The sequence below is a fragment of the Larus michahellis genome, chromosome Z (genome assembly GCF_964199755.1).
Source record: "Larus michahellis chromosome Z, bLarMic1.1, whole genome shotgun sequence".
NCBI lineage: Eukaryota > Metazoa > Chordata > Aves > Charadriiformes > Laridae > Larus > Larus michahellis.
The window spans coordinates 7,673,920-7,746,008 of record NC_133930.1 but is presented as its reverse complement, the minus strand read 5'-3'; positions in this window follow the sequence as shown (position 1 = coordinate 7,746,008).

Below are 72,089 nucleotides of genomic sequence, written 5' to 3'. Positions count from 1 at the left end.
AGACAACAGCTTGACAATGGCAGCTGCTGCATAGAGCAAAAATTAGAGGACAATGTCATTTTTAATGATTTTTTAAAATGAAAAATGAAACCAGAATAAACGAGATGTTCTAGGTTTAGGTTGGGGTTTTTTGTTTGTTTTTTTTTTAAGAATCTGTCTCTCTCTCTTATTTCTAAGTGGCAATGCAGACAGACGACAGGAACATATGCTGAGAAGAGTCTGAAATTAGACAAAGCAATAATGGCAGTGTGATTATTTTTTTTAAGTATCATACAAAGGCTATGCTTTTTGTGTCTTTGTATGAAACTTTAAAAAAATAGACACATACATATCTATCCATATATACAGACATGTACACACACACACTCACAAATAGCACATTCATATATTTATATCTACACATAGTTTCATGTCAATAAGTTAATATCCATGAAAATAAATACTCAGATGTAAATATTACATTTATACTCTAATATATGTAGGTGTAAAATTTGTAGACGAGCATTCTCAGTCTTTTTTAGAAAGAAAGCTGTAAAATAAAATGCCATATACCAAGAAAAAATGGGATTCTATTTTGAGACATTATTCTCAGTTTTTTATTTTTTATCTTTTTTTTTTTTTCTTCAGTAACTTATAAGAACAATTTAGATCATTTAGTCGCCTTCATACTGCCCTAAAGCCTTATGTTTCTATCTGTCCTGCTGGAAGTACAGAAAGGTCTTTTTTATAACAACTTAGTGCTATTCAGTGCAATTTCCGCACTTAAGGGCAGAAAATCTCCTTCAAGGAAAAAAGGTTTTTTCTTAAATCTAATCTTTTTTTCTCAACACTTCCAGTAACTTAAAGGTTGCCTGAAAGTTATTTATTTGAGACAGGTAAAGTTTTTAGAACCACCATTAGTATCCTGCTGTCAATTAACACAGAATAATCCTGTTTGGATTTAAGTACTTAAGAACAGTATGAAAGAGCTAATACTTAGTTTGCAAAAATATTTTTTTTTAAATTATCATATACTATTCACAATTTTATTACTTTAATTTATTTATTTTCCAAAAACTGAAATAAGCTGGAGTTGATGGAAAGTGTCATTTCAATTCTCTTGTTTTCGAATCACCTACATTAATTTTGTGTATCTTTGTGTATTATGTGAATATGGGGAGTTTTGCCCTGAAATTTTGTTGGCTAAATAAAATACTGAAAAACTTTTATATATTATTCTTCATTAAGCGTAAATGGTACTTCAAACAAAAAGTTATCAAAACTGCTTTGAAACATTCTGTAAGTTATTATTCATAGAAGCTCATTGCCTAAAAGCCTTGCAAGACTTAGTTCTAATAGTAAGCTGGTTTTGTGCTTTCAAAAGATTAATTAAATGAGGGAACAGTTGCGCCTCTTGTCTATTAGTGCTCCCAGCACACTCTTGGTCATATGAGGAAACTGCTTTGTACTTATATTGCTGTTTCATCTAGTCATAGTGGCATGCACAGCTCCAGTCATAAATACCAGAAGTCTTGATCTCTTCTGGATACGCATGAAACATGTTTGGGGTTTTTGGTTTGGTTTGTTGTTGTTGTTGAGTTTTCGTTTCTTTGTTTTGTTTATTTCACTAGGACTACCCTGATAATCAAAAAATGCAGGAAGACAACCTGTAAAAGTATGTTCTGCTTACTGCTACAGCAGTGCTTTATCACCAAGTGAGATCACATCAGCAGCACAGTGTAAAAGAAGTCAAAATAGTTTCCTCCTATTCTCTAAACTCATCCTTTAAATCACTGGCATCTGTTCGATTTTACATAAAATTTGTTTCCTGTTTGCATTTTTATCTTTCCAGTTGTGAAGAACACATCAGCACAAACCTTTTCAGTGAGGTGGTGTCTCTTATTGTGGCTAAGCAGAATGAGTTAAGCATTACTGAAATATATGTATAATTATTAGCAAAACCTGCAGTCCAGGCATGGAGGATGAGAGGAGAAAACTGCATATTTGATGTGGCTCGCTTTTCCTTATCCTGTTTTCTCGTCAGTGGTGTCAGAGTACTAGGGAAGAATCTGCTTAGGAGGTTTGTTATGGGATAGATGGGCTTTCTGACTAGATCCCAGTTTTGAGCTGTGCCAGTAAAGAGACACTGACTGAGAGTCAGTGGTTCAAGGATGACTGTGCAATGAATTTTCTTATATCAGGGGACTAGAACTCACAGACAAATGTTGCCTGTGAGACAGCAAGGTGCACAGCTCTGCGGACAGAGAGAGGGGCTGGTGGCCATAGGGAACGCGGAGCATTTTGGGATGCTTCTGTGGAAGCACTTCATTAAGGGATATGAGGCAAGTTGAAAAATGCCGGTGATGAAAAGACCTTTTCTGCCCATGTTATAACTTCTGTGTAATCCAGTACCACACAACCAGTGTTAAATTTTTAAATTTACTGTCTCCCTCTGCTCCTTTTCTTTCTTTTTTTTTTTTTTTTTTTTGTTTTAGGAGACAGCTAAGAGATTGAACAGTCTGAAACAGACACAATTGCACCTAGACAAAATTCCCCCACATAAAGGCCAAAATAAAAGCAAAGACATAGAGACAGGAAAATGTTTTCACACAGAATGACCTTTACTGGGAGGAGGGGGGAGCAGGGAGATGAGATTGTTCACATGCTTCAATCTCATCCTTGCTAGGTGGGTTTTAACTCTTCATTTTCCCCGTACCTTTACCCTCTTCTCTCCCAGTAACACCAGGGAGCCTTTTCCTGTCTGGGGTTCTCCTCATTGCCCTTTTCCTTGACTTTGTCTTGTCACTCCAACCATAGTCTTGTTCTGCCAGATATGTTTCATTTTCTGCATGACTTCCCCTGGATGGGCATTTCAAGCTGTGATTTCTAAGCTTGATCTCACACTGTAGATCCTGTTATCTCAGTAAAAAGCTTTAAAGTTCAAAGTGAGTTGGATGAACAATACTTTAAAAGCAGGGTAAAGTCTGAGCATCCTCTGGCTGGGAGCAGCTCAGCAAAAAAAAAAAAAACCCAGATGTTTGCATGCTTTTATATGGAGAAAGAACAATTAAAAATCAAGATGCTGGTTATTAAGAGGTCTGAAGAAGTGCATGTCATTATGGCTCTATATCCACACAGAGTTTCCATGGGGGTCTTGCCACTCATAGCCCCAAGGCTTCTCTTACCAGCCAAGTTTATTCCAGAGCCATTGAACTCCATAGCAGTCTGCTAAACTTTAGACCAAACTCCTTAAGCAGAAAAAAACAGGGATTAACTAGTACATTATCAGTAACTACATGAAGCAATTGGATAACACCACTGACACAAGCCCTGGTACAAGAGACAAGATAGTGTTTCCTTATTTCCCACTGATGTTTGTTCTGCTCTCCTCCATCTGGACCCTCTGGTACAGCTGTCTGCTTTGCCCTGTTCCATGGGGGTTTTGACATTCTTTCTGGAAGTGTGTACATGCAAGATCTGTGCTTCTTCGTTGTGATGGATTGCGTTGTCATTCATGATTTTCTGGCAATACACCCGAACGGGACCCAACCCCCTACATCCAGAAGCACAGGCTTTCCATTGGTGTTTAAAATGGCATCTTTAGCAACCTGATCATTTGTTTTCATATTTGTGGAAAGAAAGCCGAGCTTTCCTTTGTTAGAATATAATTCCCCTAAACGCATACCGTGAGTATGATACAATAGTCAGAGGAAAAATCTCTGAATTTTCATAAAAAGTTCGCTGGCACAGGGGGCAATTTATTCTTTCTAACATGAGATATCTAGAAGTAATGAGAATATTCTCATAAATAAGAGGAGATGTGACAGAATTTTTGGAAGGTTTTTTTAGGCAGTCCTTCTCAAAATAATTCACTAGTAGTACCACATCTCCCACTAAACTACAAATAAATTAAGCTGGTAGAAAAGGCTTTACACAAAGAGCAGAACTCTTAGATAGAAGAAAGTTTATACAGAAAAAATTGCAGAGGTGACAAGGAAAATTAAGATCTAGTTGTGCAATACACAACCTAGGTTGGAAATATTTTGTGGTATTCATAAGACTTACGAATAAGGCATGTTAATAATCAAGTTCAAGAGAACTTGGATGAAACCTGTACATTCTAAAAACATATATTTTAAAAGCAGATGTTTCAAATATATGTTTGTTTGTTTGTTTGTTTGTTTGTTGATGTTTTAAATATAGAGGCATAAAGCAGAAGTAACTCTGTTGAAACCTTCAGAGCACAATGGTGCATGGCCAGGATAATGGTTGCTAGTGATTACGGACTGTGCAGCCCACAGTAGATCTTTCAGCCCAGGCTCCAGGTACTTCCCCTAGCCATGAAATGACAGTGAGTCAGTCTATCGAGCTGCTGTATGGTTCCCCATTTTTTGAGCCTTTTTTCATTATTTTTTTTCTTTCTTCTTTCTTTTTTCTTTTTTGCTGGTAGGAAACAAAGATATATATGGGAATGCTCCCCTTTCCCATAGGAAAGAAACAGGAAAAGAACAAAGGAAGACAAGTATGTTTATTAAAGTAACAATTCAAAACTGCATTATAGCTGGATATGTATGTGGTGCATGGCACTGCGTTGCATTGCATTGCATTGCAGGCTTAGTCGTGTTCTTATTCTGCTTAGGAATGGGCTGGATTGAATAAAGGCTCCTGTTTAGAGGAGCCAAAGTTCCTTTTACTATGGAAAAGAAGGAGGTTGATGGCAGAGAGTATGGTACATCTTCACCCATTTCTCAAATATATCCTGGATGTTCCTAGGGCCATCCTATGTTCTTCCTAGGTCATTCTGTGTTGATATTGTCAGAGAGATATGCTAAACTGAATGGATATTTCATCTAACTTGTTACAGCTATGCTTACATTGTTATGATAAAAAACCAAAATAACAAACACCAGTGGGCTTGGACTTGTTTGTTTGTGGAAGGAATCTGGTGATAAGTTACCAAGAATAAAAATAATTATCATAAAGATACTGAATCACAAAAAGTGCAGAGGCAGCAGTTGTATATAGAAAAAACAGCAACCTGAATTTGTGGCAAATATTGTTGGCAAAAGTGAATTTGATTTGGTCCAGTTGTGAGTCAAGTCACTGCCTCTTTTGTTTTGTAGAACTCTGTTCATTCAGCTCAGCCCCAAAAGTGACAAAGGTAAGAAAGCTTTTCATAGTTTCCTCATATTTTCAGTATGCTAAGCAACCCCCTTACCTGCAGAAAAATTGACACGGCCCTGAAAGTACGTACATATTTTTGTTTATCTATTCCAATCGTCTTCAATTCTGTTCTTAAGTTACATTTTACAAGAGTGAAAACAATTAAACCTTCATCATCCAAGCTTTCAATTCAGTATGGCAGTACTGTCATGCATCCATTTCATTTGGGAATAGACTAACTCTCATTCACATTGCTAAACAGATAAAAGCAGCTCCTTAGGTTGATCTTGTTTTATTATTGAGTGACATTCAGATGTTTGCCTCAGTTCAGAACTGCAGGCTTTTTCTTAGTTAAACATCTTTTGTATTGTGAAAATAACCATGAATTGCAAAAGAGAAACACAGTTGGAAAATTCCAAGAAATAAAAAGGAGAAGAGGAACAAAACAGTGATTATTACTTTTTCAGTTCTTGTGATTCAGAGGAACAAAATCAGGATGTACTGCGTGCTGTTTAATTTGCAGTTAATGACATTCATTATAATGACACATTTTGTCTTCTATTGGTTTTTATTGAATGGTGATATGTTCAGATTTTGAAATGAAGTGGAGTTGCATTATATTATATTGTGTTATATTTATTATATTATAGTATTGTCAGAAGGGAAGTCTATTTCTATAAAAGCAAAATCCAAAATGCAGTGAGGGAAGGATCTGACCCTATGTGGGCCCAGATTAGATTAAAACTGCTATGTCGCTTACAGGGATGCCACACAGGAAAATGTTTTCCTTCTTTCACATTGAGTACCGAAAAATATGCCTAAGTCACTGCCAAACAAAGGAGAGGGAAAAAAAAGAAGAGGGAAGTGGGACATTAAAATGTTTGCACTAACTTTGTCTCTTACAGGCAATTCTGCCAGGGAAAAAGGAATGAGAACCTTCTCTATAAGATCATTTCAGCAATCTATTTTAGAAAACAGTATTTGCAGCGGTTCATGAACAGAGCTTCTTGTCTGGTTTGGGCACTGGTCTGATGGGAAAAGATATTTCAAACTCATTTCTAAAATGGAAAGGGGAAAAGTTCTGGTACTTGATCCTCCAGGAATTACAATGGAGTTGAATAATTTCAAGAAGTTGTTCTGCTAGTACAACTAGCAGTGATTTTTTTCAGAAGAACCACAACAAGAAAACATGTAAGTAGCAGAAATTTAGCGAACTTCTGTCATAGTTCAGTAATGAAGCAAAAGTGGCAACCCCGGTGACTTTTTAAGTAGACTAGACAACCCAACAGAATTTGCACACTGCAAGAAAAAGAGAAACAAAGTGCATTGCAAGACCACAGTGTGGTGACATCTGAGAGGAATGTCTCAAAGCAGAGGTTTTCAGTAACTCAGGTGTCATTTTTTTTACAGTATTTAGCATTGGTTTATTTTGCCTAGCAAGCAAGCTGAAAACAGAGAGGAAAGGAAGAATTGGAAACGGTTTACAAGGATTTGTTAACAAGTAATATTCTGTATGGATGCTTCATCTTAGAACTGCACCTTCTCATTTTCTCTACTTTACTTGATCCACAAAAGTATAGTGTAGGTGAAAATTATAATTTTTTTATAACCTAAATACTGGTTAAATGGAAATCCAGGTACCTTAAACAATGCAAAACACCCCAAGTTTTCGAGCTCATGTCTGGATATGGATTTATTCAGTGTAAGAGGTTTCCAGAGCTGATGTTCTGCTATAGTTTCCATTTTAAACATTTGATTTGCCCATGAAGTCACTCAACAGATCAAATTCATCCAGGATTAAGCTCTAGTAGGGCCTGCCTAGGAGAGGAACCTTTGATTTCACCACAGCTAAAAATTCTTTTTCAACAATCCTAACTCTCAGGAACCTGCCCTGGCAGCTTCCACATGCAGAGGAGAAGGAGCACATGCTAACACAATGACAACTTGAAAGGCGCATAAAATAAACAGGCTTTCTCCAATTCTCACTGCACACCTTTTCTGGGTACAGCTGCTCCATAAGGGCTCTGGCAACAAGTTCCTGAAATGAGTATCTCACCAACACCAGCTACTGCCACAGAATCTAGTGCGAATATGGCTCATGAGAGATAACAGACTTCCTTTACTTATTTATTATTTTTTTTAAGGAAATCAAGGAGAAAACTGCTTTGGGAAACAGCAACTCCCGTCTGGCACTCAGAAATCTAAATTAACGTGGCAAACTGCCATGATTTTCAATACTGATTTACAACAAAGTCCCAGTTCATAAACCTGCAGTGGCGACTTCTGCTGTCACTTTGTATGTATGTAGTCAAGAAATAGTGTTTTAAGTCATAAAACAATAATTCAGGAAATGGAAATGTTAGAAATCATCAATGTGTTGAACTAAACCACATAAGCATTAAACTTTTGCCTGATGTGTGCTATTCCATAGTATAATCAGTACTAAAAAAAACCGTGCACATCATGCAATCTTTAAAAAGAAAACAGAGAAAAATAATAAAAAAAACCCCAGGTTTAATCCCAAATTTTTTGAAGACAAGAGAATAAGTTCCATTCCCTTTGTATCAGGCCTTTTTCAATAATTATGCTTTTATCCATTGATACAAAATGTAAAGCTAAGAACAGAAGCGATAGAGAGAGTTTTACTTGGATCATATGCATTTATAAAGCTACAGTTCTGACCTGGGAGCATTTTATACTTCTGTTCTCATTGGATAAGGTCATAAGAGAGAAAGGAGAAACAGCTTCATTGTTAATAAAACCAATTTCAAATTCCCTTCTTTGATCCAGTGATGAGGTTTGTCATGATTACTGAGAGATACATTAATTAATGTGCTGAAACTCAATAGAGTAAGTAAAGTAACTATTGATTAGCCTTTCTGAACACGAACACACTGGAGAGAATTCTAGACATAACACTTATTAAAAACAAATACTGCAGTATTCCACAGTAATAGATATAACAATTTGGCTTCCAACAGCATTTAGAGCCATTACCACAGAATATTGCAGTGGGTTTTGCGAGCACAAGTGTAGCTGACACGCTCAGAAACACCTCTTCAGATGCCTCTGTGGAACTAATCTGGTATATCAGCTGATCAGCTGCCAGCTTTATCTATTATTTATTCTCTAGCCATACATTTATTTTTATTTTTTTCTTGCTGGGAATTCTGTTGTTGTTGGGTTTTATAACTTTCAATCTGACACTGTAACTTTAAAGAATACCTGCTTAAAGGACAAATTTGTTCAAAGGAAGTGTGTATGTGTATCCAGTTGAACTGAACATGGTTATTTCTCAACAGCCACTGATTTCATTTGTCACTTTATTGCTTGAGTCAGGGGAGTGGATTAAGGCACAGGATGTCACTGCCACTTTAAGACAGCATCCTTTTTGGAAAGCCAGTTTATTGTTTGGTGTTTATTTGAATAAAAAGCTCTTCTTCAAAATGCGAGCTGTTTCCTGAGAGGAGACAGAAGCTGAATAGTATTCTTCATGCGAAAGGGAATGATTTAGTGCACCAAGTTACCCAAGGAATTTGCTACAATCTACTCATGCCTCTGCAGAAATGAGAGGATGTTGCTTCATCGTAGTCAAACCCGTAAAGAACATTGACAGCCAAGAGAACAAGTCCTAAGCAGTGCTACCAGTCATATTGACCAGTGGAAGCTTTTTCTTACTAGAAAGTCTACTATAGGTCACTCTAAGATTTGCAAGGGTTGACTAAAGAATAGCAAGAAGCTAATTATTTAAGGACAAAGTTGGCTGTTCCATCCTTCAGTTCTGTATTTATTTATTCAGATTGCTGTTTGACTAAGGTAATCATCTGCTGTTGTCCCTGCCTTTTGTGTTAGCTCTAAAGAAGGCAGGCTGGGATTAAAATCATTGGCCATTTTTGCACGTATTTCCTGACTATAAATCTGCACATGAGTTTGTGTTATGTGTTTTTTTCCAATCGCATGTTTTACACTGATTGCTGAAATTAGACTTTGTTACAAAACCCTAAATATTTTGTGTGATGTGGTGTTTCAAAATATTATTTCTTTGCATAGCTTCAGGTATTGTGCAAGATGCAAATGTGCAGAATGCAAAGGTGAAAGTCACAAAATGAACAAAAGAGGGTGAGAGTCTTTGCAAGCACCTTTCTGCTGCAGGATTGAGGTGATGTTTTTGGAATAAAGTCCTTGAATTTGAAATCAGTTCATTTCAAATACATTCTGCAGAGGTTCACACAAACTTGAACCATTTGAATTTTGAACAAAGGATTTGTATTTTGTATTAAAGTTATATTGCGTTATCTTTAATTTACCAGGAACAAAGTCATATTAATTAAAAATAATAAGGGGGGGTGGGGGAAGTGCCCCAATTTTTCTTTCAGTCTCGCTTTAAAATACTTTATAATGTTTATTTCATTTCTACATCCTGTGATGCCCCAAACATTGTAATACTTACAATTTTTCTATTTAAAAAAATGTATTCTATAGACTATAATGCCATGTTCATCTTCATTGTACGTGAAGGAACTGTTTCCAAATTTGCAGTAAATATGTTTGTCCCTCTGTACCATAAAAGCACGATCTACAACTGACCTTCAGTAGTTCAACAAGTCTATTAAATTGGATTTGAGAAATACTTTCATTTTTTGCATTATCCTTCTGTTGTGTTTTCTGTTGCCAAAAAAAAAAAAAAAAAAAAAAAAGATTGGTAAGCTGGTAACTCAGAGTTTGAAGTCTATTGAAGTCTAGTCTAGTTCCCAAGTCATGATCAGTAATGGCCTGCCCCTACGCTGCCTCCCACTGCCAAATTAAGGGAACTAAGGCAATACCCAGCTGCATCAGAAACTCAGTTCTCTGTGCTGAGGCAAGTAAAACTTTGTGATATAGTGTTGATTTTTTGAAGGTTAGTTTTCCTTAGATATTTGTGGGTACCCATCTATGTATGAGATCGTTGTTGGAAAATCAAGATCAAGTTCTTCCGTACATGGTAATGATGTTTGCTTTCCTCATCCCATACAGGATTAGAAAGAACAACCTGAAGGTAAAAGATGTAGCTACATTTAAATAATTATATTACACGGTAACAATGATGTATCGTTACATGAAATTTTGTCAAAGGGCGAAACCTATGAAAAGAATAAACAAGAAGTGAGCCATGAAGGAAAAATGCACTTAAAAAATTACTGCATATTTGATGCTTCAGAACTCAGGCAGTAACACAGAAGTAACTAATTTGTAGGGGAAATTGTATGTGTTTGGCTTTCCTTTTTTTTTTCCTTTTTTTTTTTTTTTGTCTGTGTCTGTGTCTGTGTCTGTGTGTTTGTACTCTCCTGATCTTTGGGAATCTCAGTGATACGACACCTGAAATCTCCTAAATCTTAGCCCTGGCTCTGCATCATTCTTGAAAGGTCTAAAGTTGTGGGAAATAGAACCCCTAAATATGCACATATCCAAGCTCCTCTTCACTAAAAAGAAATGATTCTCATATCTCAAAGTGACAGCCATCTCTAGAAATCACAGTGACCTATTCATTAAAGACCTGAGTCCCATGTGCATGGTAGAATTCATTAAGAGATGTTATTCTCTGAGCAAATGTTATAAAACTCTGTGGTCTGACATTCATAAATATTTGTGTTGGGCAATTACCTGGTAAAACTTCAGTGTTTTGGAAAAGAAATATTAAAATAAAGTCAATGTTGTTTTATTTTTTTTCTTCAAGATTATTTGACTTCTGTCACTCAGGTTTAGAGCCCTGCTTCTTTTGCATGAAGAATGGGATAAGCTCTTCACATCAAAAATATCATCTTGGCCAAGGTCATTTAATTCCATTGAATCAGAGCTGGGGCCCTACTATGTGGAGACGTTTATAGCCCGCTGTCATTCTGGCAAGTGACAGAAATAGAGGGTGGAGCAGGTGCCGAGCAGAATTGTCATATTTCCATAACAAGGCCAGAGAGCTTTCTGATTTATGGATGTTCAACATACAACCGTGACGCCCCACAAGTGAATACACAAGTTGCAAATCTGTAAACAGCTACGGTGGGAATTTACTAATCTCTGCCTGCTGTACAGGTCCTCGAGCTTTGTATAAGAAAGTTTTGACATTATGCTCTGTAAAAACACACAGAGCAGCTTGCCAGGGCTTGTCATCAAGGACAATAACATATTTTACTAAGTCTGTAAAAGCTATCATTGTTCATAATGTCACACTGTTGAGAACTGGAAAAGCAGAACTAATAAGGCCTTTTTAGAACAATTTCTAATGTTCCTTGAAAAGCAAATGCATGGTTTTACTTATTATGTTGAATAAAGGTAATCCGAAACTCTGAATAAAACTAAGACAACCAGATATTTCTTCACATTGAACAGACAATAAACTTCACAGTATCTAGTGTAGTTGGGATCAGATCTTTTTTCATTCTTTTTTAGTTCCACCAACTATTACCTTTTGTTTGTATTTTAAAGGAAGCTATGGTCGGTGCCTTTCACTACAAATGGAAGCATGAAAAGGAAGGAAAATTGATCTGAGAATTTTTAAAACAAATCTGCTGTCTCTTAAAAGAAAATGTGATCACCTTTTTCACTCACAAATGACTATTCAGACAGCAAAACCCATTGATAAATGTGACTTTTAAATAAGAAGCTTCCTAAAAATATGACTGTGACAGCACTGGCCTAGATGTGCTTTTTAACATGACAGATTATAAAGAGTTGCAACACAGTGTGTCCCAGAGATTATAGGGTTATCAATACATTTAGAGGTTTAATTCCTTGGAAACTGGGCCTACAATCACTGCAGCCCTTGAATCTTCAAAATTTCTGCCATTGTAGAAAAAGTTCGTCATAATATTTCCAGAACATCTGTCAAAAAAACACCACTGCTTCACGGGTTTTCATCAATTGAAATCCAGCTATTACCTGCTAAGGTTAGTTTTCCAATCTCTGGGTAGATGCAGTGCTATCACCTGTAGACCCAGTTTTATTCAGCAAGATCAGAAAAATCTCATGTGGGTAAATTCCAGTAATTTTCCAATCCATCTGTGCTGTAAGATTGGAAATTTAATGATCAGATTTCTTCTTTGAGGGGGAAAAAAAGCAAGAGAAAATAGACAGAAAAGTGGCACTGTTCACCTCGTGCTCTTTCACAGAGGACCCCAAACCAGCTAATTTATGTAATTATCTTAGATCCTGCCCCACAGAAACCCTTAGTGTCTCATTAATCCAGGGTACCTAAAGCTCCATAAATATCTAGTGGTGAAAAGAAAACACCTTTGAAAACCATCACATTTGTTTTACCTATAGTAGCTCCTCCCTGACTATGCTGTCTGTGTAAGCAATGTTTTTCCTTCACTGCTTGATTCATTCAGCTCATATTAAGTATTAACCTTTCTCCTTGGAGCTGTTTCTTTGAAGCTCTGGCGCAATCTCCAGTTACCGTTCTCTGCCATTATATGGGTGATGCTGATTCAACTGTTTTCATGCTGAGCAGTACCTGTGTCTCCAGATTCTTCAGTGAGAGCACCATGATTCAGAAGACAGGGCAAAACACCTTCAGCACAGGGCTGAATTTCTGCCCTCACTGAGGAATTGGTTGCTGGTGCCTGTGCCCACTTACTGTTGCATTGCAGTGAAGTTTCAGATGGAAGAACACCAGCCATTGCTTAGGATGTGCATTTCCAAAAATGTTTAAGCATCTGGATCTGAGCACCTAAGGAACTCAAAGGCTGAATAGTGAAGCACCTATGGATTAACAAATCTGCAGGTTAGGCGGTTAAGAAAATAGACAGTCTAAACAAATGTTTGGGATTTATCCCACGTCTCATTTAAAGAGGATAGTGAGAGGAAGAGATAGCATCCTTGGAGTCTTTACATATGGCACAATTCTTTACGTATGGATTTGTACAGGATAGCCATAGTTAATAGGTTCACAGTGATTGGGCTTCCATGTGCCACTACCAAGTACACAGTTTGAGTGTTATCCTTCTGGGTACATTGGTATTCAAAACTTTGTATGAAGAAAATTTTAAATGTAAATGTATTGTCATCTTCTTCTGAAGTTTGGCCCTGAATATGGAAAGTATATACAATTTCATTCACACCTCTAGATGGATTCGATGTGTTTCACTTTGGGAAAAAACACTTCCTCTATTTATTTTATCTAAAACTCCTCTGATAATTCGTATTCCTGCTACTCTTTAAGCCAACTTCAGAGCTTAGCAAATTGGTGGTATTTGTTGATTTCTGTCTAAAGCATATATATTCACATGGAGTAAAACATGCTTTATTACACTGATGAACAAGTTATTCATTTGACCCTCAAACAGAAAACTGTCTTGATAATACACCTTTGAAATATGCAGCAGTTTGGTCAAAAAATACTTTGATGATACTTTCATGACTGCCATTTATCTTTTGGGTTTTTTTCTCTTCTCTATTTTAAAACGTATTGTCAGATTTATTTGCTGTAGTATTAAGTTTCAAAGCCTAACCATTTCTAACACAGCACTTCTAATGTGGTTCAGTCCTTTGACTCAAAAGTCTCATTCTCAGATATTAAATCAACATGTGCCTTTATGACTCAACATTTATCTGTGGGATGATGATTGAATTCATAATTTAGAAAGGCAACTGTATAAATAGATCTTTACTAATAACTGCAAAAGAAAATCTTGCCATGCTCCTTTTTATAAAAAGGAAAAAAATAAGTCAAGAAAAAAGATATTTAAGAATATGTTCTTCAAACAGCTAAACTTAATGTGAACAGCCACCCCACACTCCATCTCCACCCCATGTACACACAGATGCATTTATTTACATCTGCATGAAATTTCCTTATATATCACTATGTATACCTTACGTATAAAGGTAATTTACACTAGTTTCAAGTCTCCTTTGTATTCCAGCAGTGAGGTAAGGAAATAAGCCCCAGAGGGTCTTACTATAAATGAAAGCTTATAGTTTGAGTGTTATTAATTAAATCACTCTTCAGCTAGGTTATACTTGGAGCTACTCATGTTATGCATACGTGAATAGGCACTGTATTAAAATCCACGTCAGTAACTACATCCTGAATTAATTTCTCATAAACAGAGAAAGGCATTGCTAGATATTTCTGGTTTTGCCTTTTTTCCCTCTCTTTTCTTGCAATTCCTTCTCAGAAATCCAAAGATGACACTAATTTCTCATTATGATTTCTTGAAACTGTGATACATTTTGTGGTATCTATATATTGCATAATTGCCCAAAAAGAGAGGGAACTGGGAATTGCTTCCAGTCCTGTGGTCCTGTGTATCTAAACAAGGGTCTCTTTGATGGATATTATGGCTTCCATTTCCCATTTTGCAAGTGCCACTCTTTGTGAGGTTTGTCACTTTACTTCTGCCCATTCTTTTCTTGACCTAAAAAGTGATTACTGCTTTGCCTATTTCTATGACAGTTAGATACTGACTGTGAAAGTGAATGCACTTTTGCAAATATAAAGCCAGTATCAATGGAGAGAAACTAAAAAGGGAATGACTCGAATGAGTTAATATTCAGGAGATATGAGACTCAGATCTCATGGGAATTAAAATTGTATTTTATCAAAAGAAGAAAGATGAAACTGAAGTAAAAATTATCCTAAAAATGTGTGCCATGTGTTGCATGATTTTGAACAGTTTTTCTCTATTTGAAAGATATCTGCAGAATAATTTCTCTACAGACTCACTAGCTGCATCTAAAGGGTTTGGGGATTACCCAGCTGGATGGTCAAAATATTACATCTGAGAAAAGGTTTTACCAGATTTACTTCAGACCACATCTGAAAGTGGTATGAATGTAGGTGTAAGACTCATATATTCAGCTGCTCCAATGTTGGAAACTCCTGGGAAAAGATGAATGCCAGCAACATGCATACAGGCTTTAAGAAGTGTATTTACTGTTTTTCCCCCCAGATTTCCACTTTAGGAAGATATTTGACTTATGGATATCTTCCCTGCTTCAATTGTACCATCAATTTACCATGACACATTGATGCATCTTGAAGCTTTGATTTGGTTCTGGGTTGAGGCACCTCAGGCTTTCATCAGAAGGCACCAGAAGATACTCTAGATGTTTCTCTTTTTGTCTCACACCCATGCTAAGGCTTACTATCTCTATGAATAATATCTCCAGCATAAATGTAAAGAGAGTTTCACGCTCCAGCATCAGGCCTGAAAACAAGAGGAAGCAAACAAAACCAGAACAGTGATAAACACTGACTGTAAAATATAACCAAGGAAACAAGCTCTAAGCAGAGAGCAAGGAGGAGGGGAAAAATACAGTGAGGAAGAAATGTGATTCATTTTAAAACTTAAATAAATTGTGCTAAAGATGTTGAAAAATGCATTTAGCCCTCGACCTCCAAGATGGTACCTTGTGAAGTAGCATCTAGACATAATGGGGTTTCTGCTCCATCAGCTGCAATAATTATTTTCCTTGATTTGCCTTGGTCATTTGGTATAATGATTTCTCCATGTGTATATGTATATATGTGCATGTGCTTTTGTGTGCATTTCCTTTGGTTCCATTTTCTTATTTATTTTTATTTCCTATAAAGAGAAGAGAAGAGAAGAGAAGAGAAGAGAAGAGAAGAGAAGAGAAGAGAAGAGAAGAGAAGAGAAGAGAAGAGAAGAGAAGAGAAGAGAAGAGAAGAGAAGAGAAGAGAAGAGAAGAGAAGAGAAGAGAAGAGAAGAGAAGAGAAGAGAAGAGAAGAGAAGAGAAGAGAAGAGAAAGAGAAGAGAAAAGAGAAGAGAAGAGAAGAGAAGAGAAGAGAAGAGAAGAGAAGAGAAGAGAAGAGAAGAGAAGAGAAGAGAAGAGAAGAGAAGAGAAGAGAAGGGGAGAGGGAAGGGGAGAGGGAAGGGGAGAGGGAAGGGGAGAGGGAAGGGGAGAGGGAAGGGGAGAGGGAAGGGGAGAGGGAAGGGGAGAGGGAAGGGGAGAGGGAAGGGAAGGGAAGGGAAGGGAAGGGAAGGGAAGGGAAGGGAAGGGAAGGGAAGGGAAGGGAAGGGAAGGGAAGGGAAGGGAAGGGAAGGGAAGGGAAGGGAAGGGAAGGGAAGGGAAGGGAAGGGAAGGGAAGGGAAGGGAAGGGAAGGGAAGGGAAGGGAAGGGAAGGGAAGGGAAGGGAAGGGAAGGGAAGGGAAGGGAAGGGAAGGGAAGGGAAGGGAAGGGAAGGGAAGGGAAGGGAAGGGAAGGGAAGGGAAGGGAAGGGAAGGGAAGGAAAAGAAGAAAAGAAAAGAAAAGAAAAGAAAAGAAAAGAAAAGAAAAGAAAAGAAAAGAAAAGAAAAGAAAAGAAAAGAAAAGAAAAGAAAAGAAAAGAAAAGAAAAGAAAAGAAAAGAAAAGAAAAGAAAAGAAAAGAAAAGAAAAGAAAAGAAAAGAAAAGAAAAGAAAAGAAAAGAAAAGAAAAGAAAAGAAAAGAAAAGAAAAGAAAAGAAAAGAAAAGAAAAGAAAAGAAAAGAAAAGAAAAGAAAAGAAAAAGAAAAGAAAAGAAAAAAGAAAAGAAAAGAAAAGAAAAGAAAAGAAAAGAAAAGAAAAGAAAAGAAAAGAAAAGAAAAGAAAAGAAAAGAAAAGAAAAGAAAAGAAAAGAAAAGAAAAGAAAAGAAAAGAAAAGAAAAGAAAAGAAAAGAAAAGAAAAGAAAAGAAAAGAAAAGAAAAGAAAAGAAAAGAAAAGAAAAGAAAAGAAAAGAAAAGAAAAGAGAAACCAAAGAAAGCCCACTAAGACGGGAAATTAAAGACCATTTAAGACACATTTTGATCACTGCCTTTGTCAATATTTTTTACAAGAAAAGGCAGCCTCCTAGTCAGTGCTCATTGCACATCCTCCCCAGTTTCCAGAGAATAAGGGTGCCACTGAGCTCCAGGTCTTAATCCTGCTTGTCTGCTAATACAGCAGTTAGTATATAATGCTTCACCTTTTACTGCAGGTAGCCTATCTACTATCACTACACTCATTTTGCAAGGTTGAAACAAGGCCTCAGGGTCCTTAACAGTGCTCACCAGACTGCAGGCTTAGATTTGTATATTTTAAAATATAAAGACTTTAAAGGCATGTAGTGTCAAGCTCTTAAAATCATCAGCTTTTTTTTTTTTTTCACTTGATTTGCTCAAGAACTGGGTGACACTGTTTGTTGGGAAGTGGAGCTCAGTTTTCCCTCCTCCCTGTTCAGAATCTCAATAAGACCTTTATCTCCATTTAAATGCTGGTGATGTTCAACGAATCTCAGACTTCTTACATTTTCCAATGAGACATCCTAACACACATGGTCTTGAAAATGTGCGAGCGTATATGTATAAAAAAAAAAACAACCCAAAACCTAAACAACACAAAAACACAACCTAACAACAACACTGATTTGGATCACGCCGTGATGTGTGTTTATATCTCTTTGATCTATATTTTCTTTCATTAACCATCCCCTTGCCCTGTATCTGAGAGTGTTAGCTACTGTTTCTCAATTACACCCACTGGTAAAACCTGCCCTGCAGGGTTTCTCGCAGCGGTTGCCCTTCTAGCGTCAGCTCAGCAGATGAAAAGCAGATGGAAAATTCCAGGGGTTCAGGTCTGAATGTTTCAATGATAAGTTAGCATAACATGGACTGGTGAGAGCTGTGTTTTGAGTCTGCTATACAAAATGAGACAGCTGCATTCTAGCGTAGCTGTTTGCACAGGAGACTTAGCACTGGAAAGCAGGAACAACAAATAAAGGATTGAAGGAATTCTTACTCAAAGAAAGAGTAAAAATAAAGAAGGAAAAGGCAAGTGCTGGGAAAGTGAGTAGCAGGGACAGTTCACCCCACCTAGGGCCCTTTTAGATCAGATTTGGATTTGTTTCTGTGGAGTGACAAATGATGCCAATCTAGGGACACCTTGTAGCTGAGGCACTTATGTTCAGCTTCTGCAGGCTCCTTATCCAGTCAATAGAAGACACAGCCCATTTAAGAATCATTCTGAACCATCTGAATTTGCCCCTCTCCCACCACCCTCCCTCTTCACTGACTGCAATGGAAGTCTGGGCCAATGGAGTTCCTGAATTAGATACATCCGTTAGATGCCTTGAAAAAGCTAATTGTCTGCAATTTCAACCAATAGCAGAATCAAAAGTGACCGTGGACAGTGGATGAGAGTTATCCGAGTCTGAAATTGATCCTAGAACAGGCATAAAGATTCTGTTAAAGCTTCTTCTCTTCCGTATTGGAGTCAACTTTGGACCACGCATTACCTTCAAAATGAAGACCAAAGACAATTTTTATCCAAACTGAAGACTGGTGTTTACGAAGCCCTCAAATTACCTCCCACACATGTTCCTTATTCCTATTCATTTTCTTTATGTATTTAAATCGTTGCTCACTGGGATACTCTCATCAGATGCACGTCTCGCTTTCGGGAGAGTTCCCAGGGGAGAGGCAGTCATATAGTATTACTGCAGCCCGCTTCAGTACAACACAAACAATGTCCTGCAGTATAACTCAATCTAAGCTAGCAGGCAGCCGCACAGAACAGTCACCCGATCAATTAATTTTAATAATAATACTTAGCACTTACAAAGTATGTTTCAACTTCAAAGCGCTTTTCAAGCAGAGAGGGCCAAATTGGAGATGCCCCAGCGTGGCTGCATTTGACAGAGGCGGGATAGTGAGAAATGTTGTATTGTAAACACAGTTCCACAACTCTCTCTCCTTTCCTTTTCTTCATCCAGTCTCGCAGTAATTTCAGTTCTGTTTTTTCCCTTCCTTAGACAATATGCATCCATTTCAATGAAACACCACTGTGTGCCTTTTTCAAGGGGGTTACTGTCAAAGCCTGAATTACATATCACACTGTATATCTGGAAACATGTAGATTAAACTCTCACCATTTTTTTTTTTTCCTGGATCAAGATCAGAAAAATATCACCATGCACACAGGTACCCTGTGCTGGAGTGAAGTGACATTGCAAAGTTCACAACTTCTTTTCCTTTTGATCCTAGTTTCTGATTCTGTTTTCCATGTAAGGATGCCAGTACACTGCACCACATACTTGTGAATTTAAGTGGAACACATTAAGAAGTTTGCTTCCTTTCCTTCCTTTGCTTTCTCCTGCTCCGTTTCATGTCAAATTAATTTAAAATGATCTAGCTAAAAAGGGTACTGATGTCAGAAATCACTTCTATTTCCTTTGATATATCGTTCCCACAACTGGTCTATCTGCACCTACTGGACAAAAAATGCTCTATGGAGGATGAAGTGTGCCTAATGTGATACCTGCTAATGCTATGTCCATTGATGCTCCAATTTTATTGTTATTATGTAACATGATGCGTAATGCATCTGCATAGCAAACGCATTAACTACTAAGAAGATGATACTATAGTGGATTATTTAATATCAGATGAAAAAAATCTCAGCCACATGTATAAAGACAAATTAAATTTCTCTCTCACAGGATGTTCTAGGGCTACCTCAGCCCTTGACATTGTTGTTCACCAAGTGCCAACTGGGGCTTCACTCACCTTTATTTCAAGTACTGACATAAGTTAGCCTTTATGAAAGACCATGTAAGAGAGTTCCTCTGTTCTTGCACACTGCTTAAAATTAGCTTTGGCTAAAAACAGAAAAAAAAAAAAAACAAAACAAAACTGTTTTTTGAAGATTAGTTTACTGCTATTCTTCTAGTGTCTTCCTCTCCCTCTCCTTTTTTTCTTGCATTTTTGAGATTTAATTTTTTTATTGTTTTATGGATATAAAGCACATAAAGAAAAATATACTGTATATCAGCTGCAATCATTTTGTCATTGCTGAAGGATATTATTATCTAAAAAGCATTTATGGAAGAGAATATATGATCCATATATTCATAAAATTTGTTCAAATTGGTTTAATGCTCTCGACAATATATCACACAGCTTTTTCTCTGTTAATCACATGTTTCTAGAAAACAGGACACATAGATCTTTGTATTTTATCATATCCATTGTTTAGTCTGGGTATTTTAAATATATGCTGACAAGATAATTTAACTTATGGTACCATTTTGGAGTATTAAATAATGAGGATTTTTGTTGTATCTATATTTTATGGACCTGTTTTTTATCATTTGAAATCTAAAAAGAATCCTAAAAGGATGCCTTTGTGGAATGCTGAAGATTTCAAATAGTTTTTGTATTCATGTTATCTCTGGGAAGATGTTATATTACGTTAGTGATTATTTATCTGTACACCACTAATGCTGGAACCTTATCTAAAGTTAAACTTTTAAATCCATAGTAAGAGATCTATAGTAAAATATGCTTTTCAAACAATATGTTTTCCCCAAAGTTGCACTGGTTGAGAAAAAAAAAATGTTGACATTTGAAAAAAATATAAATTATTTATTTGTGATGTTTAGACATTCTTGGGTTTTCTCTTTGAGTTATTTATGTTCTAATTTTTACAGAATTTTCTTTATATCGTTTTGAGAACTGCATTGTGACTCTTGGCCTCTAAATATTGATAAAGCAGAGAAGATTATTACAAGTGTGATCTCACAGTGAGATGTACTGAAGAGATCTCTACAGATGCTTCTACAGATATTTCTTAGTGGTGCTCCGGCTTCATGTAAGTCATTACATTATTTACCCACAATTTGAGAGTATTTTGGAAAATCTTTTGTATCTCTGTATAACATAGAACAGAAGATAATAAAAAGAAAATAATTATTCTAAGTAGCTTAAAGCAATTTCCACTAGTTTGTCCACTTTTTCCTTCCACTAGCAAATGAGGAATACAGAGACTACGATCTCTATCGGTTTGGGGTAACTTGTTCCTGTCTGTATGCCTTAACATTAGGAAGCTGCAGGATGGCAACCTAGTTGTCCTATAGTTGTTCCTATATGAACCAAGTAGTTATAGATATACCAGTCTCAAGGATATGATTAAAAGTTTAAATTAATAAATGCTAGAAAATATCAAAGAAATATAAACTCAATTTTCTAGTAAATATTTCTGCACTTCAAACTGTTCCTAAGTGTTCCAGAAAGCCATAGTTTTTCCAACTAAGACAGTAACAATACATCTTATTAAATGCTCACATTAATTTACTCCACTACCCTATACCCCTGTCATACACAGTTCAAATTTGTTCAAAAGTTACTTGCTTTCAAAATAAGTTATCATCCTATCAGGATCTGAAGTGTGCTTGCCCCCCACCCCCCTTGGGGGCCATATAGCCATTGCATTTAATTTAATTTAGGAAAAATCTGAATTGAATCTTGTTGTACTCCCCCCTGGGGAAAACATGCTTCACAAATGAACTAGTGTAGAGAAAAAGAGACAGCACACGCAAGCTTGGGAGCCATGCATCCTCCCAGACTCTTATTTGCATATATCTTTTCCTGATCTGTCGGCACTGGACACAGCACTTAATATTTATCATGAAAATGACTGTTCTACATTAAATATCAGGGGCACGTAGTATGCTTTGGCAGGCTGTTTTTGAAGACACACTCATGGATTTTTCACTTTCTTATTCCCTTCTTTTTTTCCTCTTGAAAAATAAAAAAAATAACAATTTATTACAGAAAGGTGATGTAGACTTTTAATAGTTAAGGTATTGAGGGTTTGGAAGCAATTGGTGAGTAGGCAAGAGTGGTAGGTAAGATGGTGATGGTAAGGTCGTATATTGAGACCTGATTTGGTGGCATGAGTTGCTGAATTTTGTGGCCATATTGAAGGTTTTTAGACTCAAAGCAACCATAAAGGTGAAGACTTTTTGTTTTCTTTGACATGGTCTGGAGTTAATAATCCACCTTTTTCGCTTGTTAACCCAGGTATTCTGGGTTGCCTACTTGAGTAGCACTAGTCGTCAACAGCTAAATGGCCAGAAAGAGATCAGAGATAAGTGGTAACCCTCAGGAGTCTGTAGTGGGACCAGTACTGTTTAATGTTTTCATCAATGACTTAGACAGTGGGATTGCATCTTCAGAATGTTTGCAGATGACACCAAGCTGAGTGGTGTGGTTGACAAGCCTGAGGGATGGCATGTCATCCAGAGGGACCTGGACAAGCTCAAGAAGTGGGACCATGGGAACCTCATCAGGTTCAACAAGGCCAAGAGCAGAGTCCTGCACCTGGGTTGGGGCAACACCTAGTACCAATACAGTCTAGGGGGAGATTGAGAGCAGCTCCGCTGAGAAGGACTTGGGGATACTGGTGGATGGAAAGCTGGACACATGCCAATAATGTGTGCTTGCAGGACAGAAGGCAAACCATATTCTGGGCTGCACCCAAAGAAGTATGGCCAGCAGGTCAGGGGAGGTGATTCTGCCCCTTTGCTCTGCTCTGGTGAGACCCCACCTGCAGTACGGCACCCAGCTCTGGAGCCGTCAGCACAGGAAAGACGTGTATGTGTTGGAGTGGGTCCAGAGGAGGGCCACAAAGATGATCAGAGGGATGAAACACCTCTGCTGTGAGGACAGGCTGTGAGAGTTGGGGTTGTTCAGCCTGGAGAAGAAAAGGATCTGGGGAGACCTGATTGTAGCCTTTCAGTACATAAAGGGGGTTAATAAGAAAGATAGGGACAAACCTTTTAACAGGCCCTGCAGCAATAGGACAAGGGGTAATGGTTTTAAACTAAAAGATGGTAGATTCAGACTAGATTTAAAGAAGAATTTTTTTAGAGTGATGGTAGTGAAACACTGGCACAGGTTGCCCAGAGAGGTGGTAGATGCCTCATCCCTGGAAACATTCGAGGTTGGATTGAATGGGGCTCTGAGCAACTCGATCTAGTTGAAGATGTCCATTCTCAGGGGAGGATGGACTAGATGACAAGTCCCTTCCAATGCCAACTATTCTGTGATTCTATGAGTTAACATGGGTCTCCAGATGCCGAAACACATGGTAATTTCATCTGACCTGGGTAAAAACATCCTTTGCTAACTCATTTTTTAAAGTAATTCCTCAGGGGCCAACTTACACCACTTGCAGAGCATGCTCCAAAACAAAAGAAAAACACTGTTTCTTTCTGTTATAAGTAGGTAAGGTAGAGGAACTCTGCCACAGGTTACAATCCACAAGGCCTGTATTTGCACTTTTTACTTCTCTGTTGTTTTGCTGCATGAAGGGAACTACAGCTTGCCTCCAAATAGTTGCAGATGTGTGAACATCTAGGCAAGTGTGCCTTACCACGCCTAGTTAGAGAGACTGAATGCATAACATTGACACTAAGTTATAGCTAAGAGCAGTTATAGCTAAGAAGGAAAGCAACACAAAATGCAAAACACCATCGTTTTCAGCCAAACCATTTTATTTGTTTGTTTACTTTTGGGTCCCCTTTCCCTGGAGAATAAAAACAAAACAAAAAAAAAGAAAAATTAAAGTCCTTTCAATAAAAAAAAAATCTCACCGTTGTATTACTTCTCTATGATATTTTGACCTGACTTTACCCCACCTCAATTTTGACATTTAGAAGTTGGGAACATAGCTTAAGTCAGGTACTTGGGTGTTGTTGTTACCAAAGGAGAGTGATAGTAGACCCATACTTTTAATTTATTCTTTTTCTTCTTTCTTCAGGAAAATACTGTGTGTCAAGAAAGAAAAAGAAGTGAAAAAAAGAAAACCATGTAATTTCAGGTTTCATTGTCTCATGTGTCGTCTTGTTAAAGTGTTGCATTTGGCTAGGACTTTCTTGTCAACTTACAATTCAATGTAATGTGACAACTGCAGCTAGACATGGTGTGAGTTCTAAAAGGATGTGTCCATCAACAGACCTTTAAAACTAAGGAGGGAAAAAAAGGTTCACAAAATAGAGTTATAGTACTTTTCCCTCTAAAATAAACAATAAAACTTGAATTATGTTTACATGTCAAAAAATTTAATTAATTTGAAGGTGTCATTTTTGTTGCTGTGTTTTTGTTTTTTTTTTCTTTTAAATTTATATAAAAAAATAATTAAACCTACATGCATCTAAAATGGCATAACCTGACTCTTTGAAGGATCCTTCCTTTTGTATCTGGAACTTACCATTTTAGGTATCTTGAATTTCAATTAGACATCCTGAGGTAGCTCAAATAATTGTCCCCATTCTGTGCTCACAGTGAGCTTTCTGGTATAGAAAGAGATCTTCTCCACTCTGAAATGAATAAATTGAATTCATTACAAAAATGAGATTAAAAATGAAGAGTATTTTTATTGAGATTTCCCATTTCAAAAAGAACAATGTCAATTTGCTCTTAAAGTAATGATCTGTATTTTTGACCAGCCCTTCAAAATTTTATAGTGTTCCATATCAGAAGGCACCATTATCAGACCAAGAATCATCTATCTGTTTTCGATTCCAATTATTTTGGCTTTGTAAAATATTTGGTTAGAAAGGAAACTGGCACTGAGCTACAAATTTCCGAAGACAGAGAACTCACCAATACTCTTGCAGCTTAGTTTTCCTAGTAAGTCAGTTCTTAAAAAAAAAAAAAAGCAATAAAACAAAACAAAAACAACAACAACAACAACAAAAAAACCAAACCAAAAAACAACAATGAAAAAAAACCTAACCCAAAACCAAATCCCAATCGCTTTATTCGCATTTTGATTAACGTGAATACAGCATGACTGGTATGCATTTTACCTCTGTGTTTCTCTGAAAGATAATTGGTTTCACATCAGGAATTTTTCCTCTCTTAAGGTACTTAAATGTTTAAGGAGAAATATCCCTCTGTCTTCTTTCTGTTAAAATAAACAGGTTGAGCTCTTCAGGCTTAACATTTTTCTCCAGACCTCTAATCATTTCATAAGATATTGTTTGATGTTTTCCTCTTCTTCACTGTCTCCTTACAATGGTCATCAAACAGAAATTCAGTCTATGCATCCTTGACTCCTCACCACTAGATATGAAGATACAAAACATCTGTACTCTTATTTAGAATTCAAAAATTATTTAATCAAGGAAAGAGAACATTCCTTATCTTTAGAAGCTTCTTCTGAATTTTTTAACCACTGAACCTTTCTTAGGGTCAAAGTTTTTGAGAACACTATATTCTATTCCATGACATGCAATATTCTTTTATCCATAAATATGTATCACCTTTCATGATCTTGCTCTTTGGTTCACAGTCTTTCCTGACCATACGGAAAATATGGTCTACAGCATAACTAAGCATGGGTATTAGCGTAAATAACATAGTAACTGGTGAGAGACAGAGGAAGAGTATGTGATTAGGAGCTGCTTCTTCTGCTGCCACTTTTTTCATCTAACAGTCGCAGTACCCCCTGACAAAACCGGTGGCTTGAAATGTTGATTGCATACAATTTTTTCTCTTAGTGTTATACATTTGGAATGCTATTAATATAAACCTTTGATGACAAAGAAAAATATTTAAGCAAACAAACGAACATCCCATCAATTCTTACTAATTTAAGTGGATATATTAGTGCTTTCCAAAAACCAATTAGGTATAACTGGCAGCTACTGGTGCTAGACTGTTCTGATATTTTCATAAATGCAGAGAAGCTGCTAATCTGTTATGGATGTCACATAGCAATTTTGCTTGAGATATGCTGAGTTGCCAAAGCATATGTTCAAAACGTTGCTCAATATAGTAGTATAAGACATATGGAGTATATTTATACACCTCCACCATGAACTGAAGGAAAAGGTGTGCTATAAAAGCCCTCATAACCAGACAGTAGAGTGTGTCACCTGCTTTTGCACTCTATATTGTTATGCCAGTGAGTGACTTTATTAGCTAGACAAGAACTGCAGGCAGGCAGTAAGTGATGTATATTAACAACTTCTCTCAATTATACCAGGTCCTGACCCTGCTCCCATTGAATTCCATGGCAAAACTCCTACTGACACCAATTGTGTAGGCTCAGGATTGCATTTTTTAGCATTTGCACACTGCCTTTAATCTTAACTGCATTTTATAAAGACATTCACCTCATTTTACAGAAAGGAGAAGATAATCGGTGGCTGAATTTAAGGTAGTTTCTGAAGGTCATAGCTGGAATTACCATAGACAAAGTTAAACTCACATTCTTGGGTTCTGCAGGTGTTCAAAGACAGGCAGAGGTGAACTGGGCTAGGATGGAGGTTTGGAAGGGCTAGAGGACTTGTTCTGTTGAAGGTTTTGGATGTGATCTGCATAACTACTGCTGGATTTGCAAGGGAGCTCCGAATGAAATGGAAAAATGTATTCATTTTTCAGTGCTCAAAATTTGCGAAGTAGAAGAATATTGGACAGTCTGACAAACCGATTAACTTATGCCCATTTTTAGGGCATGCAATACCTTGCAACTGGCAATTACTTACTGTGTACCTAAACCCAAGTGTGGGAAACCAGGTAATCACGACTGATTGATAGTGCACAGAAACCTGACTGACAGCAGACAGGAGCACATAAACCTGCTTAACAAGGATGTTTAATGCAAAGTGGATGCGTTTGGTTGCATATAAATACTCTCTCTAGAGTTACACTTTCCTGTCAGATTTTATACTACAAAAATAAAGGGTTCACATGCAGCTACTGGCACATAAGGCTTTCACAGCTGTTCCTGAAGGAAATAATTTCTATCACCAGCTGTACTTCTCTTCCCCAGGGATGTAACCTCTACAGTTCTGTCCCTTCTCTTCTATTCATTCCTTCTCAACTAAACATTAAAAAAAATAAGGAAATTAATAAACACGCACAAAAAATTGTGTGAAAGTTGGGAGTAAATGGAAAGCTAAGGCTCTTCACAGCATGGGCATCACACAGGGCTTTGCCTGAGCTGATAGCTGTTGTATTCTATGAGTCCTATAGACTAGTTTTTATTCTATCCCATGCAGGTTTCTATTTTCCACTTCATTCACCCTTCAAAAATGTTTTTTAATTAAGTCATGTGTGGTCAATAAAGTCAGTATAATGGACCTCAAATATATACCGCTATTAAAGTTGGTGGATTACAACTGTCTAGTAGACAATTGTGTGGAAAAGGAAAAAGAAAGACCAAATTTAAGGTGACAGTGTGTGTCTTATATAGTACCTATACTGACAAGGTATACACCTTTGTACAGAGAAATAAGTGGTGTGTTATTTGCAGACACTTTATATAATGCCTTGGCATACACATGTGATAGTTGTGGTATGTATATTATATCCCTATTTGCTCACAGCGTATGCTTAACAGCAGATGCAGAAGACCATCTCTGAAGGAAGGGCGGTTTGGGAGAAAAAAATGAACTAAAAACAAACACAAGAGGGTTTTGTAAAGAAGCCTTTATTCCTATGGAAATGTTATATAGAATCCAATAAGAATGAAAACAACAACTTTCTGAAAAAATTTTCAACTTCATTTAAATCCCACTGCATTGAAAACCCAGCACACGAAAGCATTTCATGTGTGCGAAGCGGAAGTTCAGCTAGTACTTAAAATTAAGCACATGTTTAAGCAGCCCATTGAACTGGGGTCTTGATATGCCATGATACCCTTTCTGTAGCTTTTAAACTACATATTAATTTGCCATTTTACTTCATTCATAGTTATACTTCTGTTATAAAATTTTGTATAAGAGTTATGCAGAAAAGTTCTGGTTCGTTATTGAACTCTAACTTTTTTCCAAGGAGAATAATTTCAAGCCCTTTTTCCTCCCTCCATTTGCTATGCTTCGTAGGCAATCTCACATTTTAATCTTTGTCCTTTATGCATATCATTTATCCCCAAATAATGTCATCTGCACAATGTAGGTATCTTTATACATATATTTTTACAGTGTCACCTTTTTATCTTCCCTCTCCCTTTGCATGTACTATTTATCAAACAAACTGCTTTGTGTAAAACTTGTGAAGTTTTTTGTTGGTTTTTTTTTTTTTCAATAAAAAAGTAATGCCTTCTCTTTATACATGAAGAAACTTCTGCGGGCAGATAAGAGGAATTTTCTGTAGATGTTTTGTTTTCCTGACTTTCCTAAAATGGAACACATCATTATATCCTTGTTATAAAAGCGTACCTGATACGTACTCAATATAAATAATTGTATATTTTATTAATTTTTAAAATTCTGTAAGATTTTGTGAACTTATTACATGAATAACTATTATTATTTAAGGCTGTACCTCAAGCTCTACTTGGTTCTACAGAGCATTTCTAAAGGACAGTGAAATTAATTATTCTTCTGGATACAACAGAGGTTTAATTAATGGAATAGTAAGGCTACCTAAATTATAGAATCATAGAATCATAGAATGGTTCAGGTTGGAAGAGACATTTAAGATCATCTTGTTCCAATCCCCCTGCCGTGGGCAGGGACACCTCCCACTAGACCAGGTTGCTCCAAGCCCCATCCAGCCTGTCCTTGAACACCTCCAGGGATGGGGCAGCCACAACCTCCCCGGGCAACTTGTTCCAGTGTCTCACCACCCTCACAGTAAAACATTCCTTCCTAATATCCAATCTAAATCTCCTCTCTTTCAGTTTGAAACCATTACCCCTCATTCTAACATTACACTCCCTGACAAAGGATACACTCCCATCCTTCCTGTAGGCCGCCTTTAGGCACTGGAAGGCTGCTATAAGGTCTCCCCGGAGCCTTCTCTTCTCCAGGCTGAACAACGCCAACTCTCTCAGCCTGTCCTCATAGCATAGGTGCTCCAGCCCTCTGATCACCTTCACGGCCCTCTGCTGGATCCATTCCAGCAGGTCAATGTCCTTCTTACTGAGGACTGGATGCAGTACTCCAGATGGGGTGTCACCAGAGTGGAGCAAAGGGTAGAATCACCTCCCTCGACCTGCTGACCATAATTTTTTTGATGCGGCCCAGGATGCAGTTGGCTTTCTGGGCTGCAAGCGCTGATTGCCAGCTCATGTTGAGCTTCTTGCCCACCAAGACCCCCAAGTCTTTCTTCTTAGGGCTGCTCTCAAGCCATTCTCCACCCAGCCTGTATTTGTGCCTGGGATTGCCGTGACCCAGATGCAGGACCTTGTGCTTGGCCTCGTTGAACTTCATGAGGTTTGCATGGGCTCACCTTTCAAGCCTGTCCAGGTCCCTCTGGATGGCACCCCTTCCCTCCAGCGTGTCGACCATGCCATGCAGCTTGGTGTCACTGGCAAACTTGATGAGGGTGCACTCAATCCCACTGTCCATGTCACCGACAGAGATGTTAAACAACACTGGTCCCAGTACTGACCCCTGAGGAACGCCACTCGTCATTGGTTGCCACTTTGATGTTGAACTGTTGACCACAACCCTTTGAGTGCGGCCATCTAGCCAGTTCCTTACCCACTGAATGTCCCATCCATCAAATCCGTGCCTTTGCAATTTAGAGACCAGGATGTCATGTGGGACAGTGTCAAAATTATCAGCTGTCTGATAAACAGGTTTGAAATAAATAGAGGATTTCTGACTGTTTTCCCAACAATTATTTGGTCCCCTTGAATTTGAGAAAAGCAATAACTAATTCTGAAGCTATGCTTCTGCAAAACATTAAAATAAAAACCTTTAGCAAAGAGCAGTATCTAAAATCTTAGTCAAATGCAAAAAAAAAAAAATCCTTTTTTTTTAGTGGAATTTTGAATTTCTGAATTCTAAGCCAAAAGTTCCATCCAGTTAAGTCATAAATATTTATGGATAGAAAAAGAAAATAAAACCCCCAATATCTGAGTTCATGGTCTAAATCCCCAATGTGCCTATCTTTATCTTCCCATTTATTATACTCTTCCCAGTCTTTGCTGGTATATTTTTATATTCTCATTTGATGATAATTAATAACAGAATATACTATATAGCTGATATTAAAAAAACAGTAGCCACTATGACTATGACCATTTTTGACCAACATGGCTTTTGTGATATTGTGACCTGCATGCTTATGACAGGAATAAAAGTTCCCCCCACCCATTCTTCTTAAGTGGAAACAGCTTAACTATTGCACAGAAGATGACTATCTAGACTGGATCTGTGTCAGAGAGTAGACGGACTTACTAATGGATGGATTTTTAATACTGTGTAATGTTAAGTAGACTCCATTACATTTAAACTTTTCTTGAATCTATTAATCTGAATACAACAATGAACAAAATTAGTTGAATCTGTTTAGTTTGCCTTGAATTTGCACTTGAGTTTTGCATGAGTTCCTGTAAATCTATCCTCAAGAAATTACAACATGGCATTCTTTTTAACATAGTCAAGTCCTTGACAAGTGTTAACAATGCAAGAGCAAAGGTATCCAATTGCTCTGAATGAAGCACCAAGGAACAGTGAAGTTCAGATGCACGAGCTAGTACATTGCAATCATCATCAGCTGTTTTGTATTCATTCATTAAAGCACAAGTCAGTTTAGAAGATCCCTGTATTGCACAATTTAAGCCACTGTGATGCAACATAAGTAAAACTGACATTCAGGAGGAATACTATTTAGACTTTTTTCATCGGTTTTCATTTCTTTTCATTTTCACCCTCCTTACCTTACCAAAAATGAGGTCTATATGGAGAAGCCAGTTATAAGAAACAGAAGTCATTTCATATTGCTAATAACTTCGATTATAGGATAAAATTAGTCAAAGGTGGAAGGGAAAAGAAATTTAAAAAACTCCAGAAGATATTACAGATATTTGTTACTTTTAATAGCAAACAATGACATTAACCCAAGTCGCAGATTTTCCGTTTTCCTGCTTCTAGTTTAAGATGATTTAGATGATAGTATCCTAATGTTTGGCTATTCTTCAAGTAGTTCTTAATTTTTTTAATATTTTTTTTTCATATTTTTGTGACAGTTTCAGAATCCACACCCAAAAAAAATCTGGAGAAAAATGATCCATATTTTTAGGATAATTTGCTCCTTCACAAAGTTTAGAGAGCATTCTGCAAAATAAACTTGAAAATCATTAAATTTAGAGAAAATTTTCATGATGAGATCTTCAGTTGGTGTAAAACAGTTGCAGATGTGTGCCAATTTATATCAGGTGCAGATGTGACCTCTGACTTTCCTTAGTTTTTATTCACATTATTATCCACAATATTTCTACATTTATGTTTTGAGATTCATGCTTCACTGATATCTATACTTCAGACAACTTTCTCTGTCAATCAACTAGACATGTATGCAACACCCATCACCCCTTTTGAATAGAGCTGTGCTCTCTAGGTGAAAATGAGAATTTCAACAGTCGTCATTATTACCTATGACTGAAGGCCATTCTTTTAGGGGTTCTGCCTACAAATCCAAGTTGCAGAAAATAAGTTGCATGGCAAAGGAATTCAGGGAAGTCCAGCAGGGAACCATTAAAACAATCAAAAATCCAAGAAATCTCAGCCCTGCCACTGAAATGCAGGTAAGTTACTCTCTCAGTTTAGGATTTAGAGTTGTGAACCCACCCTTGGCGAATAACATTCAGGGAAGATTAACTATTTTTTGAATGTAAGAGGGAAGGACAGATTCCATAAGATCCATATCTTCTGGTTTACCTATTGTCAGAGTTGCTTAGAATTGGGAAGAGAGAATAAATATCCTTCTAGAGAATGCGTACCAACCAAACTTTCAATGAAGTGTGTAGTATTCTGTCACTCATCTTTTAAAGCTATTGTACTTCCTTTAAAAAAATGCATAATTTAAGTGCATTTAACACACAGAGAAGAGGGACGTGGAAGTCAACCACTACCACCCAAAATACATATATATCTATATATATACACACACGCATGTACACACACACACATACACACACATATATATATCAAGACATACATCTGTCTGTCTATCTATCTATCTATCTATCTATCTATCTATCTATCTATCTATCTAACTATCTATCAAGATCAAGGGTCCACTTGGTGATCCCAGTGGGTTATTAACCATAATTCAGGTGCTTAACAAGGTTTTTCTTCCCATTCCCTCCTCATTATAAGTGATAAAGCCCTTAGATAAAATCCTGTTTGTCTTCAGCTCTGACTTAAAAAAAGAAGAAAGTCTGTGCTGACTACTACTGAAATAACTTAGCTTGTCCTTTTGCTTTACAATGCATTGCTTTTGTTGCTGTCTTCTGAGCATTCTACCATAAGACACAATGGACCTTAAGATAAGCAATTAAAACCCAGCATCATTCAAAGATAGGCAGTGATTTTGACATTAATAACTCAACTCTCCATCTAAGACTAATTTGTAATTATATTTATGTAAGTCACTGGGAGTTTCAGCAGACAGAGTATGTGTGTTTATGTATGTATGTGTGTGGGCAAGTTTTGGCACAGGTACAGTAATAGTGCATTGTGCAGAGCTTTGATGGCTCTGAAATCTCCTGTTATTTACACTTGTTACCCCTTAAGAGTCTCAGAATAGTGATAGGTTCTTCCAAGGATTCCCTCATTTGTGTTTTGAGCTCCGGTCAGAGGGAAACAAATGTACCACGTGACCCATGGGCCTAATTACAGCAAGTAGTCAAAATTTGCATATCAAATACTTCTGGAATCTAAAATTCTTAAAACAAAATACTGAAATACAGGTCTGTTTCTACTAAGACTGAATGAAAAAACAACAACCCATAACCAGATCCTGTGTGTTTATGTTATTAAGAAAGGAAAAAGAATACACTGAGGAAGTTATTCCTTGAGAATTATTGGCTCAGATCTAACAACTATTATTTAATTATACTGATTATATTTCCTCCCAAGTTCTCTGAATTTCCTTTTGTTTATATTTTATTTTTCTCTTCCTTACTTTCATACAGAAATTCCCCTCTGTGTCAATCTATATCTGATGATTGTGGTTTAAGCTTCATTATGAAATCAAATGCTTTGTTTTGTTATATCTGAGCTTCTATGTTAACTCTTTGGCATATTTTTATGTCAGTAGCCTTCAAACAGCATATGGACCCCTAAGAGTCCAATGGCAATTCAGCCAGTCATGCTCAGGTTTTCTCTCTTTCTCCTCAACCCTGTTTTTTGCTTTGGCTTTTTTTTTCTTTTTTTTTTTTCTTTTTGCTAATATTTTCTGTTAAATGATTTTGAAATACCTCACTGCTGGAATTAGCCTGTCACAAGAATACACAGGAATTAAAGAAATATGCATGGGTTAGATCATGGGCATGTTTGGCAGATGTAGATGTGTGATAACCCCTCCCACAACCAGATGTGTGCATTCAGATCTGCGGAAATCAAAGAAGAAAATTTGGCACAAACTCCAACGCCCTTGAAGTATACCAGGCATCTGCCAAAACTGTCAGACTAAGCCTGCAGATCTTCAAAAGGGCTGCATTTGGCTCTGTGTTCAGAAGTAGTTTATAGAGTGCCCTGCCAGCATAATGTTGGCACAGATAATATCTCTACCTTGAAATTAGTTTCAGGTAAAGACAATTTTATTTCAGCTCACAGAAACATAAAAATCGCCATAGCACACAAGAAATAGATAGATCTGGAATGAGCTTTTAACAACGTCTGGCACCAGATGCTTCAGAGAAATAGATGAATAGTACAACAATTTGCCCATAGGGGAAGTTCCCTCCTAAGCCCTTATAGGTAGAAACTAGCTTGTGCCCTGAAGCATATGGATTTATATCCCCTCCAAAATTATCTTTCTTTATTGTTCTTATCATGATTAATAATATGTGTTACAGTTGTTTTTTATGGTGTAATTATATTTTTTACACACGGTCTTGGAAATGTCCAGTTGTTTTTCCTCACTTATTTTTTCCCCCCACCCGAGAGCTTGTTAATGTATGTAATACAAAAATAATGGTTATAATTTGCAGTTAGAGAGTTGCACCCATTTAGGGATATTAACGCAGTTTTTCCAAAGAATATTAAATTAAGTTTCAAAATGTCTATTTTAGGTTGGGTAAATATCAACATTTAATCCATTAAGGAATTAGCTTGAAATGGAGACAGGGTCCACTTCTGCAAAATGTTATATCTCATATTTGGAGATCCGAAGAGCCTTTTTTACAAATCAGTTTACTTCTATACCAAAACCCCAGATTTCTATGAAATTTTAGCATCCAAAGGAGTCAGCGAACCCCTGAAAGTCAGGTGTTTATTGCTGATTTCCATTACTGTTTTCCCCTAATGTGGTAGTTTGTAATGTTTCTTCTCTTTCTGCTGAGTTAGGTGTAAACATGTAAAGTAAAGTAGATCCTGCTCTGAAGAGCTTACACTTTGAATAGACAAATGTAAAGGACTTTAGACAATAGTAAAGGACTGAAGCTGGAAAATAGGGTCTTAGAGCCACATAACTCTGGTTACTGTCATTGAATCAGTAAGCTAACAATAAAGACAAGGTCTCCTGAATTATTCTCCAGTTATGTAACAGCCAGCCCAAATTGTAAAGTATGGATCTAATCATACAGTCCAACATTGTTTGAATAATTTGTATGATGTTGTATGAAGTGGTCAGTGTTTGGACTTCAATAAAATTCATTTTTTCAAATTCAATACACTTTTAGTTGAAAAAGCAGTATTGAAAACACATCTCCGCTCAGTACAGGACTCTGTACAGTGTAAGTTTCTAGGAGACTAGTTACAATGACAAAGAGAGGAATTAGGAAAAAAACCATAAGCTTAAATGTCAATCAGCAAAATTAACTGCTTCATCACTTTTGTAATCAAATAAGTGGGTTTCTTCTGGTACTCCTGAGCAGAGGAGGAAGGAGAAAGAAAACAAATCACCAGCAATGTCTACCCAATCCTGCAACTCATGAAAGGGGAGAAAACATCTTGTATATCCTCTCATTTATCACTGTCACCATCAAATCCATGCCTGGAGGAGGACAGGGTCCTCCAAAGATCTCTCCCTCACTTCTCACTGCCTGGTGCATATCATACATTGTTTGCTGAGTGATTAGTGAGGCATTTGTGGATATATTAATGTGGAAGGTTGGATGTGTTTGACAAGAAGTCAATGATTCTTTCTGACGTGACTTTAATAGACCCAAAGAGGTGGTCGTGGGATGATACTTCTAATGGGATATAGATATGAACGACCCAGGTTTTATGACAAAGGTCAATGATATTTATGATTAGTGCAGAGAAGATAATTTTGCTGGCCTGGTAGGAGGTAACTTGCATGATTCATGAATGCTTTCCCCACCCGTGCCATTATTTAGGGTAGCAAAAGACCAGAGTAACCAACAGTTATAGAATTTATCACATAGTAGTGCATGTGTTTAGATATACGTTGGTGGCTATGTGCAGAAGATGCAGAACCTTTTCTTACCATGTGTGCGAATTAGGTCTTTTCTACCAGCATTTCATATCTGAGAAGGAAGACTCCAGAGAGGAAACTCAGTTAAAAAACAGCTGCTAAGGCAGTGCATATCCTTGCAATCTAACCTTAATCTAGGTCACCGTATCACAAATCAAGGTATACATGAATCATCTTGCATTTAGTACTGAAGGAAAAATTAACTTAATATGTTCTGCATCAAGAGAAGTACTGAAATGCAATGGGACAATCATCAGCTACCACAACAATTTAACCAGCTTTCACTATGGAAAATCAACAGTGACGGTAAACCCTGAGTGCCTTCAGTAAGAATATGTATGTGGTCACTGACCAAAAAAAGGAAAAATTATGATAGTACATGCCACGTGTGTTGCTGTCAAAAAAGAAGTGAAAACTGGCTCTGTGCTCTCAGCTCCAAAAATAAGAAAGTTCAGCAAAAGATTTCATCACCAACGTGCAACTTATCAGGTTTAACAATTTGGGGACTGCCTAGAGATTCCTAATCAACAGCTGCATCACCCAGAAATGTTAAGCTCTGCTCACATAGCTACCCTGTAACTCCCAACAAAATAACTTTGAACTTATTACAGTGACTAAGCTGTGGTGAACAACCCCCCCTTATTTTATCAGACTGGTGGTGATCATACATGTGTATCACAATATCATCTTCACGCGGACCAGATCAAAACAAAACACCACACAGATGTCTTTTAATTCAAAAATATATGAAATATATGCATGAGGGGAAAAGAGGAATAAAGAGAGAGACAAGTATATTTGTAAAACATTTAAATACAGAGAATATTCCCAAAGCCTGGAAACAGTTCCTTCTCCTGATACTCTACAAGATCTAATCATATATCTTAATGCTAAGACATCACTGGTAGGTTAATCCTGTTTTGTAATGAACATCAAATTCAGAACATATTGTGTGATCTTTGAAGTCATACTGGTTGTTCTTGGTAGGAAGCATGTTTCTGATCTTGTCTCACAGCAACCAATAAAATAAATTTATTTGTGGGATCTTGTAATGTTAGTTATAATTGGTGTGCTTTGTTAACAAGAATTATTGTTGTTGAAGTTGTGTATTTTATAAAAAAGTTCTCCAGTGCGTGCAAAACAGAGGAATTTCTAGATACACATTTATTAAAATAGTCCAATCTGATAGAATATTCAACGTCTGATGGAAACATGTTCTTGAGTACCACTCCTTAGGATGGTGGACATCTAGCTTATGAATTGATAGGCTGCTTGTTTGAGATGGCAGATAGTGAGTGATCTGGAGACCCACCTTTTTCATATCTCCTGAAGAGATACTGTTGTAACACAGTGGTGGGGGATCTCTGAGGCATTGCAAACAGTTTGTTTCCTTCCCCCCTCTTCAGACTTAATGAAATATAAGGCTGTGCCTGAGGTACTAAGAAATTCATTGCCTCCACTTCACACATCAGCGCACATACACTTACTCACCCTGACACCATCTTTGAGTCATACCCGCTTAATAGCCTTAGAACTAGATTATGTAAATTTTATCTAAATCTCTGAGTTGATGCTGGGAAGAGCTGGAGTTCTCATGGTCTTCTTATAACACTACTGAAACACTAAGGGACAACCAGTCACTGACAACAGGTTTTGCCAAAAACAAACAAAAAAAATCAGCAAAAATTTTACCTTCACCCTTTTGACTCCTCTATTCAGGATGAGGAGAAGGGGCAGAGAATTGGGGAATAAATAACTAGTTTCAGAAATAATATGCAAAGATTACCCTAATATTAGATGAAACTTTATTAGAAGGGGAAATATAAAAAGTTAAAATTGGTAAATCCCAGATAGAGAATTATGTCTATAATGAATACTGTCTCATTAGTCTCCGCTCACAAATGTGTTAGAAAATTATTTATTGCAGAACTAGACTATGAAAAAGTTTTTATGCATTGTCATATTATCTGTAATAATAATAATAATTAAAAAAAAATATTTCTCCCTTAAGATTTTTTCTTAGTCTTGTCTTCTTATTCCAAAACATTTTCTTCAGTATGGGTGTGTAAAGCAGTGTACAGGTTGCAACCGTAAACGCTCCTGAGACATGATACTACAACACAGCCCATATAGAGCACCTAGAATTTTGTCAAAATGCCTCGTGACCGCTCCATGTTCCTTACATAAGCTCAAAAGATACTGCATATACACATGCTAACCTGTCATCAAGGAATATAACATATGCACACATAAGTACGGGCCAGTGGTTCCATTCTTGCATATCATGAAATTCCTGTGTTGCATGAACATTTTCTGTTTTCCAACGTTCACATCCATTACGAGTACCAGTCAAGGACTACAGTTCTAACACACAGATACCTGGTTTTAATCTGCACATTGAGCATATGAGTTATAGCAGAATCTAAACTGCATTTAGAAGATATGAGTTACGCCTAATACAACCCTATGTAAATAGTTACATACCTACAATGCCTATTTCTTGGACTTTATTTGATATATTGTAGCATAGTTTCTTATAGGCATAACGTGATGGAATTTTATTTTTTTTTAATGACAAAATATCTTCCATTTAAGTGAATAAAAATAAATACAAATAAACAAAACAGATAAAATATAAACAACGTACAGAAAATAAAATGGTGAAGCCATGAATTATGCTGTTAAAATGAGTGTCTAATATATTTTCTAATAGTCAAGTGTGCTAGATCTGGAAAAGCATATGAAAGAACATCTTAAGAAAATCACATCTTTTCTGCAGATAATCAAAGACCTGGTCTGAAAAGGAAAATGGATATTTCAAGGATGTGTCTTTCCTGCTATTTAACATGTTGCCTCAGTAAAATGACTAAAATCCTTGTCATCTTCTTCTTTAAAGAAAAGAAACATGATCAAACTGATAAAGTGATGTATTTTATGAATAATACATTGCTCAAGGGCTTCAATCTACATTATATACTACATAACCATAATTTGTAATGTTTACTTAAACAGTGGCTCTCAACAAAACACTTAGAATCAGTTAGCATCTTGTCCCTAAGCAGTTTGCATTAGAAATCTGGACTGCTTAATTTCATTGTGCTAAAGGCATTAACACAAGAAAAAAAAAATAATAGTAATCTTGGACTGAAAGAAGAGAAAAAAGTCTCTTCAACACAATTTCAACAGCATATTCTGTTTAAAGTCACCATACTATTTAAGATTAAATTATTTTATGACTGTCCAAAACTAAAAAATAATACTGTTATACACATGAGAAAAACTCCAACCTGGCGCAGGTCCTTTAACCTTCAGAACCTATTTTTTGTCTCCCTGTGATACAGTCTGTGAGTTGCCTTACCATTTAAAATGAATTAAGTGATACTAAACCTACTTTTAGGCTGTTTCATCAATGCAGTCTAAAGGGATATAAAGTAAGGAGCTTTTCTTTGGCTGGAGTCCAGATACTAATGGTGTTAAAATGCCTTCTTATTGCATTTAAGTTAGTGGTTAGGTCAAGCAGACAAACAGATTCTAGAGGTTGTTTAAATAAACACTCTATTTAATGTTGCTTTGGAACCTGCTTGTTTTTGTTGTCTAGCTTCAAAATGCCAGCTAGTTAGGCGATATTAAAGCAATGGTGACTGTTCAGTTTGGAAAGGAACAAAAAAAACATAGGGCTTACATACAGAGCAATACATTTTATAAAAATATATTAGGTATTCATTCATATTCTTCCACATGCCTCTGAAAATATAAAAAGGCTTTTTAGAGACAATAGATCAAAAATGATCAAAAGAACAGCTACTTTAAATTAAACTATTAACCCGATGGTGGAACTCACTGGCATAAACTATCATTAAGCTAAGAACGTATTAAACATGAGATAAGCTTTTCTAAACAAAGCAGTTCTCCAAGATACAGCAGAGAAAATAGGAAAAAAAAAAAAAAGAAATGGCAAAAAATACTTTAGCTCCATTGATTCAGGATTTAAACTAGTAACTGATACAGTTAGGAGAAACTCTTCTAATGATTACAATCTTTCCTAATTTTCCAGCTCTTTTTTTTTAATAGATTCAGAGACTAGTTGGTAACATCATTCTCTTAGAGATCTATTCTAATCAATAGTAATCAAAATGGTTTGGATAGCTGTAGTGATGTGTTCCCATGGAACATGCCTTATTAGAGTTGATGAAAAAATAGAATTTCTGCTTATCATAAATCCTCAAGTTTTGACAGCTTTTTTAATCTTGAAATGAAATGAAAGGTCAAAATAACCAAATCCTATGAAAACACAAATTTTCACAGTAATTTAATTGAACAATTAAATTGAACTGTTTTGTTTTGAAGTAGTGCTAACCTCTCCATTAGCTTGAATCCCCTGCTTTTTGGAAGTTTCCTTCCATTAAAGCTGTGACACATCAGCCACAACAACATAGGGCTTCACTGCACCTTCTGTTGCAGTTAATGAAGTCTACCTTGGAAATACATTAAATTTTTCACATAAGAAGGGGAAGGATCTTACTGTCTATTTATTTATGTATCCATTCATTTAGTGGACCTTGTCTTATCCAATATTTGTAAGAGTTAAAGAAGACCTATAGAATAATGGGTCCAACATCAAAATGGATGGCATTGGGTGGGTTCCTACAGGAACACTCTTCCTGTCCACCCCTTATATTTCCTTTATTACAACTTACCCATACTTTTACTAAAACTAAACTTGAACTTTTGTTGTAGAAAAGGTAAATCCAACAAACCATGTTGGTTGTGCAATCATTTAAGGTTTAGGCTTCTTTAGTTATTTTTCTTTAAAGGTTTATGCAAGGAGGGTCGTCCTGAATCCGCAAAGTAGAAACATACGAAGCAAGACATAATTAATAATTGCCTTAAAAGCAAACTTAAGGATACAAAATTAGTGTAATCATGGATTGCATATAAGCATTTTATGAATCTGCGATGCTGCTGTATAACATCACAATAACACAGGAAAAAAACATTTTTTAACAAAGCTAAGCATAAATATTTGAATAATATGTAATCACCAAGGGGCAAACAGACACTTGTGGGGTAGTTATACAAGCCGGGGAAAGGAAAACATGTTCAGGTCATAAAATCTGCAAGTAAGAACAAAGGATGTAGAATAGCAGCAAAGATGTCTGGTGAAACCAGACCAAGTCCTGTTCCTAAAAATTAAGGGAAAATGTTGGATCCAGATAAGATACCTTTTTCTATTTGGGTAGGGAGTGAGGAGAATAAAACACCAAAAAGTAACAAGGAAAGAATGGGAAGAACAAGCCACTCAGTCTGCTTCTGGCTTCCCCTGTCAATAAACTCTTGAGCCTGATCACCTCAGTCCCAGTGGCTGTGGCTATGACTATCAAGGAGCACAGTACTAATTGTAAGGCATCAGGTACATATTCCAAGAGTAGTGAGTTGTTTAAGTGCCTGGGCTTCAATGGCAAATGAAATGACCACTGTCACAGCTGCCTAAAGATTTGAAATATCACTACCCAGAAAAAAAAGCGCATAGCGAGGCAATAGAATTTAAAAGTACAGTGGAAAGCAATAACATGATTAATATTTTAAGTCTTTTGACCAGTATTACTATATCACATTTATAAATTCCTTTTAAGCTTTTTCATGCTATAGTATTTAAAGATGTTAAGTGTCATTATGCCCAGTTTATTGATAGATGAGACATGCTGCAATAAAATAACTCATCTAGGGTTTCCACTTGGCCATAGGTTAGTCTTCAAATAAAATATATGGTTTCTAATACACAATCCCCTGTTCAATCATTTGGGCCATAAAATTGAAAATACTACAGTGGTCATTATTGTGACCTCTGATCCCTTTCTGTGTTATTAGTCATTTAAAAATAGTCTAGTAATAAGAACAGCGTAGGAAGAGAAGAGCCGTTGACCCAGAAGGTTATAAGCTACTCTCAGCAAAGACTATCTCTTGTCTGGATATTTATATGCTAGTTATCTGTAAAAGTTTCTGGAAAATATCACATTCTGTCACACTTGCAAGATATTATAGGGTTGGGAATCATCAGCTGACAATCCCAGCTAGTGATATGAAGTTGAACAATTTATTCTAAGTATGTTCAAGAACTTACACATCTATATGGAAACTGACTCTCAGGAGCAAATGACAAGTGAGAGCTTTAAATGTGCCCAGAATGAATTTCTATTTCATTACTCAGGTATTCTACTGGCCTAAATTATTCTGTAACTGCATTTGATCATGCAGCTCCCAGACCTAGGTTCATTTACGCTAAGGTTAGTACAGCTACAACTTAAATTGCTTAACAGTTGGTAGCATCAAAAGTCATTCTCTTTCCTTTATTAAATATTTCTATTTTAAGTAGTTGAAACTTGATAGGGAGAAAAGCAAAATCAGAAGTTCAGATGGATGGAATACCCTTAATTATTCCCCAGAATTACCACACAAGACCCTGAATGGGACTCAGAGCAAACCCCAGAGCTCCTAGTGTGGGGGAAAGAGAACTTTACCTCTCCAGTTAATCCGGGAGAGATAGGATTGGTGCTTCTGCTGCCATTGGGGGGATGGAAAGTCATCCCTAATGAAGGATGATTGCTTGATGAAAAGCAGGCGATTGCTGTTGTTGACTGAAATTACCTTATCCTCTGAAGTTGCGGTACCTCTCCCACAGCTCCTCCCTCAGGGGCAATAACAGCAGACCTGTCTTTTTATTATGCCAAAAAACCTGAAAAGTGTACCATAAATGCATTATTCACATCAGCAATCTGCTGCTTTAGGAAATTATCAACTTTGCCTGTGGCTAAAACCAACAGTTCTGTCCCGGAACTGCTCAGCTCCTTAAGCTCCTGTGGAAGAGTCATTTACGGAAATGGCTTAAAAGTGTCTGCAGAAAGCCTAGCTGAGGGGCATGCACTGTCCTGGAGTAGCTCCATGGCTACTGAAGTAACTTTTAGGATAAGCTATGTGTGAACTTTGTTATGTTAATCATGTCAATCCCGTAGCAGTTTTTTTAAAAAAAAAACACACAACAAACCAAAACCAAAACCAAACCAAACAAAAAAACCCATACTTATCTCTTTTCAACATTTAAAGAGTGTTAATGGAAAATAACTTTATGACAATTCTGCTCATAATCAGGTGCAACATCAGGTCTAAGAATTTGACATATTAGGGACAGATTTAGATTCAGATGAGCCTAATTTACCCCCTTTGGAATGCAACAAAAAGACATGTGGGGCAAAAGGATGCGTGTCAAAGAATGACGCGGAATCATCAATATTGTTTGAGACAGTCAGCTCTGCAGAAAGGTTTCAAAATACCTAAAAAGGTCTTTAACCTATCACCCAAATCAGTAGTTTTGGGTAAGACAAAGGTGTCAGGATCTGACTTGCAGTTAGCTGAAAATCATTGTGAAGATCGCTGTGAAGACATAGACTTACACATTAGTCCTTGCTACAGGACTGGATTCCACAGAACACTTACCCATTCAAGTTTCCACTCACTCAACAATGATACCAAACATTGTTTTATGTTGCATATAAACATTTTATAACACTGTGATGTTGCTATATAACACATAGAACACAGCACAAAACAAAACTCATCTTTATACTGTGATGAAGTCACCAAGTGTTAATGGGGGTATTCTTCTCACCAAACTTCTCAATACCATTTCCCTGGAGAAACTGGCTGCTCATGGCTTGGATGGGTGTACCCTTTGCTGGGTAAAAATCTGTCTGGAAGGCTGGACTCAAAGAGCGGTGGTCAATGGAGTTAAATCCAGTTGGCGGCTGGTCACAAGTGGTGTTCCTCAGGGCTCGGTATTGGGGTTGGTTCTCTTTAATATCTTTATCAATGATCTGGATGAGCGGATTGAGTGCACCCTCAGTAAGTTTGCAGATGACACCAAGTTGGGTGGGAATGTTAACCTGCCTGAGGGTAGATAGGTTCTGCAGAGGGATCTGGACAGGATGGATCGATGGGCTGAGGCCTATTGTATGAGTTTCAACAAGGACAAGTGCCAGATCCTGCCTTGGGTTACAACAACCCCATGCAGAGCTACAGGCTTGGGGAAGAGTGGCTGGAAATCTGCCTGGTGGAAAGGGACCTGGGGCTGTTGGTCCACAGCCAGATGAATATGAGCCCTGTACTCAGCACTAGTGAGGTCCCACCTCAAATGCTGTGTCTAGTTTTGGGCCCCTCACTACAAGACAGACATTGAGGTGACGGAGCGAGTCCAGAGAAGAGCAATGAAGCTGGTGGGGCTTCTACAGCATAAGTCTTATGAGGAGAGGTTGAGGGAGGTGGGGGTGTTCGGCCTGGAGAAAAGGAGGCTGAGGGGAGACCTTATCTCTCTCTACAACTGCCTGAAAGGAGGTCGTAGCAAGGGGGAGGTAGGTCTTTTCTCCCAAGTAACAAGTGACAGGACAAGAGGAAACAGCTTCGAGTTGTGCCAGGGGAGGTTTAGATTGGATATTAGGAAAAATTTTTTCACTGAAAGAGTTATCAAACATTAGAACAAGCTGCCCAGGGAAGTGGTGGAATTGACATGCCTAGAAGTACTTAAAAGATGGGCAGACACGGTGTTTCGGGACATGGTTTAGTGGTGTTTTTGGCAGTGTTAGTTGATGTTGAACTTGATGATCTTAAAGGTCATCCAGCATTGACAATTCTATGATTCTAAGTTTAGATATTGAATATGTAGCCTTTCCCTTGTACATAAATACATCTTGTATCAAAGTCATATATATATATAAGTAAGCGTGTCTAAAAATATAGAATTTATATTTTACATGTGTCTTCTGAAGGATACATTCACCTATTTTAGAGTCTATCATGGGATGAGATAATCATTCTCTTAAACTGTCTATTTCTTGCTGATGACTGTAAAGCCAAACCACGGTGGCCAACTCAGGTTTACTTACTTAATTTTTAAATGTATAAATAGCATCAAAGAGTCTCACAGGTAGTTGCTTGCTTGTTCTCCTTAATCTCCCTGAAAGTTTCTTGACTTTCTAAACATTGAGGGGAAAGGGAATGGTAACTGTGCCTTCTTGTGTTTATGGAGACCATCAGACATACAAACTAACAACTGCAGCTAAAAATGTGTTTCCATATGTTACTGTAAGTGTCTGAATAGTCTAAATGTGATTTTAAATTTGAGTAGCCAACAAGAAATACCTTTCAAGAAAGATTCAATGTTTTGTTGCCAACTACCTAAGGTGTAACTATTGTTCACCCCCTTTTATGGCAGATTCAAAACATAACTCTTCTGTGCATCTCTTAAAGGTTTAAATTACAATGTTAGTGAAGATGAGTTGCCTCCTTATTCCTAGGAAGGCTAAGTTTGTGCCTAAAAAGTGTAAGAGAAACTGTTTTGCCCTATAGGACTTGGAAAGCTGGGTTGCTTATCGCTGTAAAGTTTTGAGCAGTTAAGGTAATTTAAATCTAAAGGGACTTGATGTGCATCAAGTATACTAAATGGTATTAGCCTGAAGGCACCATGAAAAACAGAATGAAAAATGGTCTGCATGAATTTGTAAATATGACAAATTTAAATTTTAATAACTTTAATTCTTGTTTCTTCTGAGGCTTTACTGTCTGTCCTTTCTTGATGGGTGTTATAGGCTTGCTAAATTTGATGTTTCCAGTTTCAGCCATTTGGAGTTAGTCAAGCGCAGTAATCCCAAATGGAACATATGGAAACATCATTGTCTTTTTTCTTACACACATAACTCAGAACTGGCTGAACTGATTCAACTCAAACTTTTCAGACAAAGAAACACCATTGGCCTGAGATCAAGCCTAGGACATGCAAGACTATATAGCACATGTTGGAAAAGCTGTGCACATATTATATTATAAAATAAATATGTGAGACTTAACTGCATTGATTGTATTGCTGAATCACAAATTCATGGATGCTACAGTGTTTTCATACAGCTGTACATAGGATTAGTCAATATCAAACTAATTCAAGCTATTGGCATATTTGAAGGAATATAGATATAGATACAACCATGACTAACAAGACATTGAAGAAGAAAGGAATTTGCTTGAAAAACAAAAGTTGGACATTTGAATATAATTTTACCAAGAGCTGGAGTTCAGAGAAGAAGGAGACTCAGACATCAAAAGCGTTTAATATACGTGTTGTTCAAAAAAAAAAAAAAATTGAAGAACATACTGATTGTATTTAGCTCTTTGATTTTACAGAACTGTGTTATAAGTAGAGTTATTCACAACATTAAAAGGAGACACAGATGTGGACATTTAATTAGGAAAGAAGCAGAGTGCTTACAGAACATAACAATTCAGGGATGTAAAAATGATTTAAAATAAAGGACAGGAGAAAAAAAGAAAATATGACATTAAAGAAAATAGAAGAAAGCATACTGAAAAACCACTTAGGTTTCAGGATTGGTAATGAGTAGACAGCAGTAAAGGAATCTGTTTTGTGAATGACATCAGTCCTTGAACTGAGGACAACTGCTCCTCATGGAATGTTATAAACATGCCACCAGACTTCAGGAGCTCATAAAGTCCCAAGTATAAATATAACCACAAAGGGAGATTTGTTTTGTTTTGTTTTGTTTTCAGATGGAAATGATCAAGAATATTTTTATGGATTCACTAATAAGGGAAAAAACACTTCTAACACTAAACAGAGCTGTGATTCAGCATAGAAATCCTTGGGACCATGCAGTCCAATCATCTGCAGGTGCTATTGTTGTTATGGGTGAGACCAGAAGCAGCAATATCTTCTGTTCAATTTACTAACTTCAATGTGGCAGATTATCTCCTTCAGTATTAAATCATGAACAGGGAAAGTGGATTTCTGCTTGATTCCTAAATTTGTTTGTGAGTCTGCTTTGGTGAAATTGTCAGTATGATTCATTTCTGATACTATTTCTAAATGTCCCATAAAGTTACGTGTGTCATACGTGTATGTGAATGTGAATCAAGAGTTTATTTCATCGTGTGTCTAACTTGTGGGTTTTACATAAGAGAACGAGTAAGATATAATCACTAAGGAGCTTAATGAGGGAACCAGCTGTGAGAGATCATTACTATAGTGACCTGCAGCATGAGGTTAGAGAGAGAGCGCAAGACAAAGAACTTTCATCCTATTTAACTGCAGTTATAGCAGAAAGAAGCAGTTTATATATTTGCCACCTTTTTACAGCATCTGTCTGGTCTGAAGAAATAATGAGGTGTGCAAAAGATACTGAGGGGTTTTTGGGCTGTAATTTGGTTGGTGTTTTGTTGTTTTTTTAAATGGTAGAAATCTTAAGAAAGGCTATGAAGACTGGTTCAGTCCTTGGTCACTCATAATGCACAAATAAGAACATCTAACAGGAGTTCAATGTTCAATTTTTGGTGAAAACACCACTCAAATGATGCTGGGATCTTTCGGACTGGGTTTATAAAAACAAATGAAATGGTGGTATTGTTAAAAGTCATCACACAACATTATCCAAAAAGGTGAAGAGGAGTGTGCTATGTTCTTCAGAGATTTCGTAAAATAGCACCTGCAAAATCTGGGAATTAGAGCGTCAAAACCTGCTTACAAGCCAGTCATATTTCACTTCTCTTCCACTTCTAAATTTTGCTAGATAGACTTTACAGCTTGTTGTTTTTATAGAACAGTTCATTTTTAGTCATCTTGCAACTTTTTATAATTTGTACCTGTAAAGGTCACTCACATAACATATTCTGTTTTCTCTGAGGCTAGCAATGAGTTGTCATTTCTCAGGTGTTTCCACTTGGAAAACACAGAAAAATTTTCTAAACATGATAGGTCTAAATCCATTCACGTTTCTACATAGTTCCTCAAAATTCCACATACTGCCAGGATTGGGGAGATAACCCAGGAAATATTTTCAAAACCAAACATTACACTAGCTGCTATTGTCTCAGTTAAAAAAAAAAAAAAAAAAAAGAAAGTAGCTATTAGCTTACCTAGATAAGGGAAAAACTACCCACAATTGTTTATCAACTCTCTGTTTATTACTTATTAATTTCTTAGAGAGGTATTTCCTGTGAGACCATTGTTCAGTCAGGGTTCAAACCATACAGTTAATATATTCAGTGCACTTAGAGATGCAAATAATTGTGTTTGTTTAACAAAGGCTCCATGGAAAATGTAAACGCCTACAAATATACTGGTGTGCATGCTTTCTAAATTTCTAACCTTACCCTCTCTGCAGAAAAAATCCTGGTTATAGGGTTCAGTTTGCTTTTGAGATGAAAACTTTAGGTGTTGAATGAGGTGACTTCCTGAAGTAATTTTATCTCCTACTAAAAGAATTCAAAGGAGGCTTCTGTCTGCCCTACTCAGTTATCTGAAGTTATGCAGACAGTCAGTATTTCTGGAAGACACTGACCATTTCAGAGACACTGACCACCCTCCACCCCTCAAAGAGGGAGGTTGTGCCAAAATGCAAAACTAATTATAGGAAATTATTATGTTTGTTCTATACAGGACATCAATTGAAACTTTCACATACAAAGAATGGTGAGAACATCAGAAAAAAAGAACTTTTCCTAAGTAAAATCTGTATTTGATTAAACCTGTGAAGGAAATACACTTTCCTTCTTCCAAAGATTTTCAAGAGGAAAAAAACCACAAAAATATGTAGATAATCTGATATTCACCTCTTTATCCCTAAAAGCTTTTAAGTTTTTCTTGAAGTAGGTGAGCAAATAAGTCCATTGAAAATAAAGCAATGCCAAATCACTCATTTCAGAAATTAATCACCTAAGTTCAATTTCTATTGTCTCTCTCTGACTAATTAATACATACATAGTGTAGCAGGTCAAAAGGCAGAATTAAGCTATTGTCAAGTGGAGTTTCTTCAGTCAGCTGAGGAACAGAGCTTGCTTTCCATGAAGAAGAAACAACTTCCAAACGGTGATCATGATGACGCACAGGCATTTTTGACACATGAGGTTGGTGTCACAATCATTTGCATATTGGATACTGTTGATTATATTCAAGTATATGTTGAAAATCCAAAGGCTGTTCTTGCTAATGGCCGTGGAGATGCATGACTAGAAATCAACTCAGGCTTCAAGAACGACGGTTAAATTTTTTGTTAGTTACTGCTGCAGACACAAAAATGGTTTGGACTTTGGATGTGGGAGTGAATTAAGTATATTGTGATTTACATTCATGTATGAAAGGGCATCTTTTTTCCTTTTAATGGATTCAGAAGAGCAATTGACCTGCATCGCATTAATGTGTTAGGTGTGAAATGTTTGCAAGCTAAGAGTTTGACATCAGGTACCTTAGAACATTAGCAAAAATCAGGTTTCTCTCCCAGCTGGTTGAAAAAATCAAACAAGACTGATTCTGATGGTATAGAAGAGATGCTCATACATTTTAACATAATGCATAGAAAATGTGTAAATGATGGATAGAGTTTGTAAATGGCTATGTAAATAGACAGTGAAATTGTAAAAAATATCAATTTTAAGGATCTTAGGGGTTCTCCTTTAAGGAAAAGAGGAATTATTTTCCTGTGAAATGATCTGATTTTATTTTTCCTTGTTTCTCCTAAGCCACAAGGAAAACAAAACAAAAATTTAGGCTGTGGTTGTTAGAAATGCAAATGAAATAACACTGAGAGAAAAACACAAACTTAAAGTTTTTGGGGTTTACTGTTCAAGTGTATAGTATTTCTTACAACAACTCTTAAATAATCATTTAAAAATTCACACTCAGTGAAGGAAAAGATACTTAACTGTCCTATCTTCATCTATGCACAGTTAGCTGGATAATACCACATTAATTAACATTAATTAACTGTTAATACCACATTAACCCAAACTATTCACAGGTGGAGGATCCTGAATTATATGCTAGGGAAAGAGGCAATTTATTGCCACAATCCACGACTATGCTTCTTGTTTTGCTTTTCTTTACATATATTTTTCCTTTTTGTTGTATGACATAAAATATAAACTAAAGTGCATTAACATGTAGACATACCAAGTAGCTTTAAAAACCTATGTCTAAGAAATAGTTCCCTGTGACAGCAAGAAATTACTCTCCAGACTCTTCCATATATTCTCCCAAATGTTTCACTTTGACTAACTTTACATTTTATGTTTTCTAAAAGCAAAAATGCTTTGTACAATGCTTTGTACTCTTGACCCATTCTGTAGCCTGCCCTGGAGGTATCCAGGGAACCCTTTTCTCTCTTGTAATGCCATTTTTTCCAAGCTAACTGAAGGAAAATCAGACTATATGGCAATGGCTCTCTTTTCCTATGACTAACATTTTAGGAAAGGCTGTTCTTATTCATATGTTTTCTTAGCCTTATTTATTTATTTATTTAAGCACATATGCAAAATTTACTTTATACTACATTATCCAGCCTGGTTTCTCTTATACAACTAGAACAATGCCAGTGCTCATGGAGGGAGCAAGAGAGGGGAGGAGAAGGGAATGCTGAAGGAACAGGGGGCTGGAAGGAAGAAAAGGGTCCTGCTGCTTGGTAGGCAGCCCTGCTGGGAAATCTCAAATCAAATTCTTTTGAAAGGAAGTGTTATTAAAAGTAACTTTAATCCCTCCAGCCAAACGGCTCATAAAAGCATACAATTAAGTCAAACAAATGACAAGAGCACTCTCTCTCCTACCTGTTTCCCCCTTCAGAGAGTAATTACTGCAGGATAGTCTTGTCTCCTTTTGTGCAAATAGCAGTGGAGTGCTTGAACGAGGTGCCAATTTCCCCCTCCCCAGCCCAACCCCTCTTGTTCACCGCTACCAACGGTAGCCTGGCTAACATATACAGCCAAGAACAAAGGGCTGAATTTAAATTTTTCCTCTTTGTGCAAGGTTAATTGAAAATCAAAAAGTCACTTTTCGAATGTCATATTAGAACTGTTAGTGCATCAATTTTCTTCAGTTTTCTGTCACTGCAGGAGAGCAGAAGATGCAGAGGCATGAATTTGGATGGGAGTTAATGAGGGAAGAAAGAGAGAGAAAGATAAAAAGAGAGAGAGAAAGAGAGAGAAAGAGAGGGAAGGAGGGAGGGAGAGAGGAAGGGAGGAAGGAAGGAAAGAAAGAAGGAAGAGTTGTTTCTGGGTTTTTGTTTGTTTGTTTATTTGTTTGTTTAATTTCAGCCATAGTTGACTTCAAATGAAGGTTGTTTTCAGAAGTGTCCTGGTGTTTCCTTTTTTTCTGGCATTTTCTTATTTGAGACCAGAGGTATGCAGAAATCTGTCCTGGTGTACTTTTAAGGTGGCAAAGGAAGAAAATATCAATATTTAGCGTTCATCACTTACTGTCCATAGCTGTTTCCTGCTAAAATTGGCAGGCCGATGAGTATGATGAATCTGGGTCTCTACATGACTTCAGAAATTATGCTGAATGATAACTTCATTTTCTTTCTCTGGAAAATGGCTCAAACCTTGGTGCTTTTTTCTATTTTGATGATAAACTCTTCAGGTCTGGGACAGTCACTCATTAGACATTTGCAAGGTGAATTCACCTGGAGCCACCATCTCTATCGGAGGTTATATGTGCTGCTGACATAGAAACAGTTAATTATAAGGCAACAGAGAAACGTGCCATAGTGAAATTCATCTTTGTGAAGAGTGTGCACCCCAACTTACACATTCAATATAAACATTTCAAAACAGTTCTACACCATCTTGAAAGTTGTGAATGTTACTGTGGTAGGGGAGATCACTTTTACTCCCAACGTTAGGATTGGATTTAAATGGCTTTCTATTCTTTATATGGGATTAAAAATAAATAATTTGTGGCAACATTAGAATAAATATGATGGTACTTGATACTTGATATGTGATCATCATACTACATGCTACACAGCATGCTACACATGTGTCCTTGTGAACTTAAGTTTCCATCATTTCTTGAATTCAGGTACTTTGTATCACCTGACATTTACATTGAGAGCTAAGTGAAAAAAATTTTTCTTGCTTGGTGACTGCAGTGATTAATACGATGAGAGAAATGAGTAGCAACTGTAAATATTATTTCACATTGCAACTTCTGCTGCAGCTCAAGTTGTCTGACTTCTTTATGGCACTTTCAGAAAAACATAGGTACAGTCTTTAAAGAAATGTAGTGAAAATAATCTTCTCCTGCTTGTCGTGAATTTCCCTAGACTACAGGACTTTTAAAGATGAGAATCTGTGTCCTAATCCAGAGCTCATTAATATTAATTGAACTCTTCCTACTGAAGTTTGTAACTGCTCTCTAGCAAATACTTTCTGTTAACCTAACTCTTTATTCCATCTTATATATTTACTGTGGATTGGCAATAAGACATTCTATGCAGAAAAAAAATAGATTCAGGCCAAGACTGGCACATGAGGTTCACATTTCTGCACATTATATCTCTTCTCCAGTCTACATTCTGCATTCCCTTCATTGTTTAGATGAAGAGTTTCATCCAGTCCTGTTTTGTCCAGCAAACAAGTTTTATTTGTTCGCTCTTGTAGATTTTTTTATTGCTGTTACTGTATTTGAAGTATGCATTTAATCCATCCAAGTTTCCGATCGCAAGTGACAAATGTCTCTGCTTAAAGCTGAGCAAATGCTCGGTCATGCCAAACTTGAAGCTTTCAGTCCATTGCTGAAACCAGCTGTGACCCATTACTAAAGCAGAAGCATTTGCTCCCAAGACTGCTGACTGCATGGAGCATATACACCCTTTTAAAGGTTTGTCAGGACAGCAACAGGGCTTTTTTTCCTTTTTTTTTTTTTAAAGAAAAAAAAACACATCCTTTCTAATTTTGTGTAGACAGTTCTAAAAGCAGCTTCCTAGGCACTGTCTGATCGCACAATCCTCTTAGTCTTTCTTACTCTGTAGGAGGGCCATCATATTTCCTGCTCTCAGTCAGTAGTTGGCTTTTCTCTCTCCCCTCTGTGTAATGACTGGAGTCAAGAGGCCAACACCTTACCCACTTCCAGTGATGATGTTATAGCTCAAACTTTGAAATGAGATTTTTTTTCTTTCTGTTTTCTTTCAGTTGGCACTTTTCAGGCAAAATCTACATTCAATTCTACTCATTAGAAATATTTGAAGCGATGACTTTCCATTTATTATCTTAGTCCCAAAACAATTCATTTATTTTCTGCAAATGGAAAATAAGCCCTTTCATTCCAGCTTCATTTCTGGGTTCAGTTGTGACACAGTTCCCAGTTGTTATTTCTGCTTTAGCGCAGCTTTATACTTAGCAATTCCATAAAAGTCTACATCTAGCATGAAGTATATAATGTTTCTGATTCTTAAAAACAAATCAGATGAACTTAGCCATTGAAAAACTTGCATAAAGCAATTGTATGCAGTGGGTGCAGAACTGCTACATTACGGTTAAATAATAGAGATAGGATTAAATGACATGTCTTAGCTCTCAGCACCGAAAAAAATTCTTTTTTAATATGCCCAGGAAGAATATATTTTGAAAAGTTGGTGTATATTAGATTGATAGCATTTTTCATATCATTCTGCCTCCAGTGTTAGGCTGCCTTTCCTGAAGGTAAAAAAATAATTTATTTTTTTTTTTTTAAGTTTGAGGTGAAACTTAAACGTGTCTAGTGAGAATTGATAAATCTTCATAAACCAATAGACTGTAGTGACTAGAAGAAAAGAAATTAAAATGAAAATAAAGAGGTTTTGTTGTCTCTGGAAGTAGTGAGGATGGACGAGATCTTTACATATATGTTGTCCACCAGATGACTATGAGATACCTGTCTGGTGGAGCGATGAAAAGTCTAACATAGTTCCAGAATGGATCACATTTATTTATTTATTCATTCATTTCCATACCTCGAATATTGTGTCCAGTTTTGGGCCCCTCACTACAAGAAAGGCATTGAGGTCTTTGAGGTGCAGAGGCATGTTCAGAGAAGAGCAATGGAGTTGGTGAAGAGTTTAGACCACAAGTCTTGTGAGGAGAGACTGAGGGAGGTGGGTTTGTTTAGTTTGGAGAAAAAGAGGATGAAACTTTGTTGATCTTTACAACTACCTGAAAGAAGGTTGTAGCAAGGTGGGGATCAGTCTCTTCTCCCAAGTAGCAAGCAATACTACAAGAGGAAAGTGTCCTCAAGTTGTGCCAGGGGAGGTTTAAGATGGATATTAGGAAAAATTTCTTCACCGAAAGGGTTGGCAAGCATTGGAACAGGCTGCCCGGGGAAGTGGTTGAGTCACCGTGCTTGGAGGTATATAAAAGACTTGTAGATGTGGAGCTGAGGAAAATGGCTTAGTGGTGATTTTGTCAGTGTTAGGTTAATGGTTGGACTCCATGAGGTCTTTTCGAACCTAGATGATTCTACAATTCTATGGGTTTTTTTTAATTTCATGAAGAAACTGAATTTTCAATGTTACAGTACAAGGCACTGGTAAGATCTTATTAGGAATACTGTGAGCAATTTCATTTGCCTATGGACATTATCAAAGGACTTAAGCTGGAACAGATACAGTGGGAGCTATAAGCATATTCAGAGGGATGGAATAGATTGAATGCATAAAGTATAATTTCCAGGAACATGTCAAGACAGAAAGACTATTTAAGGTAAAAATAATTAAGAAAATAAAAAAATGGATTAAAATTGATGATTAAAGTTTCTACTTATCTATTATTATTATTGTTGTCGTTGTTGTTGTTGCTGTTGCTGTTGTTATTATTATTATTATTATCATTATTATTATTGTTATCATTATTTTTAGGATAGGAAAAGAATCTGGTTTAGTTTTGATGGAAAACAATAAGTACATAAAAAGAACTGCGCTGTAATTCCCAAATTCAGAAAAATATTTTTTTTTCTTATGAGTTCTTGAGCATTTCTTGTGTTTTAGAGGAGTCTGGGTTGCTAATAGTTTTCACTTTATGTTTACCTTGTGAAAGCCAAGCCTTAGGACCTTTGTTGTTTGCCTAGCAGGGTCAGAAAAGATTTCTTCCTCTAAAGCCCATTCATGAATAACTTATAGTGTTTTCTTTTGTCTCTTGTTTTTCTCTGATGCATTGGAAACTAGCTCCCAGTAGCAGCTCTGGGATGAATGCATCACGGTTTTTTGTGTTTTTAAAATTTCTCAGTTATCCGGTTTATAAACCTGGAAGTTTATAACTCCTAAAGTTAACTAATCATAAGATTTGGGGTCAGGAGTGATTTGCCAGCTAGGCCTTCTTACCATGAAATTGTGGGGGAAAGGCTTGCCTTTCCCTGTAGCATGGGTTCATCTCTTCAGATATCTAAGAATTTTACCAAACTTCTTATTGTATTGGGGAACACATAATTTCAAAGCTTGGACGCTGTCAATTCCTCCAATCTCTCTTACTGTATTCCTGAGTTGATTATAAATTTGGCTTTCATTCTCTTATTCTCTCTTCAAAGCGTCGGTAGCAAGCTCCTTCCCATATGCTCACCATCTAGAGATACACAGAGATATTTCATGTACTGTACTGTCCTCTCCCATCTTGGGCACAGGCGATGCAGGTGGTGCTGCCAACCTCTGTTATGGGTAACATGGAGCCTCCTGCAGGGGCAGAAAGAAGGGAGAGTGTTTCTGAATTTATTTTTGCCCCGCTGACATTTTATACAGCAAAGTGCCAAGGCAACTAGCCCTACTCATCCCATTTATTCAGGACTTCCGTAAAGAGTCCTTAGCCTATGTGAAGATCCCATTTTAAACCTGGAAATGACACACAGAAGCTCATAAATCTCCAGGTGAAGGGATCTGGACCCTTCGATCCTCTATGGGGTGTTGATATGAAAGACATAATCTGTTTATCTGCTAGGTGCTATATTACTCTGCAAAAATGTAGACAACAAATTCTGTTTCTTAAATATACAGATACTGAGAGAACAGATATTTTTCCTTTTCCCTGTGACTGTGTATCAATTAATGGGAAGTTGCTGGGTTTTTCATGTTGGGTTTGCTCAGACACAATACGAAAACAGTGCTTGAGTCTACACCAAAAAGCTCCTTGAGTCACAGATTGTCCCAGAAATGCAATTACTACTCAGAAAAGTGACATTCAGATGGTAGAATGGCTGTTGCTTAATTTCTTAGTGATAAATATTATACTGGCAAAACATAATTTGCTGCTTTGAAATTTAAACAGCTAACCGTTTTTATGCATTTGTACACTTTTGTAGCAAAACTTGATTGTCAGAAATAGGGGTTTTGGGAGTCAGAATCAGTAGATATTCACCTAGGATAGCAGTAGAAAATGTTCCTAGTGAGAGCAGCAGTCGAAGCAGTCTACCACCGAGGTACGTCTGAAAGTACTGTGAAGGGTCTCTACTGTGAATATGAATACAACACATTTTCAAAAACTTTCTAGAGTTTTTCTGAAAACCTTTTTTGTTTATCATAGACATGTTTTGAGTAACTTGCCAGTACAGAAGCAGGTTTTTCATTTCCATCTTCTCATCCAAAAAATCAAAACCAGGACTTCATAGGATTCCTTCCTAGGCAGGAATAGGATACTTCCTAGGAAGTAATTTTAAACACTGATGGTAGAAGTAGATAGTCTTGGTTGAACCATTATTTTGTAAAGGCGGTTCGATTAGGTTGTGGTCAGGATTGTAAACTGACAACTTAAAGCTGTAATTGAAATAAAATTAGTATAGTACTTCTATTATAGATTTGGAAGCTGAGGTTTAATACGTTGTGTACATGTACACCCCCCATGGTGAAGAGGTTGGTCATCTTTAAATAGAAACGTAAAATCATACATTGATGGAATCAGAGAATCATAGGATGGTTTGGGTTGGAAGGGACCTTAAAAATTGTCTAGTTCCAATCCCCCTGCCATAAGCAGGGATGCCTACCACTACACCAGGTTGCTCAAAGCCTCATCCAGACTAGTCTTGAACACGTCCGGGGATGGGGCATCTACAACTCCTGTGGGTAACCTGTTCCAGTATCTCACCATCCTCATAGTGAAAAATTTCTTTCTAATGTTTCATCTAAATCTCCCCTCTTTCAGTTTAAAAGCGTTACTTGTCGTCCTATCATGACACTCCCTGGTAAAGTGTCCCTCCCCATATCTCTTGTAGGTGCTCTTCAGGTACTGGAAGGCTGCTATAAGGTCTCCCCAGAGCCTTCCCTTCTCCAGGTTGACCAATCCCATCTCTCTCATCCAGTCCTCATAGCACAGGTCGTCTAACTCTGACCATTTTTATGTCCCTCCTCTGGACCATCTCTAACAGGTCCATGTCCTTCTTGTGGTGAGCTGTCCAAAGCTGGACGCAGTACTCCAAGTGGGGTCTCACCAGAGTGGAGTAGAGGGGTCAAATCACCTCCCTTGACCTGCTGGCCATGCTTCTTTGGATGCAGCCCAGAGTGTGGTTGGCTTTCTGGGCCGCGAGCGCATATTGCCGGCTCGTGTTGAGCTTCTCATGCACCAACACCCCCAGCATCCTTGTCTTCAGGGTTGTTCTCCATCCATTCTCTGTCCAGCCTGGATTTCTGCTTGGGATTGCTGTGACTCAGGTGCAGGACTTTGCACTTGGCCTGGTTGAACTTCATGAGGTTTGCATGGGCCCACCTCTCAAGCCTGTCCAGGTTCTTCTGGATGGCATCCCTTCCTCCACCATGTTGACTGCACCACACACCTTGGCATCATCAGCAAAATTGCTGAGTGTGTACTCAATCCCACTGTCCATGTCACCAACAAAGATGTTGAACAACACTGGTCTCAGTACCGATCCCTAAGGAACTCCACTTGTCACTGGTTGCCACTTGGACATCAAGCCATTGACTGCAACACTTGGAGTGCGGACATCCAGCCAGTTCTTTATCCACTTAGTGGTCTATCTGTCAAATCTGTATCTCTCCAATTTAGAGACCAGGATGTAGTGGGGGACAGCATCAAACACTTTGCATAAGTCCAGGTATGTGATGTCTATTGCTCTCCCCTTGTCCACCAGTGCTGCAACCTGCCTTATGTCACCAAATTTGTCAGGCACAATTTGCCCTTCTTGAAGCCCTGTTGGCTTTCGTCAGTCACCTCCTTATTTTCCATGTACCTTAGCAGAGTTTCCAGTAGGATCTGCTCCGTGATCTTGCTGGGCACAGAGGTGAGACGGACAGGACTGTAGTACCCCAGGTCTTCCTTTTTTGCGATTTTTAAAAATAAGGGTAATATTTCCCCTTTTCCATAGAGTGGGAACTTCACCAGACTGCCACGACTTTTCAAATATAATGGAAAGCAGCTTAGTAACTTCATCCACAAGTTCCCTCAGGACCCGCAGACGGATTTCATCAGGTCCCCTGGACTTGTCTACCTTCAGGTTCCATAGATGGTCTTGTACTTCATCTTGTCCTATAATGGGCAGTTCTTCATTCTGATAGCCCCTGCCTTTTCCTTCTGCAACTTGGGCAGTGTGGTTAGAGCCCTTGCTGGTGAAGACCAAGGCAAAAAAGTCATTCAGTACCTCAGCCTTCTCCATATCCTGCGTGACCACATATCCTGTTTCCTTCTGGAGAGGACGCACATCTTCTCTAGTCTTCCTTTTATCTCTGACATACTTACAGAAGTTTTTCTAGTTGTCCTTGATGTCACTGGCCAGATTTAATTCTAGCTGGGCTTTAGGTTGCCTAACCTGGTTCCTGACTGCTCAATCAGTCTCTCTGTATTCCTGCCAGTCTACCTGTCCTTGCTTCCACCCTCTGTGGGCCTCCTTTTTTCTTCTGAGCAAGTCCAGGGGCTCCTTCTTCATCCACACCGGCCACCTGGCTTTTTTTTGCCTGACTTCTTCTTCATTGGTATACATCGCTCCTGAGCTTGGAGGAGGTGGTCCTAGAATATTAACCAGCTTCTTTGGGCCCCTCTCCTCTCCAGTGCTATATCCCATGAAACCCTCCCAAGCTGATCTCTCAAGAGGCCAAAGTCTGCTTTCCTGAAGTCCAGGGTAGTGAGCTTGCTGTGCTACATCCTCAGTGTCTTAAGGATCTTGAAGTCTACCATTTCATGATCACTGCAGACAAATCATTGTAAATATTTTTGCTTGAGATAATTACGAGATAACGTTTACTACGTTCTACATACTACATTACTACTACATACTACATTACTACTACATACTACATTACATACATTTACTACATTTGACTACATTTGGACGTAACTTAACTCGGGATTTGATCTGTAACTTTCCTAAGGAGCCAGGAATTTTGAGCTTACATCCTGAATACTTTTCCCTGTTTCCACAGATAGGAACATAAGGAAAAATGAGCAAAAACTTGACATACAACCTGAAAAAAGCTATGGCTCATTTTCAGACATGTTCAAGTTCTGCATGACTTTAGAGATATGTCTGAATAGCATGACAATTGAGAACATTCCAAATGTGCCAAGGACTGAAACAAATTCTGTCCTGAGGACAAGAGAGAGATTAATGTAGTAGTCCATGGAGAAATCCTCAGAGGACATCCAACAAATTACCGTTCCCATGATCATATCATAGGAGTAGAAATGGAAGATGAATGACTGCTTCTAGCAATAAGTGAAGCTCTTTAGTGGTTAAAATCTTACAGCTCACCTAGGCACATTTGCACGTTCTTCTCTGCAAACCAAGATCATATTCCTACAGAAGAAAGCCATTGCCATCACAAGCCTAGTGCATAAAGGTGACCTAAAATTTCAATTTGGTCTGTACTGTTAAAGTGGTTAAACTATCCTTTCCAGACTGATGTATAAGCAGTGCCAGAGGAGTAGCAAAACATTTGAAGAATGGGAATAGTATTAGGAAAGTTTCTGAAGTAATCTTCAGAGGAAAAGCAAAATGTGCCTCTAGAACACCTGACTAGATCTGCTGATGTAAATAAGCACAGTATGACAACTGACATATCAGTCTCTGCCCTTGGCCCTCCTCTAGGCTTTCAGACCAGTAAAGGATCATCTCAGATAGGTCAAAATATTGCCTTTGCTGTGAGACATTTTTTGGTCCCCTCTGTCCTGAGTAAAAAAATAATTCTCCTTCTTTGACACATTCAGCATTGCACATCCCTAAAAGAAATGTGTTAAAGAATACTTCTGATTTCTTCAAAAACTTATCACTAAACACAATGAATTGGTTAAATAACTAGTACACACAGATAGTAGCTTGTAATTTTCTAACGATTGTCCCAAGTATGTTGCAGAAATAAGGCAGGTTCATTCACAGTTGCCCTCTCTGAATATAACTTTAGTTAATGATAGTAAATATTTTTTGTTCCTGTTTTTTCCCTCATTTGACTTTCTCAGTTCCATATGTGTTGCTAACACCCTTCCTGCAGAAGCATTCTATGTAACTCAGTATTGTTTTTTTCAACAAATATAATTAATTTGTATTTCAGAAGTACACAGCTTCTAATCCTTTAACACACATACTGGTTTTGGTGCCACTAAGAATGTTATTAATATTTATATATAATATGGATCAAAACCCCTGCAATAATGGTTCAGAAATAATCAAAAATTAGTATGATGGTTCATGAAAATCAGTAATTTTTCTTGGGTCATTATAAAAATGTAGTCTACTTCAGTTTGGTAAAATTCTGGTGGCTTTAACTCTGTGGTGTGTTCAGGGTTCCATAATCTGAATTAATTTCACTTCTGTGAAAGCTGATTGTAATTGCTCTTCATTTGATTGTGATGTGGTCAACATTCTCTGCAGCTATTATAAACTATACACTCCACCCATACATTCAGAGCGTGGTGATTAACATTGTTCTATTTATCCACCATGGAGTATTTCTAAACTGAAGGAATTCAAAAGAACAAGCAACAAATAAAAAAGAGGTCTGAAGAGATTGCATGTACCTTATTGTCATCAAACAGACTCTGAAAGCTAATCAAAATGTTATGTGTTTTATCTAAGGGTCTTTTGTTTTTTCTATCAAAGGGAACTCTTTAATTTAACTGTTGGGGATTCACCTTCAATTAAGGTTTTCTGTAAACTCTATGTATTAACCATAATTATGAAAGGTTGGACATAAAATAAGAAAGATGAGACAAAAGAGAAATTGAAGAGTTGGAGATGGGTATTTCAAAGCCAATCTGGCTGTCTTCTGAACTCACTTAGAGCACATTAGTTCATTCAGAAGTGCTTTAATTTATGCCATTTCCCCAGTTTCTGCAAGACTTGTCTTGGGTAGTGAATGAGGAATGTATTTGGCACGTCTGTTGTGCTGCTTTCTTCATATTGGTCTCTGAGCAGATTCCAGACAATATGGGGGTTTTTTGTCGTTTTTAGAGTTCACATATGCACGGCAGACAAAATTAGATCCCATACAGGCAAAGTAGATCCCGTTCTCTGTAATGGTTCAAATTAATCTCTGTCCAATTTGTGAAGATACTGCTAAATGAATGCAAGGATAGCTGGAATGGGAGTCCTTTGTTTGTATATATTTTCAGATGGTCTGCAGTAGAATTAAAGTAAGTCTTTTCTTCACTATGCTGCCTGTATCTTTTATTTATCAGTTACAGTTGGCCTTGCCTCAGTTTTAGCCATCCGCGTGCCAGCTGTCTAGTTAAAACTTATTATTTTTGCCCCATTTAAAGTCAAAACAGAAAGATGAGCACTCCCAAAAGATGTTTCACTCCATATATCTTAGACATCTAGTCTAGCATTTAGTTTTCTACACTCACCGGAGACAAAGCTAAACCAAATGTCTTAGAACAGCCAACTTCTACATCTATAATGTTAACTAAAATGAATGTTTGTTTTAACATCTTTCACTAATTTAATGAAAATAATTAGATCAGTAGAAATATTTTCACTGACTTCAGTGGGGTATGGGATTAGACCCTAAGGATTCCCTATGTTTTTATGACATTTATCGTTTTCTTTTTTTCCAAGTAGTTTATAATAACTCTGTTTAGTGTTGAACCCATGAACATGTATACTGAGGCCCTTTTTCCAATGGCTTTTTAAACCTCCTTAAGACAAGAGCCTGATATTAATCAGAATTTTCTGTATATTACTAAAAATAATTCCAAGCTTTACTTGGATATTGCTTTTTTATCCTATACAGCAATGCTTTCTGCAGATATATTGAGGAAAGTAAGAATAAGGACTTTGATACCTCAGGATGCATTTCTGCACAATTTGATATCTCACTTCCAAATAACCCCCAAAGAAAAACAGGGTAATAGGTCTTGGCTTTGAATAAGATCTAGAGTTGGTAGATATTAACAGATTTCCACTGACCTATTTGGAGCAAAGCCATTTCTTAAGACAATATAAGTTTTGTTTCATCATTTAGACACTCGTTGGATCTAATCAGAGATTTCTATCATAGAAACATTATGATGATTCAAAATAGCTGGGTATTTCTGAACATTTACAGAGATGACTTTATCCTGTGAGTCTTGAAAAAGAACCACATATCAGCTGACTTCGTGGCAGGTTTCTTAGTTTCTTGAATGACTGTTGTATTCATCCTTATTCAGATGTAACCCCACTTAGAGACCTAGATACAGCAGAAACAGAGGGCATATGAACACAGAGATTTAAATAAACAAAAAAAGAAACAAAAAACTTTCTGAGGAGTTAGTCTTGGTAGGAGACTGCAAAAAATTTTATGATTAAGTTTTTATTCGAATTTAATGGTGAAATCTTGCTTCCTTTTTGGTATTTGAGTTTGGGAGTATTTTGTGTATTGCAGTTTAATATTTGTCATTGGTATACAAATTAGTCATTTACAGTTGCATGGAACCTGATACACTGGGACACAGTGTGGAAAACCAGATAATCCAATAGCTGAAGTCTTGAAAATAATCAGAGTTGCTTACAAATGCATAGCATCTTTCATATCCCTAGAAGTCTGTGAGATGGAAACTTGCTAACAGGTCTCATAGCATGAATTTTCTTATGACTTCTTCAACTCAAGCATTACTTTTTTCTCCTCCCTAAATTGAGTTAGTGAACTCCTCAGCGTTCAGCAATATGGCTGCAGTTCAGATGAAGAATCTGAATTTTCTTTTGCTTTTTTCATGAGGGTCACATTATAACTCCTTGATTTGCACTGTGGTTTTGAAAAAGGAGGGATAGGTAGTCAAAGTTGTGTTTCTGGCTACTTGTTTATACAACCAAGATGGAATGGCTTTTTTAAAACAAGCATGGCTTAGAAAAGCAAGGCAATAAACTCCAAATATGACTAAATCTAACTGTCTGTGCCTATTTTTTCATCAACAGATACCAAAACTTAATGTTTAACTGAAAGCCAGACTTTGAATTCAAGAGATAGCAGAGAAAACCAGGAAAAATCTGTATTTTTCTAGTCTCAGAGTTAATTTGATGCAGGATATTGGGTACATCCAAAGAAACAGCTGCAAAGTGCATTTCAAAAAGAGAAAAAAGTTCTTGAAAGCGTCAGAGAATTGAGAACAGGAATATGATTGGTATGTATTAGAAAAGCATCCCCGGTAAGAATGTATTTCGTTTAAAATTGAGCCACGGAAATGTCAGTGAAGATCTAATGGTTCCAGAGCTGCGAATAGGTAAAATGGAAGGAGTAAAAGTTGAAAAGGGACACTTTTAGGCAGTGCACATAATTTCCATCATTTTCTTAGTGCTCCCTTACTTTTCAGACTTGTAAAGACCCAAGTAAACCTTCTGCTCAAGTCCCCTTTCCTAGGCAGGTGTACAAGCTTGGAACTAGGTTATGACACTCTCATGGCAGAAGATGCTTTAACCACAGGTTCATTGTATAGTCAAAGGAATTTGGCTCACTTGATGGAAGGTAGCTTGTATCTCCAAATCCTAGCTCAGGATTTGACTCGTGTTTTTTTGCTGAATATAATTCCCATGGGGGAAGGATAAGGTCCTGAGTTCCTTTGCTGGGATACAAGTATGTTTCTGATCCACAACTGTCTTGCTAAGTGGAATACTGATTTATGAAATCTGGACTGACCTCTGCTTCTCCTTAAGCTACTCTTCAGTACAGGATAAAAAGGTGGAAACCAGAGGAAGGTTACAATGGAAGTGGCAAGGCTTGGCTGCGTACATGCACCATCCCCTTGATAAAAGAGATCAGTTAAAAAATCTTAAGCAAAATCACTGACTTTGCCATTACAATGAAAGGGCCACATGGGCAAAAGTAAGTATTTTGAGAAAGGCACTGTGTTCATAGTTGTAAAGAATGATGTGTTCTTTACATTCATCAAACAATTGGCATAGAGAAAATACAGCAAACTTCCCTGAGAAATATCTGCTGCTCAACCCTTTGCAGAATTACCTTTGCTTTCCAAATGTATGGCAGATATAGTTAGTCTGTGCAGTTTTCCATAATGCTTCTCAGGCTAAGATATTATATCCATCCAATACAAACTGAAAGCATTGCATAAATCCTGTGAGTCAGTCCTAATTCTCTTTCCTGAGCCTGCTAGCAAGGGTGATAATTAGCACTGAAGAATCTGGATAAGGGATGTAAGCAAGAATTAGATCAAGGATTAGACTCAGAGGTCAGTCTCAAGGTGCCTTTAGGCTCCCAATTTGATACCAAGATAGGATTTAGATACCACAAGTCCAAAACAGAAGACTGTGGCCAATGTCCATCCAGCCTTTATTTTCTCATTTTATATCAAAGTCTTCCTGATTGCACCTGGGAAGTTTTTGAGCCTGTTTATATTTGACTTTGCCTTGATAGAGACTTTTTGCACTCAATGCACAACAAGTTGCTTTTCTGGTGCTTCTTTGACCAAGTTGCTATCAGACCAGATAGCATGCTCTGGAAATCTGACAAAACAAAGATCAATTTTCTCCTAAAATGTAAATTTGGCTACTTTCTTTGAAGTACAAATGTCTGAAACTTCAGATTCATTTTCAAGCCTCCAGCTGGCTTGAAAGACTGCAGCTGGGAGGCTGCCCCAAAATGGATGTGAATGCCAATGAACTTATGGGGGGAAAAAACCTTGTGACTTATAGAACACATAGGAAGACATACGGAGTAATACAGAAATAAGTGATAAAAAATGAAGCATCTGAAAACATAATATTGCAGTGGCTAGCCTTCCAGTTTTTGACCTCTGAAATATAATGAAGTTTCAGGGAAGCACTGGTATTTCCCCCACTGTTAAGGATGTTAAGAAAGCCAACACATCAAGCAGACCCCAGGAGCTTGGGATCCCTCCTTCCCCGCCATTGCATCTCCACCTGCTGCACGTTCCAAAGCTGTAATTGTCTCCCTCTGCAACCAACAGATGCAGCTACTGCTGTTTCTCTTTGTGGGTTTGACCAGCAGCAAGGTGTTGGGTATAACCCACAGACACACACACGCTCACAGAACGTGCAGACTCAGGGGCTCGCCACACAGGCTGCCACAGGCACAGCACTGCATTTAGCAGTACGCATGTGCACATAAAATTCACATAAATTTACATACATTCACACAAAATATAAACAGAGGCAACCCTGGCCTGTTCCTCCTCTGCAGCTGATCAGGATTGAAGCTCGGATGCACTCTCACTCTCTACTTTCATGCACACTCTTATATTTACACATCCTCAAATATCAGCATGGCCACTAAGTCTGTCTAATCATAGAATTATTTAGGTTGGAAAAGACCTTTAAGATCATCAAGTCCAACAATTAACCTAGCACTGCTAAGTTACCAGTAAACCATGTCCATCAACACTACATCTACATGCCTTTTAAATACCTCCAGGGATGGTGACTCCCTGCCCAGTCTGTTACAGTGCTTGACATTTTGGTGAGGAATTTTTTTCCTAATATCCATCCTAAACCTCCCATAGGACAACTTGAGGCTGTTTCCTCTTGTCCTACTGCTTGCTACTTGGAGAAGAGACTCTCCCACCCTCTCACTACACCCTCCTTTCAGGTACTTGTAGAGAGCGATAAGGTGTCCCCTCAGCCTCCTTTTCTCTGGACTAAACAACACCAGTTCCCTCAGCCGCTCCTCATAAGACTTGTGATCTCTCTCACCAGCTTCATTGCCCTTCCTTGGACATGCTTTGTCACCTCAATGTTGTTCTTGTAGTGAAGGGCCTAAAACTGGACACAGCATTTGAGGTGAGACTTCACCAGTGCCAAGTACAGGGGGATGATTTCCCTAGTGCTGTTGGTCACTTTATTTCTAATTCAAGCCAGGATGCTATTGGCCTTCTTGGCCACCTGGGCACACTGACAGCTCATATTCAGGTGGCTATTGACCAGCACCCCCAGGTCCTTTACTGATGGGCAGCTCTCCAGCTACTCTCTCCTAAGGCTGTAGCGGTATATAGAGTTGTTGTGATCCAAGTGCAGGACTCAGCACTTGGCCTTGTTGAATCTCACACAATTGGCCTCAGCTCATTTATCCAGCCTGTCCAGACCCCGTCCCTACCTTCAAGCAGATCAACATTTCCCACCCAACTTGGTGTCATCTGCAATGTATAGGTCCATCCAGTGCTCAGGTTTCTTTCTATTTGTTGGCTAGTCCAGCTTGATACCAGATAACAAACATATGCATGCAATAACCTAGTCACTCAGAAGCATCCCCGCAGTCAGGGATTGCGGAATTTGGATAGTGAGGTGAAGTCTCTGTACTGAAAGAGCAATTAAGCCTGGCTTTACTATCTCTTGTGCAACCCAGGGGGGCGAAGACTTGTCTGGCTACCACAGGATATATGGATAACAGAGCTGTCTTGTGGAGACAGGACAGCCCTGCTTTCCGTCAGCAACGACAGTAAAATCAAGATAACAGCGACTTCGTGTAGTTCTTTGTTTCTTCATGAGGCTACCATGCCCGATAATCGACCTTTGCCACATTACGTGTGAAATGCATATTAAAGTTGACACCCCCGTATATGCTAATGAAGATTTTAGAGATCATGCTAAACATATATGACTATAGCACTCGTCTCTCCACCCAAATTATACTACATGTCACCTAGGGGAGGGAAGTCTTGTAATTTTGGGCATAAAAGGATGAATGAAAAGACTGTTACATTGGGAGAGAAGAAACTTGATACTGACAGACCAGTCGACAGGCTGCGTTCTCTTCTCCACCCCAGGAAGGGATGCCTTTCTGGGTAAGCTGTGCGCCTTTCACCCTCTGGTGAATGTTAGCCCGGGTTGTTGTATTATCATTATTTTTGCTAGCAATATTAACTATAATTAATTAGAGCTATTGTAAGTAGTGAATTTATAAATGGGAATCTCCAATATGTCTATGTCGCCCTCAATGAAATAACTAATTTTGTTTATTTGTGAATCTGATTCAGTGAAAGTCCTTTGGTGTCACTCTGATGGACAAATATCAAAACTGTTATTATTTTTGCTAGACTCATTTTGATTACTTGTGAATCTGACTCAGTGAAAGTCCTTTGCTGGGACTCTGATAGTAAATCAAAGTCCTGGGACTCTGACAGACAAATATTGAAACTCCAGTCCTTTTAATACAACAGGGTCGCCTTGAGTATTAGCACAAATTCTCAGTTTACTTAATATCCACAACCATACCCTGGACCCACTATGCACTACGGGCTCAAACTACGAGTCTCTGCAGAAGTAGATATTCTCCTACTCACCAGCCAGTTCAGCTTGGAGTTAGCTAGAGACTTATACATACATACAATTACAGGCAGGATGAACTGGGGAAAAGTAAACGAACCTATATCTTTCCAGCTGTTGGCTTTAGGCTTCTCATACATACACTCTGACACATACATACACAGCTGTTGACATATAGACCTATGAGCACTGTGACCCATGGTCCCTTTCGCAGTTTCTGGCGACCAAACCTCTCTTGCACACTGGTATCTCTGGATTCTGATACCTAGAACTCTGTCCCTCAGCCCCTTTGCCAATATCTTGCAGCACGCACATGTAGGACAGAGAATAAAATTGCACAGGAGAAAATAGTCAAGAAAAGTATTTAATAGGAAGGTAGGGCAGACTGCTGTGATCAGGCATAGGGCTCCATCAGACAAGAACACGGCCTGGCAGATTTCTTGCATAAAAGTTTCTTCTTTTATCTGCCCTCCCCTTCTATTTTCCTGCACTTGTTCTTCCCCCATCCATAATCAGCTCACCCTTCCCCCGTGACTCTTCCACTAATCATCCCATGACAAGTTTTGCAGTTTCACATGCCCCTTCTGATGTCTCATAATTCTCGTGTCACTCTTGAGTCCCTCTTTTCAGGTTGACTCTCTCCCAGGTTATAACTGAGGAGTTTGTTAGTGGCCCATCAGCCAGTGGCTGAAGAGCACTGGTCTTCATTATTGTCTCAATTACCACCTGTTTGTTAGACCTGTGTGTCTGTGTGTTTACTTCATCATTTTCTTCATTAGCTGTGATTTCTTTTATACTGAATAGTCCTGAACAAAGTAACAAACCAGATGCTCTCACGTGCTTCTTACCCTCACGTATAGAACAAATGGAAAGAATGAAACTTCCCAAAAGGGACTAACAGTGGCTATCCACTGAACAGATGATAACCATGGTTAGCAAAGTTAGAACATAATTAAGAAATGTTGACAGGAGTATAGACTTGACACTTCTCTCCCCCCGTTCTGGACAGCAGGGCACTAATGTCCATCCTGTTGGGGGTGTAAAGTCCAGACTTATCCTTTCCTCACACCAAAGGGGACTCATGCCCTCAGAGAGAAGCTGGTGAAGACCAGGTGAAGAACTAGGGTGTTCTGAGTGACTATTAAGTGTATGCCACATTTCTACAGTGGAGACACCTAGGTGTCCTTTTCAGTCAGTACGAAAGAGTAAGCACTTTTACAGTGTGCTTCATCTGTTTCTAGACTAGATCTTTAAAATATCTCATATAGACCTCCCTTTAGTTAACAGTATGGTATTGGATCACCAGAGGATGACTCATTTAATGTATCTGTGCATCTGTCAAAGCATGATACTCAGGAAATCATTCTCTAGGGGTAGCAGTTCTCTTGTGCTGTAAAGGAGACAGGAAAACTAGCTCAGATATAAAAATTCATGATATGGTTGTCGACAAGTGGGTAGTATAGTTCTTGTGCTGGATACCCATAACATTTCTTTCCAAGAATTGATTAGGTTTAACTTTTAAAGGCTGAAGTTACATTGTAAGTTTATATTATTTCCAATCAGTGAGAGATAATTAATCTACCCACAGAGACATTGTAGCTGGCAGTTTAGCTGTCTCAAGGAAGTGTATTTCCTATTCAGATGTCTGTGTATCTACTGACCTTCAGGAATATTTTGTTTGTATGTATATATTTTGCTTTTGCTGACAGTGTGTGTACAGGTTGCAGTATGGATCTCCTATCCTGTCCCGTTGAGAAGCAATGATAGATAAGACAAAACAATAAAGTATTAACAGCGGTTTCTTGGAGACTAGGAACTAGGGCACTGAAAGATTCAATAATTTGCTTATAGTCACATGCATCCTATTTAGTCCAATTCAGATTGAATTTACCTCTTCATCAATTTAATTTTAATCTCCAGATTATATTTTCTCCACTGACATTTTTAATAGAGATTTTATTTTATAATACTATAAAGTCTCATAATTTTGTTTCAGTACACATTACCCAAAGTAGTATGTAAAACACAGCACTTTGCATATATGGGCTATCATTATTAGACTACATATTTTTAAAAGATATTTAAATCACCATGTCTTTTTAAATACTTTTTAAAATAGTGTAAACAAATCTGAACAAAAAATTGAAATATTCAAAAAACTTTGGTTCAACAAATATCCCCTTCTCCACAGCCATTCTTTTTCCAATTCTTCCTCACAGGCATGAGTAAGAAAAAAAAAATAATGTCTTCAATTAAATAATTCATCAGTCTTAAAGGCAGAAAGAATCATCTTTTCTAACACAGACCAAGGAATTCACCCGTCAATTTCTGCAAGACGTAATTTTTCAGTGGCCTTGAATATTCTCACGGAACTACAATTCCAAGTAGAGATATTATGGACAACTTCCAGTGTTTTACTTTAACTTTTGCATTCCTTTGTCAAGAAATCTCCCAGCTTTGTGGGAGCCAGTAAGTTATTCATGTTTAGGAGCATAGCAAATAATCTTTCTCAGTTTTATGCATCTTGCATATTACCAGGTGTTTCACAGCTATCTCAAGTGGATAGCTTTTTTCTATCATATCTTTATTTTATCTTCACAGCATTAGAGCTGTGAAAGCAGAACCAATAAAAATACAGGGTTAAGCAAAGCAGTGTGACCTGTATTAGCTGGGTGAAAAGATTCTTTAATGTCTTAACCACAACCTCAGTACTCACCTACCTTCTTATTTTGTTGAGATTTAGGTCAAAGATCAATTACATTTGTAATTATGTTATATATCACGAAAAAGTGATTCTGCAAGAGTCCAAGACCAGCATGTATCATTAGGAAAGTTCTTAAAAAAAAAAAAAAAGAAAGAAATATATGTGTTTAACTTTGAATAGCAATATTTTCCTCCTCTCCAGGGAATATATTCTGAGCATAGTCATACCTGCCACTATGTAACTGCTACTATATAACTACTAGCATGTATTATCGAGTAATATTTCACTACTAGTGATTTGGTCATTTTTACCTTTAATTCAGTTCAAAGTTTTGACAACAGTGGAAGATACTCTGTGTTACTTTTTACAAGGAAGAATCTGAACATGCATTTCCCCCTTGTTCAACACAGTAATTTTAACTTTTAATTAGAAAAGTGTGCATTACATAGACTGAGAATTTGAACTTATGGAGGTTTCTCTACAGCAGCCTGTTTAACATAAAGATGGCCTTGTGCATGGCACTGAGTATGGAATTCTGAAATTTGATTTGTACAACCGATTTTGCTTCTGATCTGTTATATGGCCTTGGGCATGTCATTTCATTTTCCCATGCCCTTAGCTATCCTTTAGTCCTTTACCTTTGCTCACTATTTAGACTGTTAACTCTCTGAGGCAAGGACTTTCATCTTGCAGGTAGGTGTATAGTATCCAGCACAGCTAAAGTACTGTTAGCCCTTGAGGTACTGCAATAGTGTTAAATAATTTTGTCTAACCATGTGGAGTAATTAATTGTGAAGCTGGACAAATAATTCCAATTATATAATGAAGAACACGGTCTCCATAATTCTACAACAGTGTCCCACAAGTTGTTATTTCCTTTACCACAGCTGCAGCAGGGAAAATCAGTAGCTGATGGAAATTCATGGTGGAAAGATGGAGATGAAAAGTCAAATCTCAAACTTTGGATTTTCAATGCTTGCTCTGACACTTACTGGCTCCTTTCCAACTTTCTGGTCTAGATCTGAGAGCCTGATAGTTCTGGGTTGTCTTTTGTCATTGTATGGCTAAGATGACCATTGTCAATTCTCCCAGGTAGCATTATTACTACTGAATTTGAGCAGAAATGTGTTAAGGAACAGTCTGTAAGCATGAGGTCAGAGGGAAGGAGCTGACAAGTGTTTTCCTACCAACAGGGTCCTGATAGCAAGATTTGCCTATACAGTAATAGTCATGTCCTCTAGAGCAACCCTATTTGAGTAGGCAAGCTGGACTAGATGATCTCAAGAGGCCCCTTCCAACCTCAGTAATTCTGTGATTTATATCCAGGGTCTTTCATGTATGTTTATCAACACCTAATTAATGAATTAATAACATGGGATGTTCCCATGTTTCCAAATCATGATACCGGTGTGAAATTTCCTGGATTTTATTTGCTACTATGTTAGCCTTAGGAGGAAATACATTTCAGTCAATAAGTTGGTAAGACTCAATTTTCTGTAAGATGTAATATCCTTGAAGGCTGTATAACCTTTCCAGGACTAGTCTTCAGACTAGTCTTCTTCCTTTCTAAAAAATTCTTTCCAGGTACTCTCACAGCTTTGTTATATTGGTCTAGTACGATCAGAATAAACTTTTTGTATTCCTTTCTGGCCTGGCTTTTTATCTGCAGAACGACGAACATGCCAAACAGGTGCTGATTTATTATTTATTATTTTAATATCTGTTTGAAGATCACATGAAGATTTTGCTATCTTCTTACTTAAATATACAGTTTTTAAGTCATATGTATTTATTTTTGGAACTGCTGTTAAAAAGGCAATGGCATGAGCATAGAAAGACATTAAACTGGTGGAGTTTTTTTGTGCTATTCAGCCATTTATAACTGTGAGGTAACAGGGTACTATATTACTATGACTATATTTTATTATTTTATCTGCTTGTTTCTCTAAAAAGGAGAGATAAAATGTTCAAGTGCCTATCAGTGTTTAAGAGGCAGTTGGACAATGCTGTTAAAAGTATACTTTAATTTTTGGTCAATGCTGATGTTATCACGCAGTTGGACTACATGATCATTGTAAGTCTTTTTCAACTGTCCTGTCCTATCCTATCCCATCCCATCCCATCCCATCCTATCCTATCCTATCCTATCCTATCCTATCCTATCCTATCCTATCCTATCCTATCCTATCCTATCCTATCCTATCCTATCCTATCCTGCTCTACTTTACTCTACTCTGTCCTACTATATTGGAGCATATCAACAGGCACAGGGAATTGGTTTAGAAGTTTTCTGGTGTGAGAAGGTCGGATCTCTTAGGAAATTTGGTTTCCAGAAGCAGCATGTCTGTAGGTCAGGATTCAGAACTATCTAGGATTGTTAGTGGTTTTCTTTTTTGTATTAGTTGTCCTTAGTCTGCATTCTGTATTCAAGTAAACTGTCTCTTAAAGAATACCAGGGTTTCAGCTGCAAATACAGTAGCAGGTACTGCAATTCATAGGTGACCCTCAGAGTTTTTTCTAGGTGTTTTATATGAAAACTGAAAGATGGAAGGAAGTTAATAGTGAATTTCCTACTTTTGCTGCTCATAAAATGAGCTGTACTATGGAGTGCATCAACATGAAAT